At 38.4% G+C, this 70,703-nt stretch overlaps 1 protein-coding gene and 1 long non-coding RNA gene across 5 annotated transcripts; both read left to right on the top strand.

Annotated features, from left to right (window-relative positions):
- Window positions 1–10,416: 10,416 nt before the first annotated feature.
- On the top strand, window positions 10,417–38,990 carry tsc22d3 (TSC22 domain family, member 3). Of its 4 annotated transcripts, none has more exons than XM_086158495.1 (4): window positions 10,417–10,745; window positions 10,886–11,254; window positions 36,769–36,820; window positions 37,319–38,990. In XM_086158495.1, the coding sequence occupies exons 2-4, from the start codon at window positions 10,917–10,919 to the stop codon at window positions 37,589–37,591; spliced, it is 663 nt and encodes a 220-aa protein (XP_086014621.1). In that variant the 5' UTR covers window positions 10,417–10,745; window positions 10,886–10,916; the 3' UTR covers window positions 37,592–38,990. The 4 variants fall into 4 exon arrangements, with proteins under 4 accessions (XP_086014621.1, XP_086014620.1, XP_086014619.1 ...); XM_086158494.1 differs by having other exon boundaries at window positions 10,841–11,254; XM_086158493.1 differs by having other exon boundaries at window positions 10,417–11,254.
- LOC147227701 (uncharacterized) lies at window positions 11,281–22,683 on the top strand. Its single transcript, XR_015107029.1, has 2 exons — window positions 11,281–13,890; window positions 13,977–22,683. It is a non-coding gene; the product is annotated as an uncharacterized LOC147227701 (long non-coding RNA).
- Window positions 38,991–70,703: the final 31,713 nt, after the last annotated feature.

Below are 70,703 nucleotides of genomic sequence, written 5' to 3'. Positions count from 1 at the left end.
TATTCATAACACAAAAGAGGTTCGAGTGTCTGAGAATGACTTAAAGGAGCTCCACTGGCATAGAAGTTTAAATGTTGTGTATGTATGTATGCAGGATTTGTGTGTTTGGATTTGCACGTTTTGAAAAGAAAATATGCTCCTTCATGTTGAAAGCATGACCAATTCCAGTTACATTGCCTGTAACCCAATTAGTGCTTAAGTGTCCTAAATTATGATTTAAGCTTCTGCTTCAGACAAAACTGTTTGAATTTTAAATAAGCCAGAGACAACCAAAATGCAAGATCAAGCATGATAATTAAAGTGGGAGGGCTTTCACCACACTGATAACGGTAGTGGAACAAGGGGCACGAGTAATAAATGGTAATGCTTATGCAGCTTACTTTCATTAACTTTGCAAATGTATTCAGATTATGATATATCAAATGTATAATGATATATTATAATGATATTGTCCAGTAAGTGTAACAACTTTTTATCTGTTTCTAGAGGCAGCTTTCACTGAAGTGAGTACAACGTGAAAGATTACAATTAAATCTAGTCTCAAATATCATAATTTGCTGGGCTTTTTTACACAATTCCTGACTGATTAGAACTAAGAGGCTTTTTTTTTTAATTCATTTTTTAAATTTTTATTTCGGCAGTCTTTTTTTAACTTAATTTATTTAATTTCTATTTTGGCAGCCTTACCGAAGAAGGTCGCAGAAAGCATGTCACAGCAAGTTAGATGGCCAACATGGGTGCGAGAGACATTTTCAGTCTAAAATAATGTACTGTGGAACTATATGGAAAATGTTGAAAAAAATAAAAACCGGGCAATTAAACCCGCGTGATAGATCGTATAAAAAGGGCACTTGGGTGCAAAAGAATCAAGCCTTGACATTTAGAGAAAAAATAAGTTCAGACCTCAGTTATCTGACAAGGGTAATTACTTCCCTGGCTTAACTCTTGGCCTGAATCTCCTTCAAAGCCAGCAAATGCTCAATACTTGGTTTCGGTGGTGTGTGTTCCTGCGATGAAAGATTGCCTTCTGGAAGTTTTCACATGACTATTCTTCGGTCTAAGCCTAACCAGTGGGGCAATACTTCTTATAGATGACCTCACCAAGCAATTACAGGATTGCAGCCTGCCTGTCCAATTGCAGCCCGAGGTAGAGGATCAAATCTTTCCATAAGAGACCGGTATTGTAGAAATTGATGCACTATAAAAGACATGATACAAAGGCATTATTCTTTTGTAGATATTTATTCTTCAGTAACAGTTCTAATTCCTTGAAATCTGCAAATGTTGCTATTGTGGACTTTATTTTCTTTTTGTTTTGATTTTGACACTGTGCAATGTAACAATTACTCCTCACTTACCACAACTACTTTTTTTTTAGAATTGCAATATAACGTCAGTTAACTGAAAGTGCGATTTAATTAAGCTTCAATCAAACCTTACAAAAATAAAATAAAATAAAATAAAATAAAATAAAATAAAATAAAATAAAATAAACAGCTTTGGTGGAGATTGCTACCGTGACACGTACTGTGAATTTTCTGTTTGGATTCGCTGCCCTCTAGTGCTGGTTTATAGTGCTGCCAGACCAGTAGACATACTGTAAGTTCACACAGTTCCTTATTGTTGTTTTGGGGCAGGTGTGTATTCTTTTTCTCTTGGAAGCTGAGTGTTAAAGATACTTTATTTTATTGAGACACATTTTCTGGTGTTCACTTTTCCTGCTTATGGTTACAAAATGTAAGAATGACCACCACATTAATTTAATCAACTGATAGAGGTAGCCAGCTACATTCTGCTCAAAGAAACACACTCATGAAATTGTTAATATTCTTTTAACTATGTGTCAAGGAAGAACTGTATTAATGTGGCACCCTTTCTGCAATTCCAGCATATAATTTTAATCTCTCTTTTGCTGGGCTGATTTGTATGAGTTTTTAAATAGTGTGAGTATTGAAATGTTTAATTTCTCATTTGTGTATCCATTTTCCTTTTCTTTTCTCTTTAAAAATGAGGCAATTCTGTTTAATATAGCAGCACACTGGTTGACTTTACCCTCACATTTTTCATATGTGTGTGTGCTTGTGTGTAATCCGTGATTGATAATTGTATTTTAGCTTGATGTTACGAATATGTGAAATTAACATTTTATTTTAATGGTCAAATACAAAGGCAAAAATCAATGAATCAATAAATAAATATGTCATCTTAAAATTCCTGTAGCATCAGGGTTTGTGTAGTCAAGGGCAGAGGCCTTGATGCAGAAGACGAGACTAATTTTTTAGAAATAGACTTAAGATTTTCCCTGAATTCAGCAAGGAAGCAGAATTGTCCTTTAGAGGATAACCCAGATGCCATTTTTGGATAAGGAAATAATGACAGTTTTAATACTGAATTGGCTAAGATTACTCATTGTATCGGTGACACGATTCAAAGAAAAGGCGGAGCACTTAAACGCGATAGAAAATTGAAACATTAATCCGATTTTAAAGACTGAAAAAAGCCTTGGGAATGAAACATGTCACTATCAATAGATTAATAAAATCAAATAAAGGCGCTGGACGGCATGGTGGTTAGCGCTTCGGCCTCACAGCACGAACGACCCTGGTCCGATTCCGACGAGGGGAGTTTGAATGTTCTCCCCGTGTCTGTGTGTGTTTCCTCCCGCATTCCAAAAACATGCAGGAGGTTAATTGTGAAAAAAAAAAACAGGGAAAATTGCCCCAAATGCCTGAGTAAATGTCTGTCTTTCTATGTGGCTCTGCGATCGACTGGCAACCAGTCCAGGGTGTACCCCGCTTCTCCGCCTTGACCCCGAATGCTGGATAAGCAGCAGAAGATGGATGAAATAAAGGAGATGAAAAAAAGTCAAGTGTAAACTGTGAAACTAAGTCATGTCAACTGTGGAGATCTCTGAAGGATTATGATGTAACAGCAACTCTGAAAGTAGAGCATGATCCTTTTCTTTACATCAGTAGCTAAGAGACTTGGTCAACAGTTCATATACTGTGCAGACTTTGGGGTGCAGTCAAATTCCTTTTTGTTTACACCAACCTCCATCAAAAGACTTTCAGAGAAGTTGACAAATCTGTGTCAAAAGCTCTATTCATAGAGGGAATTGAAGTCCCTGGAGACACGGAGCGATATCACGTAAGAATGCTGACTAAAGCAAGCTTTCACACACGAGTGTAATTTCTGCGTAAGATGTCAAGAAACATCGACCCTGTCGACCCTTGTGTTCATAGGCCGCGCTAGACAGAAAAGCAGCTGGATATACAGATAGCCGACCGAGACATTGACGACAAATTGACTTGGCTGGCGGGTACTCGATAGAAAGGGGCAGGGTTACAGTTTCGTAAGGTGTGTTTATAATGTATCATCGCTGGAATGCCTTTGTGTATGCAGAAACATTAGGTCTTAAATGGGACTCCACGTGTGACCAGAACACTGGGAAATCACTTATTCTCAGAGCCGTACCAAATTTTTGAACCCCTCGGAGTTCTTACTAGAACATGTTTTCCAAACAGTTTCATAAAACATCTGCTTAACCCACATCTTTCTAATGGATCTCCATCCAACACCAGTTTTGCAGTGCAACCAAATTGACTATAAAATGGTATCCTTGGGTGACTTGTCTTCTTTTCAACAGGGATGAACATCCTTTATGTTCCACTAACCTTTTCGATGGCAATAATAAAACAGATCTTTTTCTTAAATATCTATTTCCATTTTTCTGCGAGTCCAATTTTGAGGACAAAGCATTACATTTAGTCTTCACAACGCATAAAACAAACAAATGCATCTGGATGGATGTGGGCTAAAGTATGACAGAATCTGTGTTTTTCCATTTCTCTGTTGAAAGATTTTCCATTGGCCGTGTGTTTATCATTCTGCTATCAGTGTCCCGAAGCACGGTTGGTGAGTAACAGTGAAATAAATAGCAATGATACTTGAATTAATACATTTCATGATGGCTGCAAACACACTCCGGTCGACCGCTAAAAAGGCCAGTCACTCCGGAGGTGATGTGCTCAGAACTGCCTCGTCTTCAGACTCATCTACCGGCTACTGTTGCCAAGCGACAACATGTTTAACATTAAGGTGGAGTCACAGCAAAATAAATGGATTTAGTCAAGGCTGAACTTATATTTTCACGCCATGACAAAATTGACTCTTTTACACTTTACATTCCCTCTCTTACTATTAGCTTTATTTTCATCAACATTTTTAGCTTTTTTTTTTTTTATTTTTTTTTTTTTTAGCTATTTTGGCATACTTTGACATATTCCTCATTTATTTTTCAGTATATGCTGGCTATGAAAAGATAGGCGAAAGGTGTGTTAACACCCCTTGACCTGTTCCCAGTTGCCACACAAATAGAGACAAACAACCATTCACCCTCTTGTTCACACATCCAGGCAAATTTCTTGTGCATGTTTTTGGACTGCGGGAGAAAAAAGGGGGACCGAAACCAAACCCACGGGGAGAACATGCAAACACCCCACGGGAATGTGTAGAAAAAGTTTGAAAAACAGTATATGCATCACATAAGAATGACTATGCAGAGATCAAGAATCTTACCCGCTGCACCAACAGCGGGTGTTAACTGACATAATCTTTTTCATACAATGCATATCATAATCATCGCAGAGACTGGGGATGGTAAAAATTCAGAGAGGGTCTGTGGAATATTAAATTGTGGCACATGTGGCAACCTGCAGGGAATCTTCCTGCATCTCCACATTAGCCATTCGAGGAATGGTTACCGTGCAACCAGTCATTTCTTGATCTGTTCTGAACAGAAGAAAAAAAAATATCATTCAGCTTTTCAAGTTTTCTTCCATCAGTGTTTGATCAGCGTTCAAACTCTTCAAACAACTCTTGAACGAACTCACGCTCCTGCAGGTGATGGAACAGATAATACAGATCATAAAGAGTTCCTTCCTCGTCAGACCAGTTTCTTTAGCAAGTCAAAGTTCCTGCATTTTCATCAGATTCTAGAAAATGAAAATAACTGATTAGATACAAAACATTGTACCATCTGCCTTGATGGGAAACTTCTTTGTAACCCCGGGCTCAACTTGAACCGAATAACCTACGGCGGTCTTCATGAGCTCAAAATATTAACCCTATCACCGAATCAAACTACATTTGTTTAACATGCCGACATGGAAACCCACCAGCAATATCAGTACCCGCCGTTCCCATCGCTTCTTGTCGTCTTTATCAAAATGGAGCCGGCTTATTATAGTAAATGCATCAAAAATGATCGAGCTATTTTACTGTAGAAACACCTTGTCTGGAATGAGGATGTGAAATACGAGTGTTAGCAACGATGCCACACATGTATGCCGTTGTCGGGTATGTCGAGCAGAAGGTGTCAAATTTCCTCTGTGAAGATATCAATCCTGGTTCTTGTCACGGTTCTTTGAAGGAGCCGTCCGTCTTCCAGCACACTGAAATTTGGGTTAGTGCCAAATGATGGGAATTTGGATTGACTTAATGAATATAAACAGAATTGCCAGTAGGGAAAAACTAAGCCTTTTCATTAATGGTCTGTAGCATATTGTTTCATCATCCCTCCCTTTTTCAGTTGACTTCAGAGAGACAATTCAGCTTGTCAGAATTAATCATTTTGACTGAATCAGCAGAACATGACCCTTATTGCTCTTTTCTCCTGCAAATTAGACAAGGTCCCTAATGTGGTCATGCGCTTTTTGGTCTGACTTACCTTATCAGTGTTTGACAGATTATACGAATGTACAGATTATAGGAACTGAACTCTCACAACCGCATTTTCACTGACCTAGATTACACAGCTGGAATATTTACACGTTCTGTCCACATTTCTCAACATTGCTTCACAATTCCGATTACCACATATCACCGCCTCAAATTCAAAACCGAAGACGCTTGACTGGTTCACATTTTGGTTCGGTTCAACATATAAACAATTTAACCTTGAAATCAAAATAGGTCTTAATCAAATAAAAATGGAAATAGGTCTGTGCTGCCTGCTTATGTTAAGGGACCTCCCTCAGACCTTCTGATCCATAGGCAATGTGCAAAGCTAATGTTTACCCTTATCTGTGCCAAATACAACAGTTCTTGGGATGTTGCCAGTTAGGTTTGCAATAAATTGCAGATTATTTTATAGTTGTAATAATACACTTACACTTTTGATGCATTGCTGATGATCGTTTAAATCACAGGTGTCAAACTCCGGCCCGCGGGGCCAAATTTGGGCCGCACCGTGATTATATTTGACCCGCAAAGCCATAACAAATGACTATTAGAGCTGCTCCGCCGGGATAGTCTATAGTGCAAGTATTGCTAATTCTACAAATCCCAGAATTTTCTGCTGGTGTTTTGGCACGAAAATCACAACAGGACCCATAAACACCCTCTCCTCTGTGTACAATAGTCATAGCGACCTTATGCTAATACTGGCACCCTGCTTAGGCAGAAAACAGGTTTTGCATGTGTGCAATATTAAGTTATATATTGTATAGTATTAAGCTACGCTTGTTCCATATTTAGTTTTCAAGCAAAACTTGTTTGGGTCCATATGAAAAGGTTCATTATTATATCTGGAGGAAGATTTTTTTCAATAAATAATCAATGTTGGCCCGCGACTTTGTCCCAATTTTGAATTTTGGCCCACTGTGCATTTGAGTTTGACACCTGTTTCAAATCTTTGTTTTGCTCGTCATTTGATTGAGGATACACACAGCTGACACGAGGAACATTAAAAATATCGACTCAATTTGTCATGAAAAATAAAATCATTAAAACAAAAAAAAAAAACACCAATGCTTAGATGGTGGTGGGACTCAAGGTTGTTTAAGAGGAATTCCAGTGAGAACAGAATGAAGTAAGCAAATTAAATGCTGCTTTAGCTTTGAAGTAAACAGCTGCCGGGCAATTTTAGATGGTACTTCAAGATGCGTTTACTGTGAGACTCCGAACCAAAAGAGCGGGTTTGCTCATTTGGGAAGTTGTCTACTGTGGTGCTAAGCTGAGTCATTAATATTGGGAACTGCAGCGGACTCTGCTCTTTGGCCTGACAGGCCTCTGAAGCTGGTCAAATCGTCTTTAGATCTCGGTTGATCAAAGGGAGTATTTTCCACAAGCAGTTAGTTTTTAAGTTTTCCTGCAGGCGGCAATCAATTCTATTTACTTTTATCCACTTTTATCAAATCTATGATCAAGCAAATGTTAACATGCATCCTATATGCACCACTTTGATTATCTAAGTACTCGTCGTACTTTGCTGCTGGGTATAGCAGTAATACTTCATTTTATGAGAAGTGAACTATTTTAAAGTGGTTACCTTAAACACAAATGCAATTATTTTAAACTATTTTATATGATATCGTTATTTAAGCCTTACCTTAAACTGTTGATACACTCCAAACATAGTGGAGCAAATCTGAAAATACTTTTCAGACTTTAGTGAGACATGATTGGGATTTTGTGATCTGACCAAAAGTTCATAAGGTCACATTTTTGAGATTAAACCATAATCTAGTGTCTGACTCAGACATTTTGTCTTTAAAAAACACTTAGCGGTGATGTTTTTTTGCCATTTGTATCTGACCCAACAGTTAAAATTGAATGCTGCTAAACATGTTGAAAAACAGGATGCAACATTATTATGAACCCACTCTCTCAGAAACAATGTAAACATAAACTGAATGCAGAAATGACAAACATATTATATTAATCAGTCAGCACATGTGAAAATATAACAGAAGAACAAATAACTCTTAAAAATAAAATTAAGCACTAAGAGCGAGTAAGAATGTATTTTCAGGACAAGACAGAATCTTTTCAACTTCACAACAAACTGAAAATGGTTGAGAGAAAATAAACTCAAAAAATGCTCCAAACAATATGATAACAATACAGCTTTGAATTTAGAACTTTGTTTATTGCCTATTACTGCTCTGGTTGGGAACACAGGGCTGCTGAGGTTCACCGCAGGCATCTGCTTAAATGGAAAAGGCACTTTTCTCTGAAACTACTGGTTTCAAATATATTTGTGCATCTTAATCTGAATACTTAGTTTGTGGGTTTTTAATACGATTTCCCCATAAAGATTTTCCATGACTGTCAAATGATCCACCCTCTGTTTCCAAACTAATCATAACAGCACCTTTGAAGCATATAGACATTTCCTCAGTTTTACTCAGTTTAATGAATACATAAATGAATGCATAAAGAAATACATAAAACAGTTAAGATTTTACGTCCATCTCCTTCCTTCAACGGTCATTGGAAATGTACTATACAAAAATGTAGTAAATCAAAACATGTAAATGAACTCATAAATAATGAACTGAAGTTATAATAAACCATGGAGCACTTTAAATGCGTATTCCTTTCCTAAAAATGTATGATTTTATTAGTAAAGACTGTCTTGTCATCAAAAGAATATGCTCCTTTTTTCTGAAACTCATAATACATTCATTTGAGTCCAATGGGTAGAATTTAAACTGGATTTTCTTTTATTATTATTTTTAATTTTTCAAGGAACACTGTGATAAAAATTTACAGATGTTTGTTCCATTTCAACAAATTCAATCTTGTTACAATTGACCACTAGATGGCAATCACGACCTGAGTCAGCCCCGAAAAACTGCTGCCGCTCCACAGCCGGAGGACATCATTACACACTCAATAAAGCAATAGTCAGTCATTTTCTCTGGTTAATTGATCCCAGTGCTACCCAACAATGTGTTGTGTGACATTTTTTTACTGCAGTAGAAACAGGAGCATGCCTTCGAGAAAGATATGCAATTTGCAATTATGTTGTTGTTGTTTTTGTTGCATGACCGGCCATCTGTGGACAGCATGCAGTGCACTTGTTGGTCAGCAGCTGAGGTCAGAGGCTCAGCGACATATTCTTGCAGGGGCAATCTGTATGGCTGTAATAACATTGTCCACATATTTACCAGTGCTTGTGAAACACTTTAGAGGACAAGAACACTGCACGCTCTTGCCCAACCTAAAACTGTTTGGGTACAGATATGGAAATTAACAAACACATGGCTTGATAAGATAATATTTATGTTTACTAGGCAACACAGACACAGTCTCTCTGTCTATATCTCGCCCTCCCTCCCTCTGCCATTCCCGTGCTTCCGAACATATACCGTACATATATCAGACGGCAAAAAATTTACAAGGGCAAAAATAACACCTATGTGCATTAAGCATTTGGTTTCATTGATTTAATTACCATAACTCAATTGAAATTATTATTATACATTCAAGATAACAAACACAATTCAAAACATACCCTATTTATTTACTGGTAATCTAGAAAATCAATTCCCTCCGCAGCAGTACGGAAAGAAGCTAATGTTATATTGGCCATGAGAAAATGGTAAAAATCATAGTTAATGTTCTTGTTTGATGTTATTATTTTTCTTTTTTTCCCCATTTTTTTTTTTTATTTTTCTCCTTTAATCGCATATAAATGGCCTAAAACATAATATTGCATCAGACTCCAAACTGTAATGTGTAGATCAACCAGCGGGGGGGATTTTGTCCAGCACTCTTTAGCTATAGACACAGTGAGCACATCTGCACAAACACACTGGAACCCTACCAACTGCAATAAGATCCAGAAATCGTTTGAAGGAAAACATATGAACAAATGCATAAACAGGCATCTCATCTATATATAAAAAAAAAAAAAATTCTATTCATTCAAAAATTCTATCCCATATCAGGGCTGTGTAGTTCAATCCCAGTTGTGACTGAGCAAAGGGGGGGTTCACTCTGGACCAGTCACCAGTCGATCACAGGGCCACATAAAGAGACAAACAACCATTCACTCTCTCATTCACACATCTGGGTAACTTCGGGTCTCAAATAAACCGACTGCATGTTTTTAGATTGCGGGTGGAAGCCGGAGAACCTGGAGGAAACACACGCAGATATGGGCAAACCACATAGAATGACATGGTGGAACTGAACCGGGGACCTTTTGGCTGGTAGATTACAAGTACCAACCATTGCACCACCATGCTACGCTTTATTTTTAAGGTTTTTGTGCTTTACAATAAACACACACACACACACAGGCCAATTTCTTTCCTCAACTCTGCGGAACAGCCTTGCTGGTGTGGTTTATTTACCGTGTACTCATGCAACCTCCCTTCAGCCACTCCTTGTGCTGTCAGCATGGCAGGGCGGAGCTGGTGGATCAGCACGTTTTAAACATGCTCTCAAGGTTCACTCCCTCTCTAGTTTCCTTCCTCTAATGTGTGCGCAGCTTGGCTGAGAAATAAAAGGGGAGGGCCCAATATATTTAACCAGTGACAGTCTTAACCAATCATAGCTATCTCCCGCAACCTCTTGTTCCACCCTTCCCTTTTCCGCCCTCCTTCTCTCTAGGCACGTCAACTGAAGAAAAAAAGTGCAGGGAAAAAGTGATAAGCAGCAGCTTCTGGGTTTTGCTTTCAGGCGCCCTCCTGCTGAATCAGTGTGAGGGCGTCTGTATTTGTGTGCGTGGACGTGTGTGTGTGTGTGTGTGAGGGCAGCTCACTTTTTCTACTGACACAGTAGCAAAACACTGCCGCACCGAAGTCCCTGAACAAAAGGCTAAACCCGGGAGACCGTAGGAGAGAGAAACTGAAGGACTGAAGCAGACCTAGAGGTCCGTCGTGACTGCACTTTTCAAGGAGGAACTCAATCTGCTGTTTTTGCCCTCCTGGCCTTGGACCAGACATGTGACGGTACACAAGACCAGCTTGCTTTCTGTCTGTGTCAGAACTGATGAACATACTCAAATATTGATTGACAGTCTTTGCTTTTCATTTAAACATCTAAGTTCGGTCTCCCGCCGAGACTACAACTCCTGCCCCTTTTCGCCTAGGAGTCGTTTCTTCATCCACCTGTCCTTCAAGATGTCAGACGATGACTGCCGCTCTCCCATCGGCCTGGACTGCTGCAGTTGCTGCCTGGACCTGGCCAATGGGTGCGATTCAATGGCAGGCAGTCCGTCTCAAGGCCTGGGTACCACAGTGGGTCTGCCAGGAAGTCCCACCAGTCCGAGTGTCAATCACTTCCGCCAGCTGCGCAACCAGCTGATGTACCAGAATCTCAACACAGACAAGCTGAACAACATCATGAGGCAGGACTCCTTGGAATCGGTGGTGAGAGACCCCTGCTTCCTGCTCAATGAGGGAATCTGCAACAGCAACATTGACCAGACCATGCTGTCGATACTGCTCTTCTTTCACAGGTTTGTCTATGTGTGTGTGTGTGTGTGTGTAGGGGGTGGGCAGGGGTGGGACTTATTGTTTTTTTTTTTCACTTTTTTCTATTATTACAAATGAGCTCAACCGGGTCTTTCAAATTCAAGTCAAACTTTGTCTGCATTTTTCTCGCTGATATTGAGTTGGTTATCCAGACTTTCTTTTCATGAAATAAGTATCGGCTTGTGCAACAGATATGCAGAAAATCATTGAATTGTCAATATCGTCAAAATGCGTTGTAGTTTGGAGTTCATTTTACAGGATTTCACATCTACAACTCTGGTGGACAAAACAAGATTGTAAAGAAAATGCAAAACTCAAAAAGACCCCACAAATATTCCTCTTTAACTTTGTTGTCATGTTGTTATGATCATTCAATTACACATTCAGTTTATTGCCAGAGATAAATCAAGATCTGATGCCTTCTCTGTTACTTCCAAATAGTGCTTGTAATAAGTTCTTGGCAGTGTATGTTAGGATAAGAATAACCTGCTACATAGCGACTGTCGGCTGGATAGTTTGTTTGCAGCTACAATGAAAGGACTTCAGCCTGAAATTAACAGTTATAGTCCTGCCAGTTTTGACCGTTGCCATCCTGAAGAACTTGAACCAAAACTTAGGGTGCAACACAGATGAATTTCCATACGCTTGGGAAAACAATAGAAGACACAAAGAAACAGAAGGTTTTTATCATCGAATCCATAAATAGCATACATTCAGAGAGGCACAGGTTAAGAAAACATAATATATTGTTCGCATATGTCGGCGATATGATAAAAAAAAGTCATATAAGTTCATCATAAAAAGGGAAATTTCTTTCCTTCTTTTTCTTTTTTGATGCTATTTTATGTTGTGAATAATTTATCTATTATCAATTGTTAAATGACAGGTAAAAGTATGTGGTGCCATCGAAGCAGCTTATACTAGTTTGTAAAAGTTTTATTATAAAGCTCTTTGACACATTCACTCAGGTGCTGCAAGAAGAGTATTTTACCTGACTTAACATTGCTCTAATGCTGTTGGAGACTGTTCTTATCGCTAACTGATGACAGATACGGTGTGACTACAGCCAGAACAATAAAGGTGGACCTATTTACTTAAACCATATGATAGTGCTAATGGCATGTTTCACTTAAGACATCTGATAAACAAACTTTTCCCGAGAACCATATAGTATTTTGATGCATTTAGACTTTTCCGTCTGTTGTCACGCTACATAAGAACCATATTGATGCCTATTGCTTTAAGAATGCGAAGGAGATTTATCGTTCCCTTTGCAGCGCAGCATCATTCAATACAGGGAACAGAATGTCCCTTTATTTATTTATGATTACAAGGGCGTAACATTATGGAGAATAAACGATAAGAAAACTTGTGGTCAAGTGTGATAACTGAAGCAGGTACTTCTCTATCGGAGCAAATAAAACCGGTGAAAAAACGCAGTACTAAACATTCAGGATAATACTTGTACACTTTTTAAAAATTTGTAGATTTCTAAATATGATTGTTACTGACCTATCTCTGCATTAACGGCATCATACTATGAACCCTTTGGCACGCTGACAGGCCTTGGTTAGTATAATTGTGAAAGATTTATTCGCTACCATTTATAGCCATTCATAATGACTGTCGAAGGTGTTTTTTCATGGTTCACCTGTGAGATTTTACATTTCGTCAAATTTGTCAAAACCTAACGCAAAGTATGGTGGATATCATAATAACAGCAATGTAAATTCATCGGGAGGCGGCACAAACAGGTTTAAAATGGCAAGATTTTGGACATTTCTGGCTCAAAATGTTCACCCATGCCATTAGCCAGTGTGACTGTGTGTCCGTGCCAGCTTTGCTGTTTGTCTGACAAACAGACTTTAGCCAGGACACTTTGTTCCATGAACTATTCACTGTCAAGAGGGCGGCACAGATGTGAATCATGTGGCTGTCATAAAAATAGGCTTTCTAGTGGGATTAAAACACAGATGTAAATTTGCACCTTCCAGTTTTTTTTTTTTTTTTCCTGCACAGAAACACAAACGCGCTTATTCAGACATGTATTCGCCCTTTAATCCTGTCAGTGTAAACAAAGAAAGCCACCCTACTGCGTCGAGGTTTTCAGGAGTTCATACATTTTTCACGTACTTACTTCGGTAGACACCTGCTTCGGATGAAAAGTCCGGCTGTGGACTATGACCTCGCTTTGGGTGGCCGTTCTGTAGCACAGCGTAGTCCGAGATGGAAGGACATCTTTTCGACATGAATATCGGGCAGAGAGGGCAGCCGGAAAGCTTGTTATCTAAATGATTCAAGGGTCATAGAAATGTGCTGAGAGGAGAACTGGAACTCATAAGAGCTGCTTGGTGTTTCCAAGGCAGAGCCAGAGAGCCCTGAGGGGGCCGAGATGTGCGATTTCCACATAATAAAACCAGACAAAATGTGTTGATTTACTTTAGGGTTTAGACAGAAACACTTGGAATGAGAATTAAAGTGTTACTTCTGCAAACCTTCACCTCAGGCAGTCAGTAAGTATTGAGTGGCCTTTGAAACCTTCACATACAAGGGTGGACAGGAGTGGAGAGGCCGCAGAAATCCTATCATTCATCACAGGCGGGTGCTTGGTAAATCCAAGGTACCAGAAAACTGCAAAATGAGTGTCAACATCAGAATAACACTGACACCTAATAACACTTTGTTTTTTTTTGTTTTTTTTTCAAGGACCACAAAACGTGGCTCAACACATCTCAAACTTCCCATGCAAACTCCATAATAGTCAGGCATCGACGGCCGTTCCGTCAGATTAAAGAAGCAAAATGCAAGTGAAGCAATTGTACCCGTTTATTGCATACGACGCATTTTGAAAGAAGTTACATGACGGCTGCATCGAACGTAGACTTTGGTTTGAGGTCTGTCGACAGGGGAGATTCGAGGGGACGCTCGTCCCGCGTTTAAAAAAATTGAAAATACAAACTCGGTTGTATGATAAGGGTCGGGACAAATTGGATTTCGCTTAAATATTCACAATCTCTGAAGTCTGATTTATTGCTGTGATATAATACATTGCTGTTATGGCAGCAAATACTTTGTTATCACGGTAAATGTGCCTCGCCGTGTCCTTAGATGACCATGGAGCCTTGGCAGGGATCCAGCTGACTACTGAACATAAACTAACTCGCTCCCTGGTTGGAGTGCAGACAGGATCCAGCTTTGTTGGAGACCCCACAGAGATCTGAAACTTCACTCTGTAATCCAATAAAAGGAACATAAGTGCCTCATGGCAAGAAGTAAGACATTTTTGAAGATGATGTGAACCTTTATTTACCGATCCGACGTAAAGATGAAATGTCTGTTCTTAAAAACACTCCACGGCTAAAGAATAGGGCAGTAACCGTAACAATAGAGAGGAAAAGAAAGACACGTTTGCTTTCAGTACTGCAAATGAGTCACTTAGCAAAAGTGATACATCTTGCGTGTCTGCAAAAATGCACAATGTTCTTTTTAGTTGTACGGTTGTCTCTCACCGCTCTTCCCAAATAACAGGCTTGAACATGTCAAGGCTTTCCTTGTTGTCAACATATGCTGTATCCAATTACATTTTTTTAATCCAAATTGTTTTCGAATTCGGAGCGAAACTATGGAGGACAATTGGCGTGTCCTGTACGGAAAAAACTGCATGCGTTTGAAGAGAGTTACATAACTTCATAAATTGCAGGTGGCATTGAAGGTGGGTGTATACAGAAAAAAAAAAAAAAAAAACAGAAAAAAGTCAAGAGGGCAACGGGAAGGATGTGAGGGTGGAAGAGCAGATTCATGGCTATACAAGCTTAAGGAGCTGCTGACTGAGAGACAAAGGCCATGTCGGCGTGAGCTGAGTAAAGCGAGAGAAAAGAGTGGAAAGGCTTGAAACATCTAGAGACGGAGTACAAGGGTTATATAAATAAGCCAAAAAAGAGACGAGCTAATGACAAAGCATATGATTAACAGTCCTGGTGATCCATAGGTGAGAACTGTAGGTTGACTGTCAATGTGTTGAAAGATAAGATGTTTTTCGAAGTCAATGGAGGAAATTTGTTGGTCTGAGGAAGTAAGTAAATAAATGATTGAATAAATAAAAGAATGGCCACGAGTGATTTGAAGGTCTTAGGATCCTTCGTATTCAACCGAGATACTGTCTTGCTGTGTTTTTAAGTTGTGATTCTGTTAACATGAAACCGCGCTGTTGCTATTTGTATTTGTAAGACAGCGGTCGCCGCGATGAGTCGACATTGGCTACGTAATCCTATATTTTTTTGTACTACTCTTCTTTTTGGGGGGGGGGTTCTAAACAGAAGAAGAAAAACAACCCATATATTTTTATGTTTTCCATGTTTTAGAGAGATGAGGTGGTGATAGAATTTTTTTTTTTTTTTAATATGTGCCATGTTCTTTTTTTGATGAATATTTAGCACACGTACCTTAAACGCTGAAACTAACGCACACTCAGTGATTTTCACAATTACATCCACTTAGCCCTGCAACTGACACACCCTGTACCATAGCTGATGCAACCTCCTGTGCACAGCCCTTTCTTTACAAACACGACCGTGACTCCATTTTCCTGGAAGCATACGGAAAATGTAACATATATGGAACACAGTGGAAAGATTTGCATCTTTAGACGAGCACCTGATTTTTGGCTACTTGACCTCACACCAGGGTGCAGTCCCCCAGTTTCAACATAATTAATCTTAAAGACGTTTCACCCCTCAATGTGTTATACTGAAAAAATTCTAGTCCAGTTGCCCCGACAAGAAGATTTCGACATGAATTCACCATGACCTGGGTGACCGAGAACCTCCGTAGGCATGATCAGCAACATTGTCTTCGGTTTTAATTCTTGTACATGTAAAATACAGAATAATTGAGCTATCTTATAATATAACCAAGGAAATGGGAAATAGATCTTCGTAACTATATACCCAACATATATTTATACATGCTGTGTAATGCATACTAACCTATTTTACTGGTATAGTTTTAATAATTCAGATATATCAGGAAATGACAGCCTATTTCTCCACTATAAATAAGAGAGCATCACTTTTCTTATATCATATGGTAACGAAAAATTCATCATTAGTATCTAGCTGTCGCAAAACGCGATTGATTTAAAGAAATGACAGCTGACCAGCGATGATCTTAGCGTGTGATTTCTCACCAGGATTCCATTATTCGGATCCATAGTCTTGAAGGTTAATTTCAGGTTGATGTACCACAAATCATTTGGAAAAAGGCAAAGTAAAATGGGTGAAACATAACATTAAATAAAGGTTGATATTCATTTTCAGAATGGCATTGAGTGTCCATCTGAAAAGGTTTGCGTTATATTCCGAATACAGCCGTGGACTTTTGAGCAGTTGTGACCAGGCCTGTTATCCAAGTGGTTATGTTTAAAATGACCTTTGTGCACGAAAGATTTACAATAGGAATTTGGCTAACCACACCTAATGTCTGAAGAACACACAGGGAGGCACAAGTCGCTTTTCTGATATGGGAAAGAGCTGTCGTGGAAGAAGTATCGTAAGAAATTGCGTTAATCAATTAGGCAGTTGTGACAGATACTGAATAGATCCCTGAATCCCTGATCTTAAGTTATGACCTTTCAGTCACAAATAGGGATAATTTGCACAATGAGTTTTTCTCCCTTATAAAGATGGACCAATGTATTTTGGTTTACAGTTTTCTTAAATATATATATACAATAAAAATACAAAAAAACTAAACATGTTCAATGGCAAGGACAAGCTTAAACCTGGACTGAGAACCTTCATAGAAGTATTAACAATAATAACAATTGAATTTGAAAACCAATCTAATTTACCTCTCCATATCATTCCAGGCTTGGTTACAAAAATCCCAGATGACCTTGATAGCAAATGTCTGTTTGTGAAATAAGCCTTGTAATCTTTTAATCACCCAATCCTTTACTCTCCAGCGACAGCTGCAGGGGTCAGGAACAAGTATTATTTAATCTGTCTGTCTGGAAGAGCTCACGCAAAAATAATGCAAACATTGACATTCATTTTTTCAGTGGAGGTTGCTCAGTGCATTTGAGTGCAGGCTTCTATTTCGTAGTCGGCGGTAGTTAGGCTATTTGTTCCTCTAGCAAATGCAATGAAACCTGAAACAACATCCTGTATTAAAAAAAAAAAAACAAGTACAGTGTGTTCAAAATGACTACATTTACATTCATTATTTCTCTTTTAAAATTAAGATAGAAAAATTCAATCTGCAACCTCAAGCTGCTGTTAGAATAATCATATTCTAGCTGGTGATGGCTTTGGAAAATGACAACCATATACAATGGGAAAATGTTGAATATCCTGTCTCTTTCAAAACAGCGACACAGAAGAATAAGCAAATACATCTAAGAAAAAATGCTTCACCACAGATATTATTGCCCAATATACTCTCCTAATCAGACAGGATAGAATAAAAACAACAACTTTGGATGAAAAATTTTACATGAAATGAAAATGAATAGTTTGCTGTAATGTATTTGCTCTTGGGAACTGGAGATTCAGTATCACATTATCTAAAAATAGAGAAGGCACATTACATTTAAGCAAGCGTTTAAGTATTGCCTCAGAATGAAGGAAAATTGCAGCTGCAAAATATAGTCACATTAACGTACATTATATGGTCATTAAAATAAATTTTAGTGCCAAATTCCCCTATCATTGCTTTGGATTGAGAGTCCAACTCAGTTACTCCACTGGCAACAGTTGCAGAGTTGCAGCTCCACGTGCACCTGAGCTGGATTAGAAATCTTGCAGGTCACACCGTCCGATTTCCATCCAATTGGGTGGAGTTGGAGGAAAAACTTCCATCACACATCTTCTAGCTTTACCGAATCGCACCTCATTGACACAAAATAAATTCAGTGAATAAATGTTATGGAAACAAAACATAAAACATGTATTTTTATGAATGTTTTTATAAAAGCCAGTAGCTGCTGTAATTACGTAACGCTGGAACTGTGCTTCACGAATAAGGCCATTTTCAGTTTAGCCATTCCAAACTAATTTTGGAAGAGAAGCCCACAACACATACAAATAAACACTTCAAAACAGAGAACACTTTCTTAAAAATGTAGTTTTTTTATAAGAAAAAAAGTATGGATAATGTTGTGTGCCAGCTCCTAGTTGGCAGTAGTTCGGCTTATATAAGTCTGAGGGTGGGAATGGGGAGGGGGATGTCACCATGGCTTGTGCACAATAACTTATCTGTTTGGACCACGGCTGTGGTGCCTATTTAGATAATAACGCAGGCTGTCAACACTGGCCATCACAAACACTCTGCAACTCAGCCCTTTACTTGATTTGTGATCTCAGAGGTGACTGATAGTCTCACAAATAGTTACTTACTATTGTAATGATATAATTGTACTGTTCAAATATACATTACACAGTCATACAGGTTTGCAAAACACTCGATATTAGAGATTCATGCAGGGTTTCTGACTGCTGCTTGCACAAAGCTATCTAATGCGCCACAGCTTGAATCAGACAGTAGAAAATATATTCTTCTTCTACTGAGCGGGAAGCTGAAATGAAGAAACTAGTAGTCTTGCACCCAAACCACCCAGGCATTGTGATAAAAAGCCCTAGCTGGAGGGCAGTAAAACTTTGTTTCTGTTCTGATTTCATTAGCATGGGATTTACACTTTTTATCTAACTCTGCAGAAAGACTCACAGTATGACAACCCAGGCTGCAACTAAAGAGCCAGCAAGAGTTCTGCTGAGATGAGGAACCTCAGATCTCCAATAGCTACCTGAATTATGTAAAGCAATATTTATAGGGAACCAAATTTAACTGTTAAAAACCTAGAATGATTTTTTTTTTACCTGCCAGTTTTCATTTGCGGCATGGAGGGACATATTTTCAGATTTATTTAGAAACTCATTCCATCTGTTTGGATGGATACTTCTTTCATAACACCACAGGCAGTCATCCCACACTGAGTTAGTTTCTTTTTACCACATTGGTGTGCTTTGCAAAACTTTCAGACAGAGCCAGACCTTTGGATGCATGATTAAATGAAAGCGAACGCGCACACATGGGCATAGGCGATCATCAGCAATCCTACCATGAGTTTTAATTTCAGAGGGGACCTACAGCTTTGTAACTACCATTTTATCACCATAGAATCTGCATGTGGGGAAAACACAAAGGATTGTTGTTCACCTTGCTCCGGGACACTCGATCATAGGAAAGAGAATATGTGATGGAACAAATTCCAGAATGCATATCAGATCTAATTTTTGCTCAGCTCGTAGGATACAAAATGAGCCATACAAAATGTCCATTGTTACATTACCCTCTAACTTGCTAAACACCACATCCTCACCATATTAAGTCGCACTAGGGTTATTTGCTCTCATTTCCCTCTAACAATAAGGAAGTTGTCAAGAGTACCTGGTCTATATGCATATACACAAACAATCATAAATGGTTGTTTTCCTTGCAGGTATATTAGCACTGAGGTTGCCACGTCTCGCTTCCGAGAGTTGCTTAAAAAGAAACCGGTCGCTTATCCGCACCTCAGCAGGTGTGCATGAAGCCATGGTTTTTAAATTACGGAAAAGGTGACGGCACCACAACAAATTACAAAGTTCTATTTTTGAAGTTACTGTACATCTGCGCACTGTATATGTATGTGTGTGTGTGTTTCCTTTTTTAAATGTATTTCTGGATTCTCTAGTAAACAGCCCTGAACTTGGGTGGACATGTAATTAAGTTTCCAAAGTTTCCCCAATGGTAATGCCAGTGGTATGACAAGGCATAAACAAACATCAGAGCATATGTCAAACTCTGTTACATCATTACAGAAATACTTATGTAATGCAAGTCTCTAAAAGTCAATGTGTAATTACATTTACTGGGGTGCCCAACACCTGCATCTCATCAAACACAGATACAATTGTATGTTCAAGCACCACATAGATGTTTAAAACATGAAACACAACTAAGGCTTTCATTTTGAAAGACGTGTTAAGCCCCGTCAGCCTCGTGTCTGTGAATGTCTGTTTTGAACTGCCATTAGTTGTTGCATCATTCAAGTTAGCTTTTTTTTTTTTTTTGCACAATGTATAAGACTTGAGAAATAGCGTGCAAGTGAGAGATTTAAAGCTACCCTCTCAAAAACTGAGTAAAAGAACATACTGGACCAACCTGCAAAACCCTCTTCCCCTAATATATTGCTTTCAACTGAGTACTTGGGGAGTTTGTTAAAATAACAAAATCATTTAAATGTGAGAAAAAAAAAGCATCATCTGTAAGTTATGAATGCAGTAGAGTTGCCGCTATGTATTACAATTTGGAGTAAAAGGCAAAATAAACCCGGGCAAAGCCCCATGAACCATAATCAAACTCTGACTTTTCGGTAATGAGTATGGTTTCCTGTTTCTTACAAGACCATCCAAATTTCAAAACTCTTGTTGGCTTCGCTGCCTTTCTGAGCTTTTTGGAGGGAAGCCCTGTGAGGGACAGAAAAGAAAAAAAACAAACCAAAAAAAAAAGTGGAAAAGTAGTGAAAAGAGAATGAAGGAACCAAACGAGAAATTTAAGAGACGAACACGCTGAAAGATTCAATGCAATCTTTTCGTACGCTCTATCGAAATGACACTTATCACGGTAAACCGCAGATAATAAAAAATGAATTGTTCCATTGCATAAATAACTGGCTTTGAAAATTCAGGGACTTGTTCCCGCTACCACTTCTACAGAAAAATGGGAGACGCAAGAACGATTTTGCCTCTCCAGCAGGCAGTGAAGGCGAAATGAAACATGCACGGCGTGCTACAAAGCTGGATTTCTTTGTAAGGATATGTCTTTTGTAAACAAGCGCCAGTGAACGAGAAAGAGAAATGAAGGCGTGTGCCAAACTTCAAGGTGTTTGTGATTGTTTCTGGCTCACAGAAACAAATCGAGTGAGATGCAGACACAAGCAATCCAAAAAGAGCAAAAATAAGAAAATGTATGTGTCCAACATCTCACTTCTGACTTTATGTATTTGTGTTTAAAAGTGGTAGATGCACCAAGGAACTGCCTTGCAGTCATCACTGAGGATGCATTGTGCCCGAACTCCCTTTTTTTATGTTGTGCCATCATGAGAAGAAAGTATCACCTGTGGCATCAAATGACCTCTCTCTGCATTCACTCTGCGATGGTGTCACCAAGGAGAATGACTCACAGATCACCTTTATGTTTGTATGCTGTGATATTTAGACGGTCTTAGTTTGGGCTAAAAAACAAACCTCTTAAAACATGCGGCTCCTGGAGGATTACAGTGATTTGATACTGGGTTTACAAATCAGCGAGGCTGCTGCCAAGAACGAACTCACCAAGGAATGTTGACAAATGCTGAAATGCTCCGTCTTCTCTTTCAGCTGCTCTTCACTATCTTTCAATCTCATTCATTTTCACATGCAAATAGATTCCACACAGGCTGCCATCTATGTCTCTGACACAAGTCGAGTCAAAGCCCCAGCACACAGAAACCTATATAACTGTAGCGTGCATGAAATGTGGCATTTAAGGGGAAATAAAAGTCCACAACACTGTGGTCTGGATGGAGAAAAAAAGGAAATTCATGTAACTGTCAAGGTCATCACCTTTCAGTACTCGTGTGTTGATGTGTGGAGATTTTCTTGTATAGGCTTCAGAGTCCAAACGAAAGTGAAAAATCACAGCTGTCCCTCGTTTCACAATATTTCATACTGAATTTTAAATTATGAGAAATTACTATGCCACATAATCCAAGTGCCTGCTCTTTAGACTTGAAATATTTGTAGCGGGCCTCTCAAATATTACCTTAACTATTCCTGTGCTTATTGGCCAGGCCTTTGCATGGGACCGCCTCACATCTGAAGGAATTTGAGGGGAAATTATTGTCATCTGTGTAACACATGAAACTTTTCTCTTTTCATTATCTCCATCTGTGAGTTCCACATACTTAGTCACCCTAAGAATGGAACTGTTCCATCAGTGTGGTTTTGAGTTGGTAGTTCCATTGTTGCCTCCTTGATACCTGACCGTTTCTCCCGATTCCAAGAAGGTGTCCTATCCTCGATTAAGTTGCATAACAAACTGACAGTTTGTGGAGATAGTGGAGAAACAAATACAATCCTTCTGTGACACTCAGGGTTTTGACATGATTGAATGCATCGTATCCGATCCAAGTTTGTGTGAGGGTATATTTACGAAGCTCATTCAAACATAGATCCCAGCACACACTTTGGACAGGATGCTGTTGCAGCGCGTATCAAAGAAACAATAAGAAACACCCTGATTGAAGAGACATACACATCCACACACACACACACACACACACACACACGCACGCACAAAATCTTGGTATTTAATGACAAACAGCAAAGAAAAATAATATTTAAAATCATAATAATAATACTTCCTATATCAAATGAACATCCTGGTTGACAATCTTGAAAGCCCCAATAGGTCAACATTGCAATAAGCCTATAATTCTTTGAAGCACCTCTTATTTATTTTTATTTTAGTATGCATTTGAATGAAATTAAATGAATTTACCATCGTGCAATAAGTATGCGCCAAATACGTACAATATGACATAGTCAACGATCGCAATATGAGTCCCCCATAATGTCTACTGTGTTGTGAATGAATGAAAAATGGTGCAAAGTAGTCCATGGCTCCAGCTTCCAAACTGAAACAACTAAAGGGACAGATTAAATACTTACATTGTGCTTATCAAGTTGATCCCATCATAAGAGGCTAACATGATTTGCAGATGTCAGCAAGGTTACTCCCTGACAACTAATCAACATCTAACACTCTGCCTAATCATAACGCATGGTAGATTCAAGAAGAACATTAAAATCGGTATAGTTGTTTATTGAAATTCCATTGATATTGTTATGGGTAAACATGCACATTTCTACGTCTGAACCCCCAAATTTGTCATTTCCTCTGTTTCCTCCTGGGTTTTAGAAGATAGCGTGCTACATCGCTTTTCTCTGCTGCACATAAATAGGTCAGTGAAACGAGTGAAATGTTTGGGCATACTGGCTGCTCATCAAGCTCAAAGCCACCCATATCTCTAACCATGTTTTCTGTCAGTTTACCTAAAGAACTGGGAGTACAGCCAAAGGCTCCAATCAGCGGAAGCACTGCCTAACAACAGCTGTTAAAGCCCTCTCCCTACCTCTTTCTCCTCTCCTTTTCTGTTCCTCATTTTTGCATTTTCCTGTTTTGGTGTTTGGTTGCTCTTGTGCCTGCAGATCATACACACAGTATCTGTGTTTCTCTGGGAGCTGAAGACAGATGAAAGAGGATATCATAGATCCTTGTTATGGCGCTACGATTTGCATTTCTCTTTGCTATTTCTATTTAATACAGACAGACAGTTCCGATGAGTGATAAGACGGAACAGAAATCAAAACGAGAGAAGTTATGGGTATTTATTAAGTAACACATAACCCTCCTGGCCAATGAAGGACACATTTGATTCAATTATGGTTTCCTTTTTCCCCTGTTAAAAGTGATTTTCATTTAGGTTCAAGCTGTGAAGGACCGTGACTATGCCACTTCAGGAGTATTTCACTCGGTTTTCATGCCACAGAAGAGGTGCGTGTGTGTGTAAAGCAAATAAGTCTGAGTTTGTTGTATGCTTAAAAAGGTGCCCTCACAATCTTCTCCAATTTGTGTCAATGCAAAGATAAGTTCATATGTTTTGTAACCTCAAAACTCTATTGCCCCAGTCAAGTGAACATGCATGGTGCAATAGCAACACCGGTGCCAAAAATAGCAGAGCGTGTACCAGACAACGACTGGGGATATGACGAGACAGGTCAGAGACAGGATAATTACCTTGAGGCAGAGTCAGGGTGAGGTTGTTCTGTAGCATACAAGTCAGAAAGGGATTTACTGCTTAGACACTTTGTGAAAGGCCAGGAGTAACAATAGCTGTCAGAGTGAAGGTGTGCTGCAGGGAGAGACGCCCTCACCCACCCAGGAAAAACAGAAGAAGAAAAAAAGGAGATGACACAGACGCCAAGTGAGACAATGCGCGTGCAAATGGAAGCGGACAAGACACAGACGCTGACACGACGGAATCAGTCGCTTGCTTTTTAAGTTACATTTGAACATTTGTCATTTCAAGTAAGTTTGGCAGCTACTTTGCAAGCGCCACACAGTGTGAGTTCCTTTGTGGCTGGAATGTGTTTACAGCCTTTCCCAAAAACCCTTTTCTAAAGCTACTGAACAAGTGTGAAAAAGGCAGAGCGCTGGAGAGCACAAATAATTACTCTTCAAATTGCACGCTCATACTTGTGTTTGCGTCTGAGTGTGTGTGTGTGTGTGTGGTTTGTGTAATTGCACAGCCATCTCTATGCGGACCAGTTTGTTTTGGAATCTGAGTTGTCCTGTTTGGTTGCAATTGCATAAAAAAATCCAACATTTTGAGAATGGTCACCGCATACTGATCACAAAACAGGTTAAATTGAACTAAATATCAAATATACATACATACAGATTTAATAAAGCTCATGGATATTGATATTATGCAATCAAAACCTTATAATATCCATTCTACACAACATTGATATTTATTAGTGATTACCTACTAGAGCTATTTTTCATGGGAAAAACCAAGTTGATCCTATTTATTGATTAACTTAACGTGGCCTTTTCTATTACTGCAACATTTAATCCAAACACCACCTATATCAAAGATGTGCTTGACAGTTTAACCTCTGGCCGTTCTCTTACATATACGCTGTCTCAAAAGCTCTGATAGCTTTTTGTTTATCACTGCATAAAAACTGTCTTCGGTATCATATTAACAAATCCCCAAAAAAACAATAACAAAACTGCTGTGTTCTCTCGTGTTACCCTGCTGTGGGAAATGATCAGTGTCAGAAAGCTATAATTTGGGCATGACGATGAGAAGATAAGACTACATGTTATGTGGGCATCTTTACAACAATAATGGCCTCTTACGCACTTTGTCTTGCGCAAAGGCCAAATCTGATTGGAAACTACACGCCAGCTTTCTTTCCAGTAGGTTCAGCCATGACCAACCACGATTGTCATCATCTTGTTGTTGTATCAAATACTTTGAATACTATTGTAAAAAATTCCAAGACATAGCACTTTCTCTAGCCTGATTTGCCCTTTCATAATATGCTGAGAGGTTTGTGCGTATATGCTTCATTTCTAAAACTTGACAACTAAGAAGCAGCAACGTGTCCATTAAAGTTTGTTTTTATTATTTTATTTGTTTGTGCCCTCATATTTCTTACCTGTATCTAAGGAAAGAATTGCATAATGGTGTTTACGTCTGTGCCTGGATGCACAGCTTTCGTGACACAATGTGTGACAGCGCTGCTGCTTTGCGTGCATGCAAAACAGGTCTGAGACTACTTTGGTTTCATAACTAAACTTTGGACCTTTTGGGTACTTGCTAGAGCCATCAAGTTTATCTTACATTGTTTACCCAAACCGGTATACAATCATTGGGTTGGTATCCTGTTCACTCACTGAGCTTTGCAGATTTGAGACCAGAAAAGAGCAAATAAAAGACCCAAAAAAGAGATTACGTTATCTGACCCACATCAGCGTTTAAAATCCCATCAATTTTTAAGTGTTCCCTCCTTCATGCAAGTAAACCATCTGTGGAAATGTACTATTATGTTTGACAAAAGGACAGTGAATGAATTGAGCTTGGAATTGAATTTACACTAAATGCACTTTACTCAACAACCTATTTCATAAATTGCTTTTTCTTTTTAATTCAAAAGAATTGTGTCAAGTTGTATGACTCTCAACAAACATGATTGGCACACACTCGCCAAAATCAGAATTTATTATAAACATAGATGCCGAATAAATAGGCTGAAATCACTACATGCTCTCCTCACTGGTTCTTACAAGAAAACTAATTATTATTACAATTACTCTCCACCATTAAGGGAGTAAAGACATGTTGAATTCTTTAAATATATATATTTTTTTATTATCTTGTTAATATAAAATTTTACTTGTGTTGTCACCTTTCAGTTAAGTTTTTCAAGGTTCTACGCACAAGGCTAATAAATCTACACGTTGACTTGAATTGAGCCACAAAAGGAAAGGAAGGAAAAGGAAAGGAAATGAAAGCATATGAAAAAAACAGTCTCGCAATAAGTAAAGATTATAAGTCTTTCATCTGGGTCTCAGGGGTTTATTTCAACTTTCTGAAGGCAGGATAGGCTGGGTTCCTGGAACCTCCCATGAACTTCCAAGGCCGGCAGCTTACTGTTGAATATCACAGTGTTCTCAGTGTATTCAGATCACTTTTGGCAGCTTTTGATGGTAAACCTTCTAATGACTGATTCACATCCTGCAAAAAGAACTCTTGTAGGACTTTATACACCGGCCCTCTGACCCCTATATTCCCTATATACCTATATTTATACCCTATATAAGGGTATAAAGAAAGAATAATCTTCCAATGGGACTGTCCAGGACTACTGGTTCACTTGCTGAAATGTAACCATTACTATTATAAATATCTACTGTGAACTTTGGGAATCATTATTTACTTCTAGATTTGGTTAATGTTTAAGCATTGTTGTCCAGAGTGATGTCTACTCAAAGACCAACATGAAAAAAAAAGATCTTTTAATGCTCATTATTATATAAAAGCGGAAAACAAAAATTAAAAGTGTCATCTACAACAAGAACACTTCTAGGAAAACAAAACAAAACAATGTGCATATCACAACAAATGCAATTTGTTGGGTTGATGTCAAGCGCTCCAATTTTATGCGAATACCAAAATGGATTTCGACCATGACAAGATATGCAGTTTTACTGTGACTTCTCATTCACAATATCAAGTCAAATATGCTTCTTATATTGAACTAAGTAAGCAAGTTTTTAGTTTAGGGATCATTTTCACTGTTGACTCAGAGTAAACTTTTCCTTGAAAATTTTTCATTGTATATTTATGGTGCTTATTATTTTCTGGTAAATTCCAATTTTTTATTTTTTTTTTCCCGAGAACAGTGTGATCTGAACATCTGGCGCGGTCCTTAACTGTGTTGGCCTGTCCTCTGTTGGTGGGGAATGCTCATCACATACAGACAGGAAACACAATGTACACTGTGTTCCCTCCAGCCTCAGTCATCCCTTCTTTTTCCATGTCTCTCTATATTCCCTGATGGGGATCAGGGAAACATATCGCCCCTGCAGAACTTTAACTCTGTAGCTGAATGGTTTTAATCAGTGAGCAATATGTATGGAAGAGTTATATAAAGCCCTGACTGCTCATGAGGCCTAAGCTATATAAGTCCACGGTGTGCTGAGTTAGATTATGTTTCGCCTTGAGAGGTGCAGGGCTGTCTTCACACAATCAATTATTTTGATACAATTCCTCGGCTCAGTTGAAATTACAATATGATCATATCTCTGAACAAAGTTAGTTGACGTTTAATGACAACAAATGCTGTCCCTATAGCATTCAGTGGTCTGATTTGAATCAGTGACAAATGACTTTTTAAACAACATTACCAATAGTGCTGTGACATTTAATGCTGTATTAACATTTAGTGTGTCCATGTTGCCATGTTTTAGAAACAAATGCTTTGCAGCCTTTCAGTGGAATCTCCCGTTATTTGGATTTAATTTGTCGAAGGCCGGTGATTGCGGTCTATCAGCCCGTAATTCTTATAAATAATGGAAAAATGTCAAGAATATGAAAACTCAGTTGCTATATAATAACAGTAGAGAAAAACAGGAATTATATTTCTTTTTTTGGCATTGTCTCGCTTTTTTAGTGTAATCAAGTAAGCCTAAAGGCCGCTTTCACTTTGCATTGATACACCGGCAATTTTCAGTTGCATTGATATATCATGAAAAGTGCATATAAAACCATTTTTTAGCCATAAAGCTTAATTCATGAGGAAATATAGTGCTGTAGAGATTATGAGATTTATTTTTAAGATGAATTCTCTCCTACAGTCAAGCGCTGATCAGCATGTATCATTTGTCAATAAGCAACACAGATTTACCTTTGTGGGACATCAAGTCAACCAGTGACGTGCAGTGAGGCACTGACGTCATCACAATCAGATTTACAAACATGTGAACCCTACAGAGTAACTTATTCACCATTTTATTGGCAGCAGTTGACGTGTTTTGTTTAAAATGTCATATCAGCATTCTTTACATATGCAAACTGTAGCATAGAAAAAAGCACATGTAAAAAAAAAACCTTATTATCTCTTACCCTTACTTATGAATGAAGTCCATGCGCCGCTCCTTCTGAAGCATCGATAACTTGCTTGTAGAAGTCTTCCGTTTCTTTCTTCAGTTTTAAAAGTCTCTCTGTCTCAATGGAAATCACTGTCAGTGAAGACAGTCGTCCTCGATCGGTCCTGTTCCGATTGTTTGTTTTGAGTCTTTTCGGTGCCGAGACTGACCGCTCCACCGATGCTGCCATAGCCGGAACGGTGACCACCGGCCGGAGCAACTTTGTCGCCTCAAAAACAATTTGAATGAGATCCTTCTGGGCCAAAAAGTTGAAAAGCTGCCCAGGAGATTTACATTCATCCCTCACCGTTTGTGAGCTATACAGCTCGATGAGATCAGCAAAAAAAAACTAGCTGGATGGCTGCACTTGACTTGCTAGCTGTTTACTGTAGCTTGCTATCGCTAATTCTATTATTCTGTAGCCGGGTAGTAAGAAGGATCCCTGGGATCAGCGGTGCCCCCTACCATGAGGCACCGTCACTGCATGCCTCACTTAATGCCTCTTCGCACTCGTCTTATGTTGACGAAAAACATTCAACACGTGAGCTGAATTATGGAAATTTAGTTCATATATTAAAAGTGTTTTTTTAATAGTGACATCCACAGAGACAGCAATAAGGTCTCAGTGCATAGCATGCTAGCACAGATAGCAGAATCATTGCGCAATCCATAATGGACTCGGCTGGTTGCCGTGTCACTGCATGTTTCTTCTTCATATTTGAACAGTAAATGTGAAAAAAAAATCGCGATTTTGAAAAAAAAAAAAAAAAATGGTGAAGGTACATGGAAAATAACTTTATCGTAGAAATCACTGAATGAATATAACCATTTAATTTATTTTCATTTTGCATTTTTTTCTTTCCATGAGGACAGGTGAGGCCCGGCCTCCCCTGCCTCTACTGACTGCACGTCACTGATATCGACTTAATTTAAATCTTTTATCGCAGCTTATGTAAGTGATTACTGTATTAATGCACTGTCCTCCAGCAATGACCGCCAGTAACTTGTCTGACTTTATCCATGGGAACTGAGTCATTGCTCCATCATTAGCTTGCAGGTGACAGAGAATTAGTTTTAATGCTCAGCGGAGGAGTCTGCTGGAGTCTGTGGGAACGTTTCTGTGTTTGGACACTAACAGTGAGAGTTAGCAGGGTACCTATCATCCAGCTAAATCCAGATCTTGCTGACGGAGCCATATATGTGCGTGTGTGTGCACATATGCGAACACGTGGCCGACTTGGTGCACTAGCATACACACAGTCAAAGAAAAACACAAGCAAGTACACAGACACGCAACAGGGGATGGATCATCAAGGGTCCAGCTCCCTCCAGTGTTGTCCCAGTTGCTTTTGACTTGGGTCACACAGCTGCACACTCTGCCAGACATATTGCTGGACAAAGATTAGGAAAGTGTGGGAGTGAAGAGGAAGATATTTAAAAAATAATTGACCATAGATGAATTGGTGTATAAAGCTTGTTTGTTTACTTATTTAAACAACAGAGAGAAAAAAAGTGTGACAAAAACATTCAGAAACATGTGACAATACTGAATGTAAGTTGCAGCAGTATGGAAAGTCTGCTGATAATGAAAACACCGAAAAGACAAGAAGCGGTTTAAACAAAGACACATAAAATAATTTCTTCATTCTAAAATGTAACTTGGCATTGTTCAGGGACATTTAATTGTCCAAATGCTTTACAGTACATTGTTCAGAAGATTGACGGCCTTGTGCCATAAAACAATTACAGCAAGTATTTTTGTTTGTTTGTTTTTGTATGTCTCAGTATTTTGGTTCAAAATCTTTATAGAGCCTTAATAAAGATTTAATGGTGGCAGCCAAAAGAGTGCATAACCAAAAGATCATGTGATGTCTGAAATGTAAAGTGGAATACCTCGCCTCTGAGCTCAGTTGACCCTTCACCAAAATAGCACTTATCTGCCAGTATGACTGAGGTGAATATGTGTTAATGCATTCACTCCCTTGTATTGATTTGGAAAGTTCAAAATTTGTCTTGCGAGTATTATTTAAAAGCATATTTAAAACTGTATTTTTTTTGACTGTAAGCGGTACAAAAGATGCCATGATCTAGAAGTACAAATGAACCTGCACTGACAGAGAAGATAGCTTTGCCCATTTCCCAGGTTTTGCATCTGAACTATTTTCCTGGATCCGAGCGCTGGATTCCACTTACACTACATTGCTATTTCTCAGTGTCACAGTAGTCCAGTGATGAATTGCATTACACTATGTACCAATCTGATGTCAACATTCCACAGCTGAAGTCAACTCCAGCATAAATACACACAACCAGACCAACTCAGACAGCTGAGGTATACTTCACAGCAAAGTAACATATGCAGATGAATATAGACAGGTGGCCTTGAACTCAGTAACATTTTGTCCTGGGACTTGGTCCAGTCGGCACTGTATTAATCATAGGTGCCACGCAGTGTGTTTTGGATCTCCTCTTGTAATGCAATTCATTCATTATGCCAAGCAAATGGAATGCGCCGAATAAAGAGCAGCTGAATCTTTAATGACAAACCTGTCATATATCAGTGAGAAATACTCTGAGATACATTTGATTCAAAACGACATTTTTTATTGCACAAGTGCACAAAAGAAACAGAAAAAAAAAAACTTAAAAGGCCATCAAACCTTCCGGCTCATGGGAAATGAGCCATAGTGAGTCGGAGGCATTCACATTGCTAATACAAGTTCACTGCTATTTACATCTGCATGGTCAATTGCGTTCACAACCTGTGACCTTTTTGTAATGCTTCCAGGGACCCATTTGTCTGTCATCGCTTTGCTGCATCAAATGATCCGGTCGTTACCAAAGGTTATCGCATATGTGCATCTGTGATTGGAACATATTTGCATTTAAGTGTTTTGGAAGTAACGTCTCATAAAATTGTGTTGATACTAATTTTGAGCATTGACAGTGAATAATACTGGGCTATTCACCCAATTAGGGCACAAGATAATATTTTACAATATACTAATATAGCTGTCTGATGTCTGCTTAATCTCACCTTGGTGCCAGATGCTGCTAAATCCCCTAAGCTTTTAAGGTGTAGTACGATGACCAAAGCATCATTTACTAAACAATCACTTGTCATCCTTAAACCACTGTTAGTTCCTTGCGTCTGTAAATTAACCGAACGTCATTTTGTAAAAATCAGATGGAGTTTAACACGCTTCAGTGAAATTCAAGATTCTGCTATACACCTCTTAGAAACCAGCAGGTCCACGCAAGCATCCGACTGCATGGACCATATCAGAATTTAAATCCCTATTTTTGCTTGGATAATTGACTAAATGTGAACATAGATGGGGACATTTATGCAGGAGGCACAAATAATTATCTGTTCTATTACAACTGCAATGAGGTGAGGGGCTCCAAGGCCATTCCATACAAATGACCTCATAAGTGAGAAAACACATGTTTGCTCCTGTTTGGCTGAATTTATTGTCCTCATGCTGAAACAGTTATCCAGCAATCGAGAGCTTGAATGAGAAAATGGAACTGCAGTATATGTTTCATTAAAAACACCACCAATTAAAATTTAACACAGTGAAGGAAAGATATTCCGAGCGAGACACGAAAAGCAATTCAATAACTGGCGACTTTTCCAGGAAACATTTGTGATTCTGAGGCTATTGTATTTAACACATCATTCGAGTACCAGTCTGAGTACGGTACTTACTGTTATGGCTGTATATCCAGACGTGCCATTTGAGCTGAATTGTGTCATTGTGCTTTGGGAACACAGTTGCTTGGAACAAACAGCAGATCGGTTACTAAACAGTGAAAGGGCTCTTGCCTCTGGAACAGTCCCTTCACTCGGGAGCCAAGATGGGCCAGTCTCAGACGAGTCTCTCACCACTTGCCCATGCAGGGGATAAGCCACCTTCTCTCTGCACGGTTTGTTCCCTCCATCTGGCTGAGCCACCCCAGAGATTTTGCTGTCATTTCCAGCATTTCAACTATCATGACAGACCAATGAGCTTTTCACCCCCTTACTCACCAAGCCTGTTCAAGAGGCCAGTGCGGCGGTAAGTGGAAGTTGCAGAAGATAAATCATCTTTGCTTTAGGAGAGAGGCAGGTGCCAGTGACCGAGTACGTCGATGACTATGTCAAAGGCGGGGCTGAGTTACAGATATGAAGTTCAAGTATATGTTGAGAGAAAATTTCAGCGACGCTTGTTCTTGTCATAGTTCATCAACATGGCTACTTTAAAAAAAACCCATTATGAGCCGCAGAGAAAAATATTCTAATAGAGATTATTTGAACAATTTAACAAACTGTAATTTTCTTCCAGTTCGTTGATATGATCAATAGTCATGATTAATGTTACATGTCATTTTATCTTAAATATTTATTGATGTGTAGTTCTTAAACAGAGGCAAACATCTCTGGATGTTCTGCTCGTTGCATTAAAATCAGAGACTGAGAGCAGGAGATCTCCGCAAGCATTTGGATAACCCTCTGATTATTATCCAATGCATGTGCTGCTTATTTTGTATAATCTAACCCATTAACTATAATGGCTTGCAATCAAAGAACATAAACTGACATCCAGGCAAGTTTTCTAAAAAGCTGTGTTTGTAATCACTGACATGTTGGTTTTTATGACTCAGGATTAGCAATCACCTCCTGAGACAAAGGTATGATTATAAAGGGGTTGCCTGGGTGTCCTAATGTGAAGAATTTTTCAGTGTAAACTCTTTCCATTACGGGCAATTTCTAGGCAGTGTCAAACGCTGTGCAAATGCTGGTAAAGTACTGATGGAGCATAACTGGGAATAGATGGGGCATAATTGAGGAGCAATGATCATTTCAAAAGAAAATTACATTCTAGTGCTGTTCGTTGGTGAATCTTTTTAAGCGGTAATCCATAAATCTGGTAAAACATAACTTTGCCCTCAACAAAAGCTGCGGGGTGTGCAGAGCGAGGCTCGGCCCGATTCTTCTTCAGCTGCTGGTGAAGATGAATCACGGTGTTATATAAAGTGTTTGGCTCTTTCATGGCAGGTCTAATGGAAACCGTGGCTCATTGCCGAGTTTTGGACATGCCAGATATGCAGGGTCACTTCATGAGCGTTCCACACAAATTTCAGGGACTTTAATCAGGATATTGACTAATTCTATTTCAAAATCTTGAGAAGCAGTATTAAGTATAGAGGTAATGGCCATCTTGGATTATATAACATACTAAATGTGGTTCATTGAGTATGTGAGAAAGGAGGATGCAGAGAACAGGGTTGAAGGGAGGCAGACGATTCGCCGTGGCGACCCCTGAAGGGAAAATTTGAAAGGAAGGAAGAATTGGTTCATTGAATATATCTTCATTGGACAGTTCCTGGGAATTTGTTTATAACTCTATCACAGGAGATCAACGCAGTAACTCAGCTTTTAAATGACCAAGTGGTAACGTGTGACAAGGATCGCTCGTCATCCAGTCTTTCATCACGAAAATAAAATCCGATCCTAACTCTGGCAGGCTTTACCGTCTTTGACCACTGTTAATATGGGGGTTAAAGGCTAAAGAGCCACCATGCAATAAATCCTTTCTGCTGTCTTTGCATTCTAGGCGACGATTACGCTGCCATTCGAAGGGGTTTATCACAGCAGAAAAACTCACTCACCCACAATCAATCAATGCAATCGATGCCTGCACGAGGAACTTGGTTTGGGTGAAGGAATGTTTAAAGTTGAAAGCCTAAAAATGATTTGTTTGTTTAATGCAGGAAACTTGTACAATTCCATTTATTTATACATTTCATTTTGCCATGTTTCGGTGCTTTGAGGGAGTCTTACCTTACCTTCCTACAACCTTTGCTATGCTTATCAGCTGGTTCCACTTGATGGTTCAGACTAAATCAGATAATTGTGCTCATGAAAGAACATTCTGTGACGACGGCTACGCTGTTCCACTTAAGCTATTGAAATAACTGGTTCTATTGCGCAATTACAGACACATCTCTGTCGGGGAAACAACAACAGGTATACTTTGTCTCTGTGCTTTTTGTGGGAATCTCCAACCAAATGTAAGCATCATGAAATAATAATTTGCAGGAATTTAATTACAGTGCAATACATCCCAGAATGCTTGTACAGAGAAAAAATGGTAAACAAAAAGCTGCAGGATTCGAAAAAATGGTCAGTTTTGATTTCTTAATGAGTCTATCTGTACTCCCAATAACAAAAGATTTCACCGGCATGAACAGAAATTGGATGATCGTTCAACTCTAGAAGCAAACAAATGCTGTCCTTGGTAAATATTCCACATGGTTAAAGCATGAAAAAAACTCCCGATCCCAGAACACTTAGAAATAGTCAATTACTGGGTCGGGGAAAGGTGCATGGAAAATTTCTTGCAGCCACTCAATACAGGGGTGAGGGGCAAAGTCTATCTGTGTAAGCCTTGAGGACCATTGCAATATGCATTTTCACCACTAGAGACCAATAGTGTTCACGTCTCCAGTGGGAGGAAAGTTACCCTGGGAGTGGGTGGAAAAGTACATATCAAAAACACAAACAACGTGCATGTGTGGCACACGAGGCGTGCAGAATGTCCCCTAAATGTGCTGAAACAGACAACAATGTAAATGTGTTTTTGATAAACAGAGTGACCAAGGAACAATGTGCAAAGTTGCATATGACAAATGAACGTTTTTGCCTTTTATATTGATATTCAGAGCAAATCACATGTACAGGTGTTCATTGATTCAGTTGTTATGTATGTTCATGTGCTCATTTGTGCGGAAAAAAAGCAATATAAATCGTAAACCGGGGCGACTTATTCGTCTGAGGAGGTGGACAAAATAAGTTCCTTTGTTTTTTTGCAGGAGTTTGCCGCAATTTAAGAGAATGAAAGTTCAAATGCAAGGCAGGAGCGATGGTGGATTCACGTTCTTAACCTAGAATTGTAACCTAATCTCTCCTTTGCATTTTCACGCTCTGGAGTCATATGCACGAGCGTGACACCGAATTAAACATTGTCGCCTCAACAAAGTGTCCAGTTTTGCGTTGTGTTTTAATCGCCAATAATATGTCGGATTAATTAGTTGCATATTCCCAACCTTACCGTCCCCATGCTATAAACGTAGCATTAATGTTTATCATGCTTCGTGGTGCACTGTATGTAGATCTCCAAAAAATGCGCTGGATAAAATATTACAAAACACCTCAAAAGTTATTTTGTATTTCTATTGTTTTTTCTTTGTAACATCAAACGTATAAGATTTCCTATGGTATTTGAACGCACCAGAGTCTCTGCCCCATCACTCATTTGACTAAAATATGCTTACGTCACATGACGTCAGATGACGTCAGCGGCAGTCATTTATAAAGAAGGGGAAGGCAGAAATAGCTACAGACAGTCGCTCGTTCAGCCGGCGAAACCTCTAAACCAGACACTGCACTCCGCCGAGCCTAAGCTAGCGCGTATAAGAAAAAAGTGCATCGCGATTTTAGACCAAAACCGACCCGGATCTACGCCGAGGCGACCCACCAGCCGCAAACGTGGCGAGAAGTATCATCCAAACGAGTCTGGTACTGAACATGAGCACGGAGATGTTCGCCAAAACCCCAATGGAGGTGGCCGTGTACCAGTTGCATAACTTCTCGATCTCTTTCTTCTCCTCGCTGCTGGGAGGAGACATCGTGTCGGTTAAACTTGACAACAGGTAAATATAATGAAGCTGTCGTGCACGGGTGTATCGGGATTTCCACTCGAACGATTTTTTTTTTCGCGTGGAATCAGCTTAAACGTTTGCAGGCCGCGAATTAGGATATTTTCACACCGCCGACGCTTCCTTCGGTGCCACATAGTTTTCTGTCTCCGATCATGGCTTGTCGTACAGATGTTTGTCCACCAGCACCCGTTGTTTATCTGCATTTTCCAACAAATATGTCTGGCCTTGTACCCAATCCGATCTCAATAGACTCATGGTTGCAAAGTAAAAAAAATAAAACAAAAATGTAATCCCAAAAAGTACAAGAATTGATCATGTCCATAGGATTTCTCTATCGTTTTAGTTTGAAAGTGCAAATCCAGGAAGTTGTTACTGTGTTTGTGTCTGTTGTTGTTATCTGGCAGCAGCATGGCATGTTGTTTGTTGAAGTTCAAAGCTGTTTCTTTTGTTGAAATGATTTATGGACTTCTTCCCCTCTTCTCCTCAGTGCCTCCGGTGCTAGCGTTGTGGCCATTGACAACAAGATAGAGCAAGCAATGGTAAGTTGACACAAGACCAGATGTGTCTCTTCTGCATCATGCATGCATGTTTTTACACAAACAGTTATCCATGTCTCCCCCGTTTTCCTATCCAAACAATAATCTAGCTGTTCTCAGAGTTGCAATGCAGTGAACAACGCTGAATTCATGAAAAATGTCCACTGGCATCAAAAAATAAATTTCCGTCCCCCCCCCCTCCCCCAAAACTAGTTCTTTATGAATGGTTTCAGGGGTTGATTTGTAGATGGCCCAAGCTTATACGCCGTTATTGTGTGACAGCATGGAATAAATACAAATCAATGATATGTCACAAGAAAAAATATTGTATTGGTAAACACGGATTTCATGGTAATACACATATTGACGTTTGCAAGTGTCTCCTCCCATCAGCGAGCTGCATCTTGTCAGCAGCCAGTTAGACCAGTAACGGAGAACAATCTAGCCATGACCTTTCATTCGCATCTTAATCGCTTAATTTTCCCTCCCCCCCCATGGCAGGATCTTGTCAAGAACCACCTGATGTATGCGGTGCGTGAAGAGGTGGAGATCCTCAAAGAACAAATTAAAGAGTTGGCAGAGAAGAACAACCAGCTGGAGAGGGAAAACTACCTACTGAAGAACCTGGCGAGTCCAGAACAGCTGGAGAAGTTCCAGTCTCGCATTCCAACAGATGTGCTGTTACCGCTGGACAATCAGAGTGTCCAGGTGACCCCAGACCACCAGCAGCAGCAGAAGCAGACCTGCAACCACAGCACTGGCTCTGCTGTATAAGTGGCTCTGCCTTGGGGCGGGCAGAGCCACTGTTTCCTTACAGTTATGGACCTCCAAGTTAGCGTCAGCATTACAAATTTGCCGCCGCCGAGAACCCTTCAAGACTACGAAGGAATGGCTTCAGAGCCGTAAATGACAGATGGGACCCATAAGAACAGTTGACACTGATAAGCACAAACCGGAACTTAGGACACTCTGACCAGTGCGGTGTCTGGCCCATCCTCTGATACCGTCCAACAATTAATCCTAGTCTCTTTATTAGACAAAAGCGCCCAGGTATAGAGCGAGCTGATGAGACACTGATGAGCGCTTGCTTTCAGACAGAGGGCAGCTCTCACTGCCAAGCTGAATCCTTACAGCAGCCACCGTTTGCTCTACGTGGAAGGTTGAGGAGGTGGTGATCGGGCTGGTCCTGTAGGTGCTAACCGGGGGAAAGTGCGGACAGGTCAGGCCGCTTCCTGCTCACCGAGAGGAAACCCATCCGAGAGGGTCCTTGAGTTGAGCCATAACATGTGGATTTGTTCATTTTCACGATACTAGTCTAAAAAAAAAATGTCCGTCTTTCCATCATTTCAGCCACATAACAAGGACTTTGGTGTACCTGCATCATGTAACTCATGTCAATGTGCATTGAAATGCAACAAGAATGATCTCAAAGGATGAGGAAAAGCAGTAGAGGTTAAGGATCATGCAGTGCTGCCTATTAAAGCTGCTGGACTGAGTTATATACTGTAAAGATTCATCAAATGTAGTCCTGTATTGTCTGCAGTTGGGGCTTGCTGCTTATGTGGGAAATTAATCCTGCCATCCCTTATCCTATTTTTGTTTGTAATTCTAAACAAAAAAAAATCAGCTGATTGTAAAATAGGAGCATTGTGCATTGGTTTTACAAGATTATGTCTGGTTTTAAGGGGGAGGGGGCATTGCAGCCCCCTTTGTTTGTCTAGTTTTTCACACAATTTGTGAATAACATTGTACAAGAAACTGAAATGCCTTGAGGTAAACATAGTGGAAATTTTGAGCGAGCACATGCAGCTGCACTCAGGATTTTCACAGCATTGTCGAGTTTTTTTTCTCAAATGCCAACCAGAAGAAAACAATGGCATGACAACAGTGCCTGTCTGTAGAAAGAGGAGCATATTTCCAAGCTGAGCTCTTGCTATTTTCAAACTACCAAAGACTTTTTTTTTTTTTTTTCACATAAGGGCAGAAGGCAAGGAAACCAGGACCATGTGTAAATTTTCACAGGGAGAAGTCTTGTTTGTCGTTAGTGCTTAAGTGTCTATATGTTTTGTTAAGATAACGGTATTGTTGCTGTAAAGTATCCATAAAACATTTGTTTTAATACTTGGATACAACTGCACATTTGCAATAAACCATTATGTTTACATCTTTCAAACCAATGACGTACTGTCAGTCTTTTTTTAATCTCCTCATTTGCGCAAGGCAAGAAACCTGACTGTCATTGCCATTTTACAAAGCTTTCACTATTGCATGTTTGAGTTCACCAGTCTTATGTGTTTCCAAGCGTGACCTGGAAAGCAGCGAGAGCACTGAATGTGTGAAGTTATTTATTTTTTTTATTTCCAGTCTTTTCTAAGCATACAGTTTCATTATCATATGATATATGAGGATACAGAGAATAGGATTAGATGGAGTAGCTTGATAAGCTGTGGCGACCCTTGAAGGCAGTAGCCTAAAGGAAAAGATCGCATCTCAATTGAATTGTATTGCATATTGTATTAAGTCATAGCTTTGCAGTGATTAGAAAGAGTTAAATGTGGTGTTTATATCCTTAAATGTAGTGTGCGTGATGCTGAATGTTCTGCGGAGTTAGATTTAATAATGAACACAGTCTGCATGGACAGACGATGCGGCTGCAGCGCCCATGATAATTCAATTTTGTTTCTCCGAACCGCTGTGAAATCCTCGAGTTTCAGAGGAGACAGCCCGCTGACTTCTAGTAAAACAGAACTTGCATTCTTAGATTTGCAGGGATTCCGTCATGACAGTTCAGAAAGTCTGGTGTTTGTGTCTTTTGTGAGCTGTATTTGTGTTAAGAAGCTTGGTCTGACAATAATGTGATATTGCTAGTGAGTCAAGAACCATTCGTCTCAGCCCAAAGGTGCTCTTTGATTTTTTGTTGTAAATTATTTAGATAAAAGCTACAACTCAAATAGTTTTTATACTCTTCGAAAAATATTGTGACCACTAATCGCAGTGAAGTAATGATAGTTGTTTCCAGTGGCTAGGAATCTGCCAGAGTGGAAAAAAAAAGTTTGTCCTGGTGGCATTTCTCTGCAGACGGATTGGCAGCCAGTCAGTGCAGCCTGTGTGAAACCAGATATGTTGTGGCCTGCCGGGTCCATGCTCAAATCCATCTATTGCTGGGAACAGAGAAGCTCGCCTTTGAAACAGAAATGCCGCAACAGCTCAAATAGCTCAAGAGTGAACAGAATGTTTTTTTCCTATTACTGACATTTGCATGTGAAGTTCAGCCTCTTCGGTATGTTATGAAACGAAAAAAAAAAGTGAAAACCCAGAACTCTTGATCAATAGATGAGTCTTGGAAGTTTATTCTGCGTAGAATTATTGCCAGAATGGACTGGGAACGATGGTCTGGTGAGGACATTTGTTTAATGAAGCAAATGTATGAGGTATACAGGGTGTGATCGGTCATTAGCTTGAAACTATCTCCACCTAATTCCAACTGCGTTTTTATTTGTTCTTTTATTTCTGGAATTGATTGGGCCAGCTACACCAAAAAAATCTAAACTCATTATATATTCATTCATTCATTCCCAGTCAATCCAGGGCCACGTACAACAACAAACGAGCATTCACTCTCCAATTGACCAACTGCAAGTTCTTACTTTGGGTGGAAAAATGAGGACCTTGGAGAAAACCATGCAGACACGGAGAAAACATATAAACTCTACAGCCCTATCGGAATTGAACCGGGGACTTGCTGTGAGGCGAAAACGTCAACCGCTGTGCCAGCGTTCTGCCCTACATTTATATAATTACGCCACATTGGTATGTCAGCCGCTGATTAACAAATGCAGACTTGTATCCATTTTGGATGTTTTTCTGGATTGACTAAAAAGGCAAAACATCATTCAAAGTAAAAAGAAACAATTATTCCACATAGTTTCCTTTTTCTCTACTGAGTGGGAAGAGGCTTAGTTGGGGAATCCAACATCTGAGCAGTGCTTGATTGCACCAAATCTCCAAAAAGAAAAGATTTTCTTACGCTCTGGTGTTATGCAACAACAAAAAAAAAAAAAAACCCAACCTGAAACTAAACATCTGTTGAAAATGGAAATACTGGGAAGTTCTGCCACAGTGTGGTTATGTTTGCATGCAGGGGAACAATTTAGTCCAACTGCTTTTCATGTAGGCATATACAACCAGTGCTTCCTCTGAAACGCCAGAAATGTTCACCGTGTTAACATTAGAGGTAGATGAAACCGATGTCACAGACCTAGTAAGATCTTTCCAGAATTGGAAAGATCACATTTATAGACTACAATGTCAGTCTGCTTTCCAAAAAAACGAGTGAAAAAGAGATGCAAATTGTTGACGGCAGCTGGTTATGTAAGCGGTTCTGTTATTGCTCTCCAAAAAAAAAAAAAAAAAGAACGAAAACAAAACACGACTGTTTATTAGCTAGAGAGACACAATAGTTTACACAACATGAAATGTTTCCCGCTTTGTTTGCTTATTTGCATCCGTCGACAGCTCAGCGTGATCTTCATTAAGTGGGTGCTTATTTTGACCTCTGAAGAAGAGCGGGCACAAAAAAGAAGAGACACAAGATTCAAACTGCTGTAACATGTAATTTCGGACTGTGAGTTTAATCTTTGAAGCATTTGATTGTGTCTGTGTCTACAACCAAAATTTTGCCGAATAGACACAAATGTTAACACCGTAACCTCCACAGATATGCAAAGACTAGGCCTCATAGAAACACGTCACCCCTCCCACGGAAATATATTGCTGATTACTACAGCGGTTCAGTAAAACCTTGGATTGCAGAGTTTATGCATTGCCAATCTTGTCTATATATAATACAGTCTCTTTCTTATGTGAAATTGCGCGTCCCATTTTCCTCCTCTAAACAACTCAGGATGTCAGGGTACTGTGTCGATATAAGTTCAATTTTTTAGGTTAAAGAAATAAATGCTTGGCCTGACATTGTCTTGTCAAGGGTTTCCTGGGCTCAGTACTATGTACTGAAAAACCTGGGTTTTGTATGCTTTTAAGTTAAAGCACATTTATTTCAAATGTTAAAATCTACAGCTGATAAATAATCTGAGACATACATTTCTAATACTGCAACTTAAAGTATTCATGAAGAGCATGTTTTTTGAGGGTCTGGACTTTTGCCATTCTTCCAAATCCATAACATACAGTTGAAAAATGCCTTTTTTTTTTTGCTTTAACGCCCCCTTTATTATACAGACGGATTTGAGCTCCTGTCTGTTTATTGACTACCACCTGAAAAAAGGCATTGGCCCAGATTTAGCTGTGAACAAATATATTTTAGTTATGTATTGGTCTGATACATTTCCATATGATCCTAAATACAGACAATGAGGGATATTAACCTAATTTACCGTAATAAGAAAACAAAGGAAACCCCAAATGATTTTAGCTTGGGAAATCCATTTTAAGCAGTCATTATTTTATTGGCTGTTGTAAGTTATCATTGGGACTCCTATATTATGGTTCATGGTTATGGGTTGTGTTTGTCTCTCAGCTGATCGGTCACTTAAGGAATGCAGTCAGCTCAGGACATCTTATTCATGTAGACAAAAGGTCAGGAGTCAGTGGTTTCAGATTTATGGTTATACCCTGTTCGTGGCATCGCTGCACAGCAAGAGCCTGAACATAAATTGAAACAATTCGGACCCCTACATAACATGTGACACATGCAAGGTCGGAGTGGACATGGTTGCATAACCCTAATGCTTAAAGAATGAAAAAATATGAAGAAAATCCCCAAATCTTGTGTTTTCATAACACTAGTCACTGATCATGAGATTGTAATTAAGGGGCCAAACACTTTGTTTCATTTGCAAAAATAGATAAGTCATTGTTAGATGAACCATCAGTAAGCAATAACGCTAAAATCATGTTGGAATTCAATAAGGTCTATGTAGATTCTGCTTATTATGGGCAGGACAGGTTAGTGAGAAATTTGTTTAATTTCTTTCTGTCTTGAAAATAACAACAAGAAATTCGAGATCTTTCAAGGCACGAAATGTCTTGTTTTCATAATCCTCCTCAAATAAACAAAGAAAGCAAGGCTTTTTACATTGTCAAGCTCATGCCACGGTTTACTGAAATATGGTTACGGTTATATTACTTTCAAGCACAAATTTTTGGCAAGAGGTTCAGAGGGATTATGCAACTCCCTTTTCTCCATTGTATCCTGTCTTATGTGAGTGGTAAACATCCTTCAACCTCTGTTCAACTTGTGGCCAGTTTGGATGTCAGTGGGCTGCAGGAAGTATGGCATGTAAACAGAGCAGGAAATCAAGCAAAGAAGACAGAAAAAGACAAAAAGCTGTATGTTTAGTTTTACTTTATTATTATTTCTATTTCAATTATATCATTGCTCGGCTCACCATCGGTAAAAAGGTCCAGCCAGATTGGTGCTACAGTCCCATGCCTGATGGATGTTATGTAACAAAACTTTTAACCTTGTGGATAGGAAACCAAAACTGAGCAAATTATTCACAGTCTATCCTCGCTAAAGTCTAGTCTGGTCGGTTTGGCTTGACATGGTTTTAAAGCAATTTAAAACAAATCTAATGAAGCCGTGTCTGAAACTCACTGACAACTTTGCTGCTGCACATACAGCAGGTCTCATACAACGGCATTGTTTCCTTTTCTCTAAAAACATGTGTAGTCAGTTCTTGTGCTTTTTGTAGCGTGTGCTGGGTACAGCAAGTCAAGGCACGCACATCATGGGATGCATGGTAGTTAAACACAAAACCAAAAGGAAACAATCATTGAAAAGAGTGCGCAATGGTGTTTTTGTATAGAACAGACATTGATGTTGTACGCGTCAAACCCTAATCACATTATATTTTGATTTTCACTTGCGTATATTGTCGATAAATGTTTCTGTCTTTTGGGCTTGAATCTTTCTCTTGATTTCTCTTATGAATTGAATATTAGAGCATTAATTTGGGTTTTTTTTTCATTTTCAAAAATCTCTAGGTGCCTTGTAGAATGTCATTTGTTTGTAACAAAACGTAAAATTTCACAAATAGCTATCGCACTCAGCTCTCGATAGACTCCGTAGCATTTAGCGCTACATTTAGACCGTGTAGTTCCATGTAACTCATGTAAAAAAAGTATCCCTGGATAAAATCTAAGGAACTATGTGCATGTCAATTCCCGATTTAGGATTTAAAAATTGAAAACGTGTCAGAATGTTTAACATTTACGGTGTTACGCTGAAGCATTTGATCGGATGGTTGTGCAGAGCTTACAGCTCCCTCAGATGCTATAAAGCCTGAATGGATCCCTCAGGCACTCAGTAACTAGAGGTGTTTAAATAAGAAGCAGGTTAATGTTTTCCTGAAATAGCAGTGCTAAGGAATAGTCAAGGGAGACCTTTTTTGGATTTTCAATCGAATTTGTTGTTGCAGGGAAAACACTGTTGTAATTAATGACATTCTTGGAGTGAATCCGGTCCTTGTGCTCTTTCCTTCACCGCCACTGGTGATTTTAATTCTATTATTCCTTTCCCTCCTGCCTTGACAAGTCCAGCTGGCTCCGAAGAAGGTCTGTGACATTCATGTTTCAGTGGTTCAGGCGGCAGTCGAAAAAATAGGCTTGTCAGTGATCGAGCAGATGGTTGTGCAACGATGTGGTTGTTGTACATCTCCTGAAATACAGGTCGGCATCAGCCTGCCCTCAAGTCAACCCTTTGGTAGGTGAATACGAACAAGCAATATCAACACGCCTTCCCGGTGTTCAGACAAATTGTTGGGTTTATAAAATAAAGACAGATTTTCGCCCTATCTCATGAATGTTGATCACTGATGTTGCCTTTTTTTTTTTTTTTGAAACACCATTGTGTAATTTGAAACCTGATACAGAGATTATTGACCCTAGTCTTGTCAGAGTTACACATTGTTCTCAGCAGTTATAAAAGTATCCATGGAATTTAGTTGCCTTCGTTAGAATAGTGTGTGCCATGGCAGAAGGGCAAGTACACACAGTGTCAGGTAAAACAGAGTATTTACACAACCTGATTTTCATTGAATTTTTTTACTTATTTGTCCACAAGCAAATAGGTTCAGGGACAGTTTGGTGCATTTTCTGCAGATTTTGTTTGATTATCTGGGCGTTTCTTCATTTCTAGGGCCGTTATGCTGTCTGTTCAAATGTTTCAGAAAGAACAAAACTTTTATTGTGCTTCTTAACATATAACTTTCTCCCGAGTTCCTAAGTAAGTGGCCTGATTGCGTAAACAAAATAGAAAAAAAAAGTCTGACTGCTATATTTTTACAGGTTTGTCTGTCACATTGACAGACAAGGTAAGCAGGAGGTTTCATGAATGTCAGTCATTCCTATCAAGACTTGTGCAATGCTCTGTCTGACACTCCTTCACAAAAAAAATATGTAACGATAAGACTTTACATAATGATGGTTAGATTTGTGTCAGTGTATTTCAGTGCAATTGACTGCTTTCTCAGTAACTACTGATATGGACTGGAAAAAAAGCTTTTTGAATGAGCACACCCATATATATATATACATATACATACATATATATATATATATATATATATATATATATATATATATATATATATATATATATAATTAATTTTAAAAAATAAAATAAAAAATGAAATAAAAAAATTATATATATTTATATATATGTATGTATATATATATATAATATATATATATGTATATATATTACATATATATATATAATTTTTTAATTTCATTTTTTATTTTATTTTTTAAAATTATTTTTTTTTGGGGGGGGGTCTGAAAAGAAATCCTTCAATTTCATTCCTTTTTTCAAAACAATTAAGTGTACAATGTGTTTGAAGTTCAATAATTACACACATTAAATCGAATGATTCACTGAGTCACAAAGCAAATTCCGGTCGACTAAGGGCGTCCTCCGAGCTTACATCTGTCTTGTCCTGCATATAAGTGGGTAATTGGAGGCTGATTCCTTGGAATGACCGTAAATATACTGTTGATGGTGGAACAGTATGTTCTCTCTTGGTTAATTCAATTTCTGTGGATTGACATTCGAGTTATTTTATGGCAATTTCACTCATCCAAGGCTACTTAGTGCTACTATAGATCAGGTGGCTGATTCCCTTTTGTTTTGAAACCCAGGAAGTCAGATAGTTCTTCAATAAAACATATAAAACATATTGATAGCAATGATAAATAAGTTGGAATCCCAAAAACTCAATTCCAGTCTTTTGTTTTAATTGTAATTAGTGAAGTTGTTTTCCAACTAATCCTAAGAATAAAAGAGATTAATCAATAAATCAGCTATCAAAGTAGTAACAGTTCAGCCCTTTCATGTGTATGTTATTATGTCATTTGATGTAGATTTCCCCTATCTCAAATAACACAGTGAATAATAATCTTAGTAATTATTAGGATTATTATTGCCTATTATTGCAGTTATTATTATTATTGTTATAACGCAAGGGCAGCTTCGGGATAGTGCTGGCTTAGTTAGCAGAACAGGCATCCTTCTGCCCAATCTGAAGGTTAGTGGTTTGATTCCGCATGTTGCTGTGCTCCTGGCGCCCCTAGTTCCTCCAAATGGCTTAGTTAGCGTCTTGTATGGCAGCTCCTTGTCATCAGTGTGTGTGTATGTGTGTGTGTGTGTGTGTGTGTGTGTGTGTGTGTGTTTGTGTGTGTGAATGCTATCCTGCAGAAAGTGCTTTGAAATTGCAAACTGCACTCTATAAGTTGAGACATTACTATTATAGTTGTGATTGTTATTGTTATTTTTGTTGTACTTCGGAGAAGTTAATTTACAAACCTGTCAGAAATAGGAAAATAACGCTGAGTCTCTGAATTTGTATAACGTCGTACCTCGATTAACCTTTGAAATTAAATAATCAAAGTAATATGAGATTACAATCCACATTGTAGGTGAGTCAGAGTTTGTTTTTAGTAATAACACCTCAAGATTTAATTTATTAGACATGTACAAATCTACACATCTGTCGTTCCATTAAATAGCTATTTGCATTTCGGTTTTATTGTGTAACGCGTTGTATTTTCAGCACAAACACATTAACATATTGACCCGCAGACTGAACTTCAACCCCAGGAATAGTCACATTTTACCTTGTCAAGCATAAATGCAACAACACGGTAACACAGTACCTGATAACACAAGGGCTGCCAGGTCAAATTGAAAACATTAGTAAATGAGTCAGTCGATCAGGAAACAACTTCTACATTTCTTATATTTTCCAGCAAATGGGGCAACATCATCAACAGATTTTTTTTTCCATGTTATGATATTTATGTTCACAGTAAAGTGAAAGTTAAATTGATATGCAAAATATTACATAAAGAAACTAATTAAAACCATGTGCAGTGTCCATGGGCTCTCGTAAGTCATTTGTGCGTGAGCTTCGAAGTGTCAAAGTATCCATTTGCAGGGGAGACAGTCTAGCAAACATTCCCAGCTGTTCAGGTTCAAGTGACTGACAGCCTGTGAGAAAGGATACTAGACTGATAATATTGGTGGTGAAGTGAGTGAGAAACTAACAGTAAGGGTATGGTGGCTCTTAAAGCTTTCTAAGACTGACAGGAATCATAGAAAAAAGCACATTTTGCACATACTCAAAATAATGCAATGAAGGGACGTGCATCAGAAATGAAATATCTGTCAGTAGGCCATAGAAATGTTCTTCAAAGAAGAGATTAGTTTGAACACCTGAAACATTTCAAGCATTTCAGAATTTTCAACAGCTCTTATTCATCTGATTTTCATAACAATAACATTTTATGAAAGAGTTTTGTTGGTTATCAATTAAATATGTCAGCTCAAGATGCATTTAGTGTCAACAAGTATTTAGGCTGTATGCTGTTAAGCTTGAACTCCCAGACTGTATTCAGTGAAGTGTTGAAAATTCCAGTCTAATTAATGAAATCATTCAAGCTACAGTCGCACCCAAGAACATTAAGAGGGCAAGCATAACATGGCCCGGATGTAAAATTCTCGCCCTGCCCCAGCAGATAAATGGCAGACATTTGACTTATGTCTTAGAAAAAAGGGGTACACAAACATGTACAGGTTATAAATAAACGGGTGCAGATTCTTGTCCGCGCATGCATGAAATTCAAACACCAATACTCCTCAACACATGAGACACGTGTAAGCTCAACACACTGCAAACACATTTATCATCCTTAAATATGCACGCACGCACGCACACACACACACACACACACATACATACACAGAGCCTTATGCAATATTTATTTCTGCAGAATATGATCAATAATGATGTTATTTGCCATGGGGCAAAGAGCTGATCTGCAAATCTGAAACAAACAGAATTGAACTTTTGCAACTGTTACACACATTCCCCTTCAAAAGGTGCAAAAATGTGAAGTCTTTGTAAATAATTAGCTGTGTAATCTTGTTAAAGTAATATGCATGTGAGGAGTGGCTGGTTGCCCTGAAAAGTCTAGTTCACTTACAAAACTAGAAAAGTAGTTCACAAAAAGATACAGAAATATGGAAACAAATACAGGCATGTTGACACTTTGCATGACACGTTGGGTTACATAATGTATATGACTTTGCCCCACGGCAACATTAGGCTTTGGTGTGAAGAAAGATATTCATTACCTTTGACAGGTTAAACATTTGAAGGTGTTCCCACAATAATTCGTTTCAAAGTGTCTCTCTTCGGATTCAGGCAGTATGATGATCATTTCATGCCTTCTCAATCTAAGTGAATTTTTTCCAGTACAATGCCCTCATATTTGTTTGAATCAGTGTTATAAATGTACCGTTTCCTTTCACTGAGCATTGTTATACACTCTATGAGCAAACAATTTATGCAGGAAATTAATGGAAATCTAACAGTCATTTCACTGAAATATAAAAATATTTATATCATTTATATTTGTTTTTTTTTGCCCCTGTGTTTCTGGAAATTATACTTTGAGTTTAGAAAAGTCATAATAAACCGATACCACCTTCATAGACATTTTTAAAACATGTTTGCATAATGGTTACGTCATCATTGACTGTACTCAACAGTGGATATGTGAAATATTTCGGCCAGAGGCATACAGGTGACTGCTATGGTGTGAAAATGAGGAATAGACCACTTAAGACTGAGTGACAGTTCAAATACTAGTACAGACACAGGCACACACATTTACATGGAAAAAATGTACTCACATAGACAGTAGACATATATATTGTGCATTGATTTCTCATTGCAGAATAATCAATGAAGACTTGGATTTCTTGCATTCTTCAGAGGACAATTGTTGTGCAGAAAGAAAAAAGTGATGTTGATTATTATAGTTATTATCATTATTATTACCACTACTATAATTTCATTAACAAATTAAGATTTTTCAAAACTTTTAATTGCAAATAAAAAATGTGATGATTATTACTTGTTTTGTTTGTTTGTTATTGTTTTGATTCTGCACATTTGCTAGATGAAAACATTATTTTATGGAATGGACTTATTTTTAGTGCTGAAATTCAGTACCAGTTTATTTTCAGTATTTCTCAGGAAGTTACTTTCCGTACTTTGGACACCCTGCCCTGGGAGTGATGCCAGGCAGGTTATAGACTTAAGGCTATGTTTGGTATGAGGTGGATGCCCTGGTTATTGCTTTGTTTGTTCTGGATGTGGCTTACATCCAGACTTAATGGTGCCTCTAACCCTGATGCAGGGAATGTACTTTATTACATGGCTTCATGCTAGAATGTCAATCCAAAGGCGGATGACTGAAGGAGACGTGCAACTGATCTACTCTGATTCGACTTCTTTGGCAGGCCAGCAGAACAGCTGTGTGTATATTAATTTGTATTAAATTTGTATTTGTAGTCTATAGGGGGACAAACTCCTTTGATATGACATTTTGTGAATAGAGTTGAAAATACACTACCTCAGAAGGTGGAGATTTTTGGGGTACTGCAGTGCATTAAGACAATAAAGCATTTTAAGCCCAATCTTTTTCTTCTCCTTTCTGTACTTCCCTTCAGGGATTGCCATGGATAATCAAGCATCTCCATCTAACTCTTTCCTCTGTATGCTCCTGTCTCACACCAACGACCTTCATACCCTCTCATACCTCATACCCTTTGGTCGGCTTCCTTTAGACTTCCTCCTGCATGGCAGCTCCAATTCCAGCACCCATCTACTAATATATTCACTGTCCCTCCGCTGTACATGACCCAACCATCTCAGTCTGGCTTCTCTGACCTTCTCTCCAAACATCTAACTTGTGCTTTTCCTTTGATAGACTCATTCCTGATCCTATCAGTATAGATCATTATCTCCCTCCTTACAGCCCAACCGAGCATACAAGTCATCGTGCGCCCTTTGTTTTGCCTTTGCTACCTCTATGTTTACCTTAAGTTGTATTTCCCTGTTCATTTCCCTGAGAATGAATTATACCAGCAAGCCCATGATTCAGACAGCAGATACTGCAAATTGAATTTCCAAGGAAACTGAAATGGGGTATGACGGATAACTATTCATCTTGGATGGTCCGTTATGTTTATGAATTTTAAACAGAAGGAGATTGCATGCTGTTTTTTTCTAGTTTATGTGGTTGTGTAAATCTATATTTACTCTTGTGTGAGTAGGTCAAAGAGAAAGATAACTTTTCCCATGTGTCTCATTTGATCCATTAGCAAAATTCTGGGTTCTTATTTTTGACTTGCTTTGGAAGTAGGCAACCCTTGCATATTTGATTTTAACCACTAAAAGCAGGCTTCATGTATTTTCTCTCTCCCTCTTCTTTCTTTCAGTTCACTCAGTTCACTTCCTCCCCAAAAAGGACATTCATTTTTAGGTTTCTATTTTGTGCACCCTCTCTAATTCGAGACAGCAACAAGCTAATTAGCATTTATGCATTTTAAACAAAATCATGGTAAGTGTTAGAAGAAGCTCACTGTTCTTCCCTTGTACTGCAGACTGAAAAAGTTTCACGAGACAGGCATTCAAGTCAGGGAGTTCCACTCAGTCAGTCAGAAAGTAGTGTGTGTTTTGACCAAGCTGGTGTTGCATAACCTCTGAGGCAGACAAACCCGAGCACAGCCTGTTTGCTCTGCAGACTCCACAGTGTTCACACGCAACACTCATCATCATAGGGTTTCAGCGCACATGCAATGTGTCTGTGATTAGGGTTGCATGCCTTAGTCTGTTCTACTTTTCCTTTGGTCTGCTTTGATTCCATGACTGAACTGCACCACAAAATGGATGCATGATGATATCCTAGATAAAGCCAAGTCACTGAAATTGGCAAATAAATTAACTTTTTGAGAATATATCCATTTTTGAGAATGTATTCGTCGATAAATTTTAATAATAGAATACTCCTTTAATCGTCCCAGAGTGGGGAATTTCAAAAATTCTGACCAACTCTTCTGAAATAACCAATAACTTCAGTATACTGAAATCCTAGATAATGTTTTATCTAAATAATGTAAATAAATACATAACTGGAAGTTGTTTTTTGTGTTGTTTTGACCAGTGAACTTTCACCACCAAATAGACAATAGCAACTCAACCCAATTATTTCTTTATTGCTACTTATTACATACATATATGTGTAGGAATGCGAGAATACAAACAAATGTTGCTTGGAAAGAAAAACAATCAATTATCATACATGATACAGTCCTGTTAGATCACAAATTCTATAACAAAAATGTTAATGACAGTAATATGAAATATATGTACTGTTGTTTAGTTAGTGTTTTTCATTTTTTTTAGTTCTTGGGTGAAAGATTTTAGAGTCAAGGAGAGTTTGTCAAAATATGCAGTAAGATTTATTGCAAAGAAATTTGAATAAACTGCTAAAAATGAGCTTACATTAAAAATGCTTACATAGAATGTATGTTTCCTTTATCTTTCAAAAAATGACTATATGCATCACGATGACTGCAAAACAGTGTGAAACCACCAAACTGAAAAATGTCTGAAATATCAATTATCAACTGTCTCTCACAGTTTTTCCCGGTGCTGCTTCAGAAGAGCAGAGCTCTCCAAGCACTTTTTGGGTTTGAATCTTTAGGAGTTTCCTCAGGGAATGCCGAAAACCCAACAAGATCAACAAAGTCTCTTTACTCTGCAGTTACAGGGATATGTAAGATGGACAGGAAAGATCAGCAGGCAATTTCAGAATCACTTCCCCTCAGCTGTCAAAGTACTAGTCAGTTTCAGGGTGTCTCCCTTTCATTGATGTTGCACGCCCGAGCAAGATGTTTCCTGAATAAGTTGAAGAAACAGCCTCTGCTTTTGACAGTGATAACACTTTCCTAGATGATGGGGGTGAGAAAACCTGCAGTCACAAGGCTCTGGTGTGACTGGAGATGTGAGTCATAGAATCGGACGATTAGATCTCTAATTAAGGCTGAAAAAAACACAAACAAACAAACAAGACAAAATGAAACACTTAAGTGTGTAAATAAAGGACATTATGCTTACTGCACATGGACAGCTATGTATTTTGTTATGGAATAATTCATTTATTTAGATTATTGATTGTACTATTATTTTTCTTTTTTCTTTTTATTTTTTAAGTCTTTTCATACTCTCATAATATGGGAAATATCTTGGGGTTAATGGCATGTCATTCCTTAGATCAAAGTAAGTATATTTGGTAAATATAATGCAATCTTGAGATCCTTTTATTTTTACCAGTATTTGTCAATATCTATTAAAAAAATCAATCAACAATGTAAATAGGGTTTTCATGTTGAATTTTCTCGGTATTTATTTCTCTCGGTCCCTGGAGGAATTCGGTATGATTTCATGACCTCACTGAAATGTAGACTTAATAGAGACGGCGTGGATATGTTTGTCATGGGAAAACATGAAATTCTTGGAAAAAAAAAAAAAAAAATCAGTCCAGAGCAAACGTTGATACTGTTAAAGCTTTGGTAGGCACCTTAAAGTAATCAAACTACATTTAGTCCTTTTCACATGCTGCACATTAGCCTCACACCATTCTCTGCCTCAGTTGGTCTGTTTATAGGTCATGTGAATCATAGACAAGGGAACATTCCTTCTGACTATCAATACGTTAAATGTGTGTGAAGAGCTGAGGTAGTTTGGACAAGGAAGGTGTGTTTCCTCTACAGAGCCCAAATACAATTAACAAATTAAGGTCATGATTTCATAAATTCTGAATAATTGTTTTTGTCTTGTGCTTCTGAATTCACTTCTTTCTCCTGTCAGACTTTATCAGTCGGGGAACTGTTGCTGTTTATGTGAAATGATCCACTGGAAGGGGCAAAGATCATTTTATGTGAAAATGAGTTGGAGTAGGAGTAGAATGTACAGTCTCTCTAACGCACTGCATGATAGAAAGATAAACAAATCATGTGCATGTTTCACACACTATGTTCTTTCAGCAATGTGGAGCAATTTTCAGTAGCCATGACCAATTACATTTATATCATAACGGCTGTCTCTGACATTTTGACTCGTATGATAAGTAACCATTGTGGATTTGAGTTATAATAATGGAGGATAAAAGTTACGTGGGCAAATGATTTCTCATTACCGATATCCCCTGCACCACTACTAAATCTGCCCTAAAACCTGAGACCTGATCAAACTGGATAAAGGTTTACCGCCTTAAGACACTGGATAAGGTGCTTAGACTTGCTTACCTCTGCTGGTATGGCAGTTTGTAAATAACTGTGAAACTTTCCCAGGGTGCTTAAAAACTGTCCCTGTTTACTGTTCATTTGATGTTTGTTTTGTTTATGCATTTTATCATGCATCTGTTTGCTTGAACAAACACATACATATGCTGTTCAAGTTAGTGCAGTACAAATACGAAAAATAATTATTAATTTGATGGCTATTGCTAAGTTTAAAATAGTTTATTCAGAATCTCTATTGATATAATATACTTGATGTATACAAAATAAAAGACGTCTTTCTTGTCTTTAGTATGCCTCTCTCTATATGCATATATGTATTGATAAATACAGTAATAAGCACTAAACTGTGGGTCTAATAAGTCCTTTATTAAATCGACAGAGGGTGAATTGGCATAAATGATAAAGATAAATAACAAAGTAAATTATATTCATGATAATATTATATTATCATTAATATATTTTATATATGTATTTATATATAGACATTTATGTTAATTTGTATATTAGTTTTAAATAAAAAGGCAACTGAGATGATCTTTTAAATATATTCCATCTTACATGGTACTTAATACTTGAAGGTTACTAAGTAACCTTAGAGTTACTAAAAAGGTTACTAAGCCTCTTTTACAGAGAAATGGAGCAATTGTTTAAAGATGATGCAATGTGTCATGGGTGTGTCTTTGCTAATTGCTAACCTCATCTGTCAGCCTGTCCATCACCACCGCAAACAAGAAGCTCAGAGCTGATCCCTGATGGAGTCCCACCTCCACCTTGAACTTCTCTGTCACGCCAACAGCACACCTCACCACTGTCTCATAGCTAGCATACATGTCCTGCACCAGTCTAACACACTTTTCTGCCACTCCAGACTTACGCATACAATACCAGAGTTCCTCTCTTGACACCCTGTCATATGCTTTTTCTAGGTCTACAGAAACACAATGCAGCTCCCTCTGGCCTTCTCCGTACTTCTCTATTAGCATTCTCAAAGCAAATACTGCATCTGTAGTACTCTTTCTAGGCATGAAGCCACACCTCTCTTCACAAATGTTGACTTCTGCTCTCAGTCTAGTTTCCACTACTCTTTCCCATAACGTCTTTGTATGGCTCATCAACTTTATCCCTCTATAGTTGCCGCAATTCTGCACATCCCCCTTTATCCTTAAATATGGGCACCATCAGATTTCGTCTCCATTCTTCAGGCATCTTCTCACTCATACATCCTGCTGAATAATCTAGTCAGAAACTCTACCGCTGCCTCTCCAAGACACTTCCACAGGACACTTCCTTTCCACTCTCCATCCTCTTCAATGCCTTCCTCTCTTCACTTTTATTAATTTGTGCTACTTTGTGGTCTACAATAGTCACCTATTCTACCCTTGTCTCACTTTCATTTCCCTCAGTTGGTGAATAAGTGATAAATAATAAACAAATGAGACCTTGAGCTGCTATCGATCTGTGCATCTTAGATTAAATTAAAGAGAAACAAAACCTTGTGTAAAGATTGAAGCTAGGGTGGCAGGTTACTAAAGTTTCCGATGTACTGATTAATCCGGAATTGTAGATCACTGACCCTGCTGTTCTGCCCAATAAAATCCAGTTAGTATCATCAAGAAATACATCCAGGCAAGCACATATTTTAAAAGTTTTGTGATCATATCCAATTCATTCATATGTTGAATTTAAATATTTATCTTAATTTCATGAGATTATGATTTTTTTTCTGTACCAATGCTGTGTTACAAGAGTTTTCCTTTTCAAGTTGGCTTATTTCCCTATTTTGTTATGTAATACCTTATATTTCTACAGCTAACGCTGAGGAGATTTGTTCTTTGAATAGTGTAGTGCATGTCAGAGACTGGTAGTGTTGGGGTTTTTAGTTTTTCAATATCAGCTGTAGATAAGATTAGCCCTCTTGGTACAATCATGGCTGCCTGATCCAGATAGCCTAGTTATGTTCTTTGTTGCCAAAATGAATAAACATTAGTCAATAGATTTATAAATAAACGAGTTCCACTTTGTCAGAATGCAGCAGATTTGGATGAACTATAACCTTTATATTTTGAATGACATTAAATGACCCAAACCACAGATTTAAACTTGATGTTCCCCTCAATGGACTATTAGATAAATAAGGTGAAACAAACACAATGCAACAATAGGAGGATTTTCATTGGACTTTTCTAAATTTCTCTTTGGGTGGTTTTGTTGTTATGTGATTTACTTCCTGCTATGAGTTGGGAGAAAGACAAAAAAATTACAAAAAAAAAAAAAGATAAAAAAATACTACTTAGGAAATGGAAAAAAAAAAAAATGAGCAGAGTGCAGCATCAAATCAGCACAGAGTCCGTTTGACACATGCCTCCTACTCTTATGCAACATCTGATGAGTCAGCGCTGAAGGAAATCTGTGCTCTTCGGGACTTTGGCATGTCGATCTTATAGGGATTGATGGTCTCTTAAGGAGAACAGCAGCCTGTAATTACGAAAAAACACATCCGTTTGACTTTAAACCTCTTTGTTTGCTTGCATTGCGGTGACCAACTAAACCAAAGCAGGAAAACTGTTTGAAAAACAAAAATCCTTGAATAAGTACTGAGATGTCCATAAGTACTTCTGTTTTTCTTATTAACATCTACACTGAAGAACAGAATGGTGATACAATTTAAAAAGTTGATTCCGTTTTTTCTCAACAGAGTACTAAACATCTTATTTTCAGACTCATCTCGGTTTGTAATCCATCTAAAAGAGCAGTTTGTCAAAACAAAATATACTATCTAATTGAGAAAAAGAACTCTCATGCTATCCATGACTGATATCTCTTTTATTTAATACACGAAAGCTCCTGAACCTGCCATCGTGGAAAACGCTAAAATAGACCACATGACATTTAAATTGTTATTTGTGGATTTTATAGTGACTGTGCATGCACATGAGGTTTCAAATAAAAACTTCAACAAAGCAAGCTGTTGTTCCATCACTGCGCTGTACTGTGTACTACGACTTCTCTCTTTCCCATGCGGAGTGTGGATTCCCTCTGAGTGAGGACACAGAGAAACAACACAACCTCACTGCTTTGAGGCCTCATTGGCTATTTAGACAGCTGCACATATACAACACAAATGCCTACTCTGGTCTTAGTTATACACTGGGGTTATGGTTGTTTAAACAAACCAACTGTATTTGTACGTTGCTATTGCATAAAAATCATCTGATTATGAGTCTAAATATTATTTTGCTATAAGATCTTTGCAGTAATCCACCGGTTGCTCCAAAGCGGCCAAATCAGAACTATTTTTGCTGTAAGTTCAGGCACAATCCAAACAGTCAAAGTGAACAATAGCCACCAGGCACCAGCTGTGTATCAACTTTGAGTAGCTTTGTCTAGCTTTTCATGCCAGGGTTCCTGGTGGCGCACATGAATGCTGAGTTGGATTTCCACAGCTGAGCAGGGTCTGACCCACTTGCCTCTCACACACCCGGATCTTTCCAAACGCATGCTCGGTTGTGAACATTTAACACAACACATCCCATTCTGTAATTTTTCACGTTGACGAACAAACTGACACTTGGGAATGAATAACCTCTATTATGGTTGTTCCTTCGGAGTAGTGAGGGAATTTCTTAGTCAGAATTTCTATGGTGATTATGGGTTTCCCTTTACCACAGTTACCAAGGAGATAGGAGCAAGCCTAGACACAAACATAGCTGGCGACAGAGAGAAATGAAAGGAAATAAAGACTCATCTCTGTTTTCGTCATTAGTCCTAAAATAGATGTTCCCAGGGATAATTCTAAGTCACACCCGGAAACTGGGTGTGCAGGACAGAGAGGACACCCCCAAAATAAAGTGTTAGCTCCCCCCCAATTCTTTTTTCTTTTAACTTTTTTTTTTCTTGAGCATACATTTTCTATAAAAAGGCTCCGGGTCCCTCTTCTTTTCTTGTCAGTGCAGAAAGGCGTGACTTGAGTAAAAGACGTCTAGTCTCATGGGATTGGTTTTTACGCTGCTGAAAGAAGGATGACTGTTTAAGAGGAAATGCAATGAGCTCATTTGTAGATCAAGACTAAACATTACTCACTTAGTTAATGGATTACTTTATAACGGAGAAAGAGTGTCTGTACATACATTTGGGCACATTTGTACAGTGATGCATTTTTGCAACTTTGCACCTTTTCACCACTTTTGTGAAACTTAAATTAAACAATGAAAGATGTCAGATTCTCAGTGTACCCCCCCTCATCTGTATTTCTGTATGTTTAAGAGAAATATTGCCATTTTAAGAGTTTCATCTCATCTGATCTGAAAGTTACTAAAAATGCGGCCAGCTGTGCACCTTTGCTCCATTTCTATGATGAATTGAATGGAAATCGATTCCATCGAGAGGCAAAAGGACATCATTGATACCCCCCGCCCCAAAAGGCCACAAAAATGACTATCATTTGATACATTCTTTAAAAAATGGATTGTTCAAGGCATCTTATAAACCCTCAAATAGACATAGAGACCAACTGAAGGCCTGTTAAATAGAGGATTGAACAGTTCTATTCCTAGTAACAATAAAAAAAAAACATTTAAAACTGGTAATTTTTGTAACACAGGTTATATATAGTATTGAGGTGGGAAAAAACAGCCGTCTGCATCATTACAGGGAACATTCGCGCATGTATATGTTAAATAACTATCTTGTTCATCTTTCTTGTTTTCATTCAGACAGTGAAGTAAAGCATTGATTCAATTTGGATTTGCATAATGGGATTCAGCAAGTTTGTCATTGTAGAAAAAGTGGAGTCTATGTTCGCTATGACGGATGATTTTGTCAATACAAGCGAAATACTGAGATAAACTATGATCACCCGCTTGTCAACCAGAGCCTGCATTTGTGGTATGTACTTTGATTTTGAGGTGGATGAAAGTGAGCAATAGTGAGTCACTGATGATTGATGAATTTTTCACACCCTACACACACACACACATACACACACACACACACGCACTCGATCTACATTAAAGTAATAGTTTCAACACTTCCAAGCAACCTAATCTTAATGCAAATGAACTGACTGTGATAAAGGTCTGATGAACTATAATTGTTCTGATGAATCTGGGTTTTTAGTATATAGTTACCTGATGCTTCAACTATCACTATGAAGAGTCCAGTCCAGAGGATTCAAGGAAGCCCTCCAAGAGTTTTGGCATTCACATATCATTGCACAATAACAAATAAATAGAGAAATGACCCAGGGCAAATAAGAAAATAACATTTTTATATAACATTACTCTCCTTGACCAAAGGTGGAATTGGTGAAGAATATATCTCTCTGGGTGGCCTTGATGGTGCCATATGCCAGTTTTTGTTACGTCTGGGTAGGAATTAGTGAGGATTATTCAAAACTGCATGCATTTTTTTTTTACTTATATTACTTTATATAAGGGTTTATGTGTAGAAAAATAAGTAGGTGGCGTACAAGAAGAATTATCAGACTTTACATGTGATAAACAGGGATTACCTGCTGTAATAAAATGAGCTACTGCCAGGTATGCCACTGCTTATGCAACAGGAACTATTGTCTAAGGTCGTGGCCTTGAGCAGGTCTTTGCTTGTGTGTGGCAGTCTGACTGCAAACAGATGGGAATGTAAACACAGAAAAGTAACGTCTGGTGCTAAACACACAACACAATTACAGCGGTTATCCTGGGAAAAATATAGGGCTTCATACATGAGGTTGCGGTTATAGTCTTTTTAGTTTTAAAGAAATAGATGGGTAATTAGATAATGATACCAAACATGAGAGATGCAAAGTGCTGACCTGCATTCGAGAATATAGATCAACTGCCTGCGAACTTGGCCTTTCTTTTCTCTTTTTTTTAACTCTCTTGCAATATTTGCTGTAACTAATGACACTTGTGATGAAAAAAACATTTTAAGGAGTGGCATGAAAATAACCCAATGCCAGGTAGCAACTCTTTCTAGTATCCAATAAAGAAATTGCATCTTCATGACAAAATACATACAGGAGATGCAGGATATTGCATGACTTTACCAAAATAAAAAATAATGAAGGATATATCTTACTTCTCTACTGTAGTGACATTTATTTGCAGTCTTAGTTAATGTAACAATATGAGCCTCAAATCCTTTTTCTCACTGGATAGCACTTTATGTGAGTACATATTCTCTCCCTACTTTGAACGTGCTTGAAGTGGGACAGTGTTAGAAGAAGCAACATGAAGCCACTATAATACATCAAGGCAGCGGTGGAAGCACTTCTGCAAGTGTGGCGAAACACTGTATGGGTGGAATATTGGTATAAAACATGCTGACACTCCAAGTGGTCCCTGCTCGCTGTCGGAGCAAAGCCCACGCAGAAATGTGCGCTAATTTTAGCGGAATTTAGTAGCGCGTCATGATCTCTTGTCACTTCTGCTGTGTAGTAGCAGTAACCCGGTGTGTCAAGTTGACTCGAGGAGCTTGTTTCATGTTGTATGTCAATTTTGGTCAGGTCTGCGTCGGTTGCTGCGAAGTGGTTATGTGGTTGAGGGCCATATGACAATGATTACCATGTCACCATATCTGGCTGCTGTTGGGTACTTTTTTTATTTTTTAACCTAGATGAATTGTTTTATCTTCAGGCTATCAACAAATTTGATGCAATATATGATACTCACTGCATCATGAAATCCAAGAGGAGTTGACTCCTTCAAAGAACAATCTTTTGGTGTGTAGGCAGACTTTGTGCCACTTCACTACTTATGAAATTCTACAATCATGTAATCATCTTCATGTACGCCATCAGGGAGAAATAAGTCAGTCACTTTCTGAATGAGTCATAGCTGGACCCTCCCCAGTGCTTGGTTACCAGAGTCAGGATCAACAATGGTTGCACTATGTTGCACTATGGCAACTCTTTATTTTTCTCGGGTGGTGATAGTCTGCATTGGTTTTGTTGACACTTCATGGTATCTTATGACTCCCAAATCTCAGCATGACCCATGACTTTCCTTTTGAAATATATTAAGTGCCCACATATTTATGTAACATACGCATATTTTATAATTCTCTCCTCAACCCCCTTTTCACTGACTTATCCTTCTTGTGTCCATTGTTATTTATTTTTGTAGAAGGGATTCTGACACCTAAATTGCCTTTTCTGAATATCAGTTTTTTTGAAATAAATGAAAATATACTCAAGATTGGTAGACAGAAACATGAAAGTTTTTTTTAATTATTATTCTAATTGAATAAATGCAAAGAAAAGCTGCCAAGTACAGCAAACAACTGTCTGAGATTATTCACCCAAAGTCTTTATTCCCCTCTATATAAGGAGGTCAGATCATGTTCCCATTCTTTTTTATCATAATAGATTAGGACCTCCTCTAATCTTCTCCACTTGCACAACCCCCATCTCTGAGACCACAGATGACAGAAAATTTAAGGGTCTCAAGAAATATCCTGTGGCTTCCTGTATGCAGAGATATCATAGATGAATGCATTACACATGGATAATATTACTAGTTCAACGCTACCGTGTTATTCCTTCAATGGCTCTTCAGTGCTTTTGGTTAATCAAGCATGTTACTTTAAAGTTTGTAATAGCAAGTGGTTTTGTATATCCACACATTTTTCCTTCAAGGGGTTTGCAAGCATTCATAAAAACTCAATATGCATACACAAGAAAATATGAACTTGAAATACACATGTTACCTATTTGATGCTGCGAAAACAGTCAAACATCTCCTTTTGGCAAACACTGTGTATTGTCTGGTTCTGTGAGTGTGCTTGAAGCCAAACAAACAATCGCAGACAGGTTTTAAAATTCACCTAATTTCAGTATTTGATACTTGCTTGAAAGAAAGGCAGAAACAGGCAAGGAAAGTAGCAGTGTACTTTGGAAATGACAGGTTTATTCTGCTGAGCCAGGCAAGTTTTTGTTTAACAAGAGCCTTCCTCCAGACTGCTGCTCAGACGGTAACGTCTCCATTCTATAAACTTCGAGGGGAATTTTGAAAACAGAACATGATGTCAATCCTAAAAGCTCAACAGTTTTTTTTTTTTTTTTTATCTGCTTCCTGTTTATTTTCCTGTGTGTTTGTCAGTGGGGGGATCGGGAAACACCTACCGCTTAACTCCCAAGGAGAACGAAGGCACAGTGGCGAATGTCAACAACAAGCCTATTATCACCAGACCCCTTAAAAGGCCATATAAGGACAACCCCCATGTTGGCTCTCACCACTTGCACAATATATAACAAAGAGAAACAAAAGGAGTGAGTCAGACATCAGCCAGAAAAACTGTAAAAAAAGCGGGTTTGACGTAACAATTTCAAAATCGCAAGAATTGTTGCGCCGTCTTTGAAAAACTACAAGAAAAATACAAAACAACAAGTCACAAGGGAAAGGGGGAACACCTATTCAGGACGAGGTCAGGGAAGACGGCCAGATCCAGACAGTGTTTCCAACTAAAATCCCCCCGTAGTCCCCGCCCCTCTTAAACTGCAAAGCTGTCTGGACCGTAAAGTCATGTCTGCCCTACTTTTTAAATGTGACATGAAAACCCTATCGGTTTGAGTTTCTCTATATCACCGTACCTACAGTTTTCTGATTTGTTATGTTGTTTGACATCGCTGTAACATGGTTACCATGACAGCGTGCAGTGTTTATAAACAGCAGTGTGAAAAGAGGAAATGAAGTGAAGCTGATCTTTAGGAACATGGTGTGACTTTTCAAACTGTAATTACTGATGTTCCAACTACGGTACTAAAAGATTTAGGGTTGTGTGTTACCGCAGTACCACAATAAGGTTGCATCCTGTTTATAGATTTATGTTTGTTGAAAAATCACCCTGTCATGTATGAATTACCATTTTGTTCTTGTCACATGCAGTTTTTGTTTTTTATTTATTTTTAACTTTTATTTTCTTCAACTCCACTGAGGATAAACCCCTCATTTAACCATTGCCAGCAAGTGGAAAATGTTGAAAGAGTGACATCATACACTGCTTTTGGTTTCATCAGTGGCTATATTGAAGTTAAGCAAAAAAAATTCTGGGTAAATGATTGGACGCGGAAATGGTCTCACCACCCTTTCGTCATGCTCACGCTGCATTTTTTTTTTTTTTAAAGAAGGTACATTACATAGCGCACCACTTCTATATTTGGTGTTAGAATCAACACTACTGCTTGTCAATGCTGCTGTTGATGTAGGAGCGGCTGGATAAGAGTTTTATTCATGCAGGCGCCCTCCTGCTCACCCCTCACACCCAAATAAACCCCTTTCACAGTCACCCCAGGTGTCGGGATAAAAGGCCAGTCAGACTTCCAAAACACACCGAGTGGAAATGGGTTGGGCTGTGGAAACCGGTCCTGATGAAATGGTTTAACCCTTTTTAGAATGCCCTTTCACCTCAGATATCGTAATTCAGAGGGGAAAAACAAAAAAAAAAAAATCACATAATATCGCTTTATATAGTGTTCACTTGCTGAACTTAATTGGACATATTTTGTTGCAACAGCAGAGAGAGTATTCTTTATTGCTACAATGCCTTTTTAGTAATTACACATCTTTTAAAACGCTGTTGTATATAAAGCTGTTCCATCCAGACCGACCACTGGCAAAATAAGAATATCACATATAGGCAGAAAACCTTTTCACATTCTCTTCTCTGTGATTCTCACCCGTCAGTTGGTTCATATTTGTTTTCATTCAGGGAGGAGAAGTGGCACCAGTTATTAGTGTATGAAAGGTTTTGGGGGCCCATAACTCCATTTTCCAGTGATGACCTCACTTGAACAATATGGCCCTTTTCTGGCCTCCACCTCAACTTTTCCCTGCTGTCTGAGTCAGCCAGTTCTCAAATTCATGCGCGTCTATTTTTAGGGTCTAATTTCCGTTTTTCATTTAAGGCAGCTACGGACCTATTTTGGAACAGGTTGGAAAATTATCTCTATCCTGATCGTGACTACATTGCTCCAGTTGGACAAAAGCACAGTGTGTCTAAAAAGGTTTGATGTTTGGACGCATGGATAAATCACTGAAAGACAAGTCACATAACGCAGACGGTTGTATTTTCGAGAAACGGGGCAGGTATATGTGGGGCGAACTTGAAACCTTTTCAGTTTACATGCTTTGAAATGGCATAAAAGAATTCACAAAACTACCCTCTTAATCCTGAGAAGACCTTTCTTTGAATACACATTATTACTGGATATCACTCAAAGATCATCCGATGATACCTCAAAAGAGATTTAAAAGGTTTACATCGCTTTTGGGAAAAGGGAAGTGTCCCCCCTTCCCCCCATGTGGATGACCACGACTCCTCTGAAGACAGTCCAAGGTTCAGAGTTACTGTGTGACATTACATCTTGGCAGCTAAATTGTCCAAGCAGGAACGGATTCTTCCTCGCAGCCAAAACAAGAGCTGAGCCAGTTCCAGTCCCGTTAGTAAAGTCATGAATGGACGTTTCACTAAATACTAAAACTATAAATAGGCCTCTCTCTCCCTGCGCTGGTTGGGAAGTTCCGAGTGAATTAAACTTACTTCATGGAATAGGACACAATATCAGCCATAACTTCAGATACTTTATTTTTTCAGCCCACATTAGAAGCAAAGAACGAAAAAAAAAAGACAGAATAGCAAATGTTGGATTTTGCTGGATTACCGTACTTACGGGTCTTGAAAGCCATATGCTTTCAATTATTTTACCCCCTTCAAGCATGTGTACTCAAGTTAGCCTCCCTAATCTTTGTTGTTTGTATTTTTTCAACACATTTGAACCAGATCACACGTCAAAGCATTTCTATTTTCATCGGCGCTGAACGTGAAAATTTCCAGGAAAACAACAGGCTGTACAATTGGGAACAAATTAGGCGGTTGTTCCATAATGTGAACAGTCCGTCACCTGATTGAGGGGTAAATGGGAGGCAATTTACCCAAATGAAATCTTTGCAAACACGCAGGGAGTCACAGAGACAGCATGATCCCTTTCAGCTTTGAATTAGCTGTCAATTTTCATTCTCTGTAACACGGAGAAAAGAATGCGGTAATAGATTTCCTCGATTGGATGTCATTTAATGATATCTAGCAGTCAGGCTTTGCAATTTCATGCAAGCTGGGACTCCTGAATGGATTTGAGCAGAAAAAGTTAAGTAACAGTAACTATGAATGTACTCAATGTGCAGGCATATGGTACTTATAAACTATAAACATATACATAAACGTTGTGACTTACGTCATTAATACATATATTTCCTCATCAACATCACAATCTATATAAGAAAACGATGTTGTTTGGTTAAACCTGAAACTTCCCATGGTCCCACCATATTCCAGTGTGATCTGTGGTACAATTATAAACTTTTTGTGTTTAATATGAGAAATCATGTATTAACATTCACTCATTAGTATACTGATGGACTGGAGTAAAGATATGTAATTTGGGACCCTGGATTTTCACCGTCATTCAAAAGATGTTGGACCACAACAGATGTGATTCGGTAGTTTACTCATTATTCTATTGCCCCCCTCCCACACACACACACACACACACACACACACACACACACACACACACACACACACACACACACACACACACACACACACACAGAAAAGGAAATGGAGTTGCAGTGATGTTTGTCTGACAGTCAGAAGATTTGCAAAAAAAAAAAAAAAAAAATTCAGGGGAGGGATATATGCAATAAATCGTCAGTGGTATCCACCCTGCACTCCACCAGGACATTATCAAACCATCCCTTAACCCTTCCAATTATTTGATAGATTATTCCTTTCACAGGTGTGGTGTCTGCATTAAGGACAAAGTCTAAAACAACTGATACAATGTCTCTTGTCAAAGGGGAAAACACACAAATTTCGGTAATTCAATATCACAAGAGTACCATCTGATTACCACTTATTACTCAGTCTTTTATAATAAGTAATGTAATTAAAGTAAGTAAGTCATTAAAATTGATGCAAAAAGTGGACCTCCCAAATTTCTGAATTTTATATTGATTTGATTTAGTCACAGCCAGTTATGGGATTATCTTAAATTGTATCTGGAATGCTGCTCAATGTGCTGAGGCAGTCCTGCGGCATGAATCATGTGTAAGAAACTTCATAGAAATCTGTCAACAAACGTAATGAGTGTTTTGTTGTCTGACTGCAGTGGAAATAAAGGCACTCATCTATTTGTGAGAACTGAAACTATATTTACTAATCCCAGCCCTCCAAAAAATGGAAATGAAAAATTTGCTTTGATAGACCCCAAAACAATTTCAAAAGAAATGATCACTTTAATGAACTGCCGCTGATACTGTCAGTATCTAAAAGAAATAGCTATTTACTTTGCCATATAGATCTGCCTTTGTTTTCATTCTTAGAGGTCTTAGAGTTATGATTATTGCAGTCTTTGCTACAGTTCAACTTTATCAAATTTTCCAGATGTGACGTAATCAATTTTTTTTTGTTTGGCTATTAAATTAATGTTACTGCAGGAACCAGCTTTTTAAAGAGATCCCTGCAGGTTTCCATTGCATTTAGTACCGTAATGCAATGTAATGGGTACCAGAAGGACTTTCTCCTTGACTGAGAAAGTTTGGTACAAACTTTTCAGTAGTTATATAATTCAAAAATATCACAAAGCTCTGAGGACAGAACCTGAAGTTCGATGATGCTACGTGACAATTGCAAAAAGTTAACGAAACCCCTCCTTGTTTCTGACTATGTGATATTTGAAGCGCAAAACAGAGAGTGATGAAAAAAAAAGTGAAATAACAAAATTGTTGGAGCAAAAAAAAAAAAAAAGGATGTGATATTTATTAGAATTAAAACATTGAATCAACATGATGTAATATCTTCAGTCAGCCATAAATGTGCCTCACATAAACATCTGAAAGAACTTCAAAAAACGGTGAAGCCACTGAAGTTCCGATTTGGGATTTGAACTTTATGCTGATTCTCTTTGCACATTTTTTTTTTTTGGTTAGGTAGCTCTGATTTGAGAGGAGGAAGTGAAAAGGAGAAAAGGGAGGGTTGTAAGAAAGGAGAGAGAAAAAAATCAAAAGTGTAGCAAGAGAGAGAGAGAGAGAGAGAGAGAGAGAGAGAGAGAGAGAGAGAGAGAGAGAGAGAGAGAGAGAGAGAGAGAGAGAGAGAGAGATAGCTACTTCCCTGATTTTCTGCCCTCTCTCGTCATCTATCTTTGGCTGTGCTCACGCCCTAAACTGCTGCTGGTTCAAAGTACGGTCACTGGCAGGGAACCAGACACACGGCTGAGAAAAACACCCGCGCAGCCACTTCACATACAGAGGAAAAAAAAAAAAAAAAAAAAAAAAAGGGAAAAGGAACTGAATGTCTTTGGAAAAGGAGGGAGAAAAAAAAATAAAATAAAAACAACAAAACAGGATCCAGGAATGTAGTCCAGCGTCACAAAACCTCTGCAGAAGTCCTGAAAGATCTGTCTTGTGTGGAATCAATACGAATGCCGCCAAAATTGGTGTATTGAAATGAAATGTCCTGTTTGCACCAAGGACTGATGCATAATCTGCTGGAATTAGACACACACACATTTCCAACATCCCAAAATATATAAATAAAAAAAGGCTCTTTGTATGTAAAACAAATTTAGCAGGGTGATAATTCATTTCTTATATTTTATTTATTACTCTCAAGACCCATTTCAATCAAGAAGAAGTTTTATTTTTATTTTTGACTGTGAAATATAGAGGGAATTAACATATAAACATATTTATCCAGATGAATAAAAGTTATGGGATAGAAGGAAAATTAGAAAAAGCAGTAAAAAATGAAATGAATCTAAACATAGAAGAAAATTCCAGTTGTAAGATAAGTGATGAGAAAAAAAAAACAAAAACATTTACTATTAACTTGAAGGCAGTCTTGAGTCTCCTCTTAACTGGCTGGTAAGAAGAGGCTGGTTGAAATGTTCAAATTGCCGTTTTTAAGAATCTCGTAAGGAACTGATTCTCGGGCTACAGCAATTTGTTTTGAAAGCAGGATAGGAGACTTGGTGTCGGCCCAGGAAAGGACAGAGAGAATCCATTAGTGATGGCAATGTACTAGTTTTGAAGGTCAGTGCAGCGTATTAAATCCTTTCGCATGGTCTACATGATATAATTCATTTAAAACTGTGAAAAAAAAGATAATATTAGGAAGAAAAGAAAACACCCCCACACGCCTGGACCCAGTCGAAGGATTTCCTTGTAATGCGGGACAAATTCTTAAGGTTAACTGCGGCAATGCCAGCGTTGCTGCAGATATTGTTTGAACTCATCAGACATGTCTTAGTCATTAGTCATCGCACGGCTCTGTGCCGCGGCCCTGGGGAAATATGACTGGCTACGTGCAGAAAACAAAACATGAAGGAAAAAAAAAACATCAATCTCAATTCAAAAGTGTTGATATTTATCTTAAATTAGGTTAAAGATGTGTTTAAAATCTTCAGATTACAGTAAATGAGGTTAAAGATGTGTTTAAACTCTTCAGATTATGATATGATTTGGGCATATAATCACTTTTACCTTTATTCATTCAAAATGTACTTTTATTTGTAAAAATCTGTTTAAAAACATTATCATTCACCTGTTGTTGACCGACTTAAAATATTTTTCTCAACTGCATTTATACCAGTGTACTAAAGGTATACAAATAAAATCAATAAAAGGAAAGCATTAAGGCAATAAATCAATACAATTGTAATTAAAATGTGCAGACATTGCTAAATCTGCCCATATCATCACATATTATCACCTTATCATATCTGTTTGAATTAAACATTTCACCTGAGTTCCATGTAATGTGAATTTTATTCATGACATTTCCTTACAGCAAAAGCCATTTGCAAAGAATTTGAGCCTGGTAGCTGACTAGACAAAGGTGGCACCTGAGGGAAATGACAAATGAATCTGACTCAGGGGCAAATTTTTAGAAAGTGTGGTGAAATAAGCGCCAAATTGTAACCATATGCACCTTTTTTTTTATCATACCCTCTAAATCACAGCCTTGGGCTCGATCGGGCTCAACATTTACTTCCAAGTGGGTCACATCTTTGTGAAGAGGCATTTGCTTTCAGAAATACTGAATTTCAAAATCACATTAAGTTTACTGTTTGTTTATCTCTTTTTTGATTGATCAATTGATTGATTCTTTTTTTTCCATTTACTTTTAAATTGAAGTCTTGAAAATGATACCTTAGCAAAATAGGAGGGCCTGGAGCACCAACTGATGCACATTTAATCGTAACATAGAAAAAGGGAATTTTTTCGGGAGCGACCGGCGATGTGAGGGCACGTTTTTACGATTTTGATATTCTCCTGCTGCTCAGCTCTGCACAAAAAAGAACAAATGTTCTTCGTAACAGGAAACAAAAAGTGAACCCTGCCCTATTACTTCCTGGAATCGGCCAAGTTCATTCACAGAAGTGTAGATATCTGGAAGACTCTACACACTAAAGTGCTGCATGGCACGTACGGGCACATCAAAATACTCAGGTCAACTTTTATAAAATAACAGACATTTTTGGGAAGTACATTTAAATACATATCAATCACATAGCAGTGATACAACTACATGATAAGGTGAATGGATGAAGCGAAAAACCAATCAATCAGAATCCCTGTCATGCCGAGCTACATGACAAGCTGCCATCATTTATGTTATATATGTCAGGATGGGGGCAGTGAAGTTGTAATTTGCAACATGATTATTGATCACTTAGATGGCACGTGTGTTATCATGAAATATTATATGATGTACCTGGCAGTGATGGTGATTTATGATTATGCAAAATGTTTAATTTCCTGTCCAATGATGTGCAACATCAGCTCATCCAAAAATACCGCTCAACTTTAACAGGCCTTTGGAACTTTAGTTTTGGTTCAATGAATATAAGTGAGCACAACTGGAAACCTCTGACATTATTAGGAGGACGTCACTGAAAACAAGAATTATCTTGCATTTTTTTTTGTTATTTCTACGATTTCTCAAAACAAATCAAAACATACTTCAGATTTGAAAGGCATCTGGATTTCCGCACAAAACTTCCTCTTATCACAGTTAGAACATTTATATTTCTGTGTTCTACATGTTCACCTTTAAAAACAGGTTATTGTTGTCTAAATGGAGCATCTACAGGGGAAGGACATTCCTGAATATCACATCAGCCCAGGCCATTTAACCTCCACCTAAATAAGCAGCCTCCCGCCTCTAAACCCTTATTAACTCCTACTGGTACATGGATTAAGACCCAAGAGCCAGACAGCTAACAACTGTGTATGTGTCTGGTACAAGCAGCTCATCCATTCACAATTCTTTATGACTGGTTACAACTCACAGCCTCCTTCCACTGCCTCCCACTGAGGGACATTTGCAAAACAAGTCTTAAACATAGAAGCCCAGCAGAGATGTAAGTCAGGAATCAGGGCATATTTCAAGTATTACCTCAAAAAGGCAACATTGCTTATGTTTTCCACAATCATTTTGTTTTGTCCTGAATTTTCAATATTGATGTTAACAAAATATAGGAGATTGACATGAAAATACCATATTTTAAAGTTTTTTTTTTTCCCCAAACAGCTATTCAACCAGACATAATCCATATCACTGATCTAAAAATATTTGGATAAAGGAAGGAGCAGAGTTAGGAAGAGGTATTGAGGCAGCAAGCTCACACACACGCACACGCACGCACACACACACACACACACACACACACACACACACACACGCACAGTCAGGCAAGTCCATGTGTACCGAGCATGTGTGCAGAGTCAGCTGTCTTCTTTTCACAAATCACAAATGACAAGGCAACACAGGAGAACCTAAATCCAAAAAAGACACATGCCTCTTGTTTTTAATGTATCAATACATGTGTGTTTGTGAATATGAAAGAGACAATGCAACAAGTAACTATCCAGAAGGAAAGCACTTTATTTTTACTCTCCTTGCTAAGATACGCATGAACAGGTATACACTCTGAGGTACTTGCAGAAGGTCTTTATGACTTAAGCTAGAATTATTAGACAAACACACAAACAGATTAGGGCAACTTCCAGACAAGTAGAGCAGGCTGGCTGATTATTCATACTCCGAGTTAGACTTGACCTGTTCCAGAGATTTTACCCATGAGTGTTTCAGTAAAACACACTGACCTAAATGTTTGAAATTCCCTGTCACGCTAAGTGTTGCCGTACACCGCAG

This window comes from Fistularia commersonii, chromosome 13 (genome assembly GCF_037954325.1).
Source record: "Fistularia commersonii isolate RoL2024-O1a breed Wild chromosome 13, RoL_Fcom_v1.0, whole genome shotgun sequence".
Lineage (NCBI taxonomy): Eukaryota > Metazoa > Chordata > Actinopteri > Syngnathiformes > Fistulariidae > Fistularia > Fistularia commersonii.
This window is presented reverse-complemented; position numbering and strand designations above follow the sequence as displayed.

Coding starts and splice junctions, on each gene's coding strand:
- tsc22d3 (XM_086158495.1), top strand. CDS start 10,917: ATGTCAGACGATGACTGCCGCTCTCCCATCGGCCTGGACTGCTGCAGT. Junction 11,255..36,768: donor ATACTGCTCTTCTTTCACAG/GTTTGTCTATGT, acceptor TCTTCTCCTCAG/TGCCTCCGGTGCTAGCGTTG. Junction 36,821..37,318: donor ACAAGATAGAGCAAGCAATG/GTAAGTTGACAC, acceptor CCCCCATGGCAG/GATCTTGTCAAGAACCACCT.